The sequence below is a fragment of the Saccostrea cucullata genome, unplaced genomic scaffold, assembly GCF_032062105.1.
Source record: "Saccostrea cucullata isolate Sc308-1 unplaced genomic scaffold, CSIRO_AGI_Scuc_v1 ctg1116, whole genome shotgun sequence".
NCBI lineage: Eukaryota > Metazoa > Mollusca > Bivalvia > Ostreida > Ostreidae > Saccostrea > Saccostrea cuccullata.
In genome coordinates, this window is record NW_026925174.1 from 7062 (window position 1) to 79150 (window position 72089).

General features: G+C 32.6%; 1 protein-coding gene across 2 annotated transcripts; it reads right to left on the bottom strand.

The window, feature by feature from the left end:
- Positions 1 to 13501: 13501 nt before the first annotated feature.
- Positions 13502 to 37438, bottom strand: LOC134268225 (fucolectin-like). Of its 2 annotated transcripts, none has more exons than XM_062750415.1 (4): positions 37091 to 37438; positions 36826 to 36847; positions 33674 to 33868; positions 13502 to 14049 (listed from the first exon to the last, which is right to left on the bottom strand). In XM_062750415.1, the coding sequence occupies exons 1-4, from the start codon at positions 37433 to 37435 to the stop codon at positions 13829 to 13831; spliced, it is 783 nt and encodes a 260-aa protein (XP_062606399.1). In that variant the 5' UTR covers positions 37436 to 37438; the 3' UTR covers positions 13502 to 13828. The 2 variants fall into 2 exon arrangements, with proteins under 2 accessions (XP_062606399.1, XP_062606398.1); XM_062750414.1 differs by lacking the exon at positions 13502 to 14049 and adding an exon at positions 32791 to 33321.
- Between the last annotated feature and the right edge of the window lie 34651 nt (positions 37439 to 72089).

Consider the following 72089-nt stretch of genomic DNA (forward strand, 5'->3'; position numbering starts at 1 on the left):
GGTCAGTAGGGGATGCTCACTCCGTCATGGTACCTGATCCCACCTCTGGTGTTTCGGAGGTCCGTGTTTGCTCTACTCCTATTTAATGGACTTTGAGATTTAATACTCTTCGTTTTCTCCATATCTTTCTTTCTTGGTAGCAATGAATGTTTTTGTACAGATTTACAGATCTTGTCTTTGAAAACTACGTAGATGAAACATATAGAGATAGAGAGCATTCAAGATCAAAGTCCAAAGCAATCCAAAATAGCAGCAGAGCAAACACGGACCTCCAAAACATCAGCGGTAGGATCATGTGCCATTGAGGTATAAACATCCCCTGCGCATCGGTTACACCTGCCGTTTACTCCATGTCGCGATCAGGAAGGATTCGAATTATTTTTTCAGAATAGTTTTGAAAATGACGAATGACAATGAAGTATTAAAAATAATTAACTGCTGTACATATTTATTGAGGAGTAATGGAAGGGCTTAATAAACCACTTACAGGAACCGGCTTTGTTTTTTATCCCTTCGTAAGGATTTTTATGGAGTTGATAGTTTTCATATTCCCCCTTAATTGCGTAGTGTGTGATTGCAGGGCAGTAAAGCTTAAAGATAAAAATGAAAAAATAAAGAGATTAGTATGCAAAGAGAAAAATATAAACAAACTGAAATACATGGGGGGAAAACACGAACATATTAATAAAACTTTAAACAACAAATACTTGCTATACAAGCTTTCAAAACATGTAGACATGATTTGATATGGCAAAATAAAAAAAATTAAAAGCTTTTCCTGAAGATTTTTCAGAAAAGCAATAAGTATGGAATAAAATGTTTTTGTATAAACTTACGTAATAAAATAACTTACAGTTACATAGAACGTTGTCCTGATCCCATTATTAGAGTGTTAATGCATGATTCCTCATTTATATATAATGTACCAGATAATTCTTTCATAAGGCAAACGTGTATTAATCAAATGAAAAAAATTGCAACAAGATCAACATAGGCTAATCACGAATTGTACACCTTCATAAAGTACACGTAAAAATTATGACATCGATCAAAGCTGTTGTGTGCAGAGCATTTTCCGACTACTATGACAGCTTTTATTTTTTACAGAATCGTAGAATTATTGTCGTAAAAATATTAAAAAATTCTATGCAGAGATATGAATATATTCTGTTACATGTATTCATTTATACTCGCATTACAGGAAACTTTTTAAATACTCGATCAAGTATTCCTTATTCATTATGAATCTTACTTGATCTGCCCGATAAATTTCCAAATTTGGTGGCTGTTTTGCAAACACACGATTCTCTGAATATGAAATGATTGTAAATATTTGTGCGTCATTTACAAGAGAGACCAGGTCAATTAGAATTTGTTTGTAGTGTTCTTGGTGAACTGATTTATTAATTTCAACAAGTACACAATACAAATTTACCTTCATTACATAGTTAATATATTTTTTTTACAAGTACACAGAACAAGTACACTTGATGACATTCAGTACAAAATAAACGTTCGCAGGATGACATATAAACTATCAATATTTCTTTTTCTGTCGCCCCGAACGAAGCGTACTGTAACTGGAGCACTCCTATTGGATAACTTACCTGACAATATTTTCACAGATTTGAGAACTTTATAACTAACTGGACCACACTGATTGGATAACAAACCTGCCAATATCTGTTGACATTTGTTCTGGATTGCTAACGAAGAAATATATCATTGAAAAATAGATCTGATGGTACATGTTCATGCATAGCACAGCTCTATAGTACGATTCTTTTTTTTTGGTGCCACGCCAACTTCCCCTCCTTCCCCACATGGAAAACCCTTTGCTACAGGTCTCTATCATGCTGTATTTTGATTGTTCTTTATCAATGTAGGATAAGTAGATAACGATCAGTATTCAATTTCAAAGTCCATTAAATAATGCAAAATAGGAGCAGAGCAAACACGGACCTTCAAAACATTAGAGTTGGGATCAGGTGCCAGAGAGGAGTGAGCATCCCGTGCTGACCGATCACAACCGCTGTATGCTCCTTGTTATGATCGGGAAATAACGTGAAAATCCGTCGTCATTTCAGTGCATAAATTATTGAATAACAATTAGTATGAAAAACGTCAATCAGCATTTGCTGAATGATAAATTGCATTTACTGATCACAAGGTCATTGTATCTACAATAGAACTGCTGATATTCTTGTTTCATCAACTTGTTTATCAATAATTTACCTCGTTTTAGAAATTGTTCATACGTAGAGCATGCTCTTTCATATCGACTAAACTCTGTATGCAGGTGATAAAGGTAAATTGCTGCATAAGATAGGAAAGTTGACGATAGAAAAGTTATAGTCATCACGTTTATCACAGAGCTTGGTTGTAAGATTGCCATTAACTTCTTTTTCAAGTAAAAATATCCAATTTTGAAGCAGATGTGTCAGACTTTGTAGTATCTTTTATATCAAGTTCTCCAAGATATATAGTATCGACATAGGAATGGAAATTACCATTGTTAATTTACAATACGTTGTCGATATATCTAAATGTCGAATTGACGGCCACAGTGTTTTGGCACAAATAAATTTTGCTTCATATAAGTACAAAAGTAGGTCTGCTAATACCGGAGCGCAATTGTTACCGAAAGGAATTTCTATAGATTGTTGGTCAGGAATACCTGGTCTTTAAAAACCACATAGAAACTCAAGCATCGTTTTGATGTCAACTTCAGAGTTGACAAATTAATTTTCGAGTATTGATGCTAAAAACAAATGTCCTTAAAGATTTGTACTATTTTATAAAAGCTAGAACTAGTCGTTGAATGAAGTTTTTTAATTCAAGTTGTTAAGTTATCTTCATACGACAAGTTCTTCCTAACGGAACTTTTTAAAATGCTTGTGCCAGAGCGTAGAATCAATGTTTAGATTGTAAATAAAAGTATATTAGAGAGAAATTTAGATCTTCCAATAAATATATATAAATACAATATGCAAATTAAAAAGCGAGTTCTGCTAATGATTGGGATATTCTAATATGAATTGTTTTACGGGCAATTTGTCTTAATGGCTGGCTAACTTTCTAGCATTCTCGCGCATGTGTAAACTTTTGCCATGACATCCGATTTATTTACTTCCTGGTCCTTACTGAGGATCCACGCATTAAATATTTCCCAGCCATTTGTTGATCATTGTTTAAACAAACGCAACAACGGATTTCCTGATGAGACAAGTTCTTCATTTTCAGCTTCACGCTTCTTCCGGGCCAGATTGACACACTTACCTGAGACAAATTTGCAGATATTATAGAAAGGTTCGAGGCTGATTTACCAGACAGAGATGCATTTAATAAAAATAAATCGAGCGTTGGAAAGTGTTCTGTGGAAACTTGCCGCATAATGGATTTTAAAAATCTACTCTGCTGGCTGACTCGGACTTTTACCCAAATTTTCTTGTAATTTTCCGTATTTTGCTCACCACGCCAGTTGGACCAGTGATTTGTGAAAGATCACTTTCTGCAATGAGACGTCTGAAAGACAGGAGATCAACAATAAATTACGGTTGCATGGTCTGCCTTGACTTACTATTCATTCACAGACCCCAAACTGCCTCTGTTCGCATTATACTCACCGAATTTGCTGAATATAAATAGTACAGAACTTAACTAAAGTTTTAAATTTGAAGAGAATAAAACATGAACTCATCTTTGAATTTGTAATTGAAGTTTAATTAAATATCTGTATTTACTTTACCAAAAATATTTCTGCAATAAGTAACATCAGATGCATGCTGAAGTATTCAATAATTATTATTAAAATCGATAAAATTACAAAATGTCTGTCCAAGACAAGTATTTTACCTACCTACTTAAACCCTCAAACTCATTTTACAGACCTTGATCAAAATAGTTTTGCCTCACTAGGCCTTTAAAGTCAAGATACACCCCTGGTAATGACCCTAAGGATATGCCTCTACTATACAAGACAAATTGCAAAAATTCAACAAACATACATCACAGAATTATCTTTAATTTTAAGCTGTATAAGTTTTTTCTTGTTTCTCTGGGGATGATTAATCCTATAGTTCTACTACTGTACCTTATTCAAAGATTGGAGTTCAACGCAAGTGAGTTAAGGCTAAATATGGGTACTTCCATGCAAATGAGCTTCTAAAAATTCATAAATTGTATATTTTGTGTACAAAGAAAGTTCATATAAATTTTCTTATACATACTTAGTACCTATAGTTTTTTAATAGAGGTGCACATAATGACGTCATATTATGACGTCATTTTTCTCTCCCATTCAAGGTAATGAAACACATCACGTCGGCGCAAGGGCATATCATATCTAATCTAAACAAACATTGAATATTATAAAAGAAAATGTTCTTAAAATTAATAAAATTGCTGCACAAATCCTATGCACTTTCTCAATCGATAAAAAATTAAGGAAACTTACACTGGACTGTGGATTTTTATCTTGTTTAAACTTAAAACTACACGAATAGTAAATAAACAATTGCTGTGTCGACATTTGTGCAGCAATATAGTAAATACTTTGAATATTCTGAGTCTTTTTATACCTTGTTTCTGTTAAACAAAGTAAGGTATGCCCTTGCGCCGAATCGATTTTGATGATGTTTCTTATAAACTCGTGTAGTAGAGGTCGATGACGTCATAAAATGACGTCATAATGAGAACTGGCTATTGCATGTCATGGGTACAAAGAATGTATTAGAAAACAAGTCTAAACATTTTCTGTGCGGTAGGTAGAGCAATTATGGAATTTAATTACATATCTTGCATATAAACCTCCATATGTAACCTTAACTCACTTGCGAATATACATTGTATACAAATTAGTCATCATAATCAGTCAATACAAAATAAACCAGAGAACTGGCCAAGAATCTGTGCTTCTTCATCCTTATCACAAAAGCGGTTTATTAATAAAAAGGGTCTCTTGGAAGAAAAAAACTAAAAAATATTATTATCATGAATCATTAATAGGCGTTTAGCTAAAATTATTGGAGAGGCAGATACATAATTACAACCTTATTTTACTCGTTTTTAAAAGATACTGTTGTATTAAAGGGATTTTTGGTCAAATAAAATTATATCTTTTTTTTTAAATATTATTTCTTGATTCTAAAGAATTTTATAGTCATCGGAAAACTTCCAAGGATTTTTTTTTTATCGCTAGTAATTGCCTTATTTCTATCTCATCTTTCACAGTTTTGAGTTTTCACTAATATTTTTTTTCAAACCATTATCTGTTTGAAAAATTAACGTTTTCATACATAATATATTTCTAAGAGGAATTCATGCCTCAAATGCAAATTGATTTCTGTATGATCATAGCTACAATCTGTACCTATTTTCAAACATAAAGATTCAACATAAGCTTCAATGAAATCAAATAAACATTGATTATATATTAATAGCCTAACAAGGGACAACTAACACAATAAAGTTTTAGCCAATCAGATTGCAGCACACGTGCATGCGCGTATTTTCATGACAATTATTATATATCATATTGTAGGACATCTTAAAGTATGCTTATGTTTTAAATTTCAAAGCATTTTGTAAAAAAACAGAAAAGATATTGAGATTTTTGTTTCAGCCAATCAGAGCAAAGCGCACGTGCACGCACATGCATGCATGTGAATGGTGACCATACCATCCTGTAGGAGTCCTTTATGTCTATCTATGTTGTAAATCCCATGCTGTTTGGTTAAAAACCAAGGGAGTTATACTCATTTAAAGTTTCAGCCAATCAGATTGCAGCGCACGCGCATGCGCGTGATTTCATGAAAAATTTTATATATCATGTTGTAGTACATCCTAATGCATGTCTATGTTAGAAATTTCAAAGCATTTCATCATAAAACAAAAAAGATATTGAGATTTCTGTTTCAGCCAATCAGAGCAAAGCGCACGTGCATGCGCGTGAGTTCATGCAAATTTGACCATGTCATCTTATCTACACAACTTATATATCTTTATATAATGAGTTTCAAAACATTTTATCAAAAAATATAAAAGTTACAACCATATTAAATATATCAGTCATTTTACTCATTGCACGCGCCCGCACGTGCATGCGAATGCGCGCAAAATGACCTTCGTTCGGCACATCTACACAACATGCCTACTAACCCTAAAAAGGTTTTAACTTAGTTTGGTGAACAGTTTCTGAGAACACTTCCGGACAAAAAAGTACCGGAGAAGAAATAAGAAGAAAAAAGAATAATAATAATAACTAGGGCTAATTGTAACGGGAACCGTTACAGATGTTCCCCAAACGCTCCCCAACTCCCTTTTGGTGCCTTATTCCCTGTAAGCTTCATTAAATAAGACGAATTCTATGCTTTTAGACTATAACAATGTTTTCCCAGAAGTATATTCAGTATATTCAAATTTATGCATTGCACGCATGCGCATTTGAATGCATGTACGTAATGACCATATCATCTTGTCTACACTATTTATAAACTAGAAATTACAGCGTTTTATCCAAAAGTATTAAAAAATACGTTTTAATCTAGTGTATTTGTAATTTTACTCATTTCACGTGCAGGCACGTGCATGCATGTGCATGTCGACTGTATCTTCTTGTAGGAGTCTGTTATGTTTGTCTATGTTCTAAATCCCATCCTGTTTGGTTGAAAAACGAGGAAGTTATAGCCATTTTAAGTTTAAGTCAATCAGATTGCAGCGCACGTGTATGCGCATGTTTTCACGACAACTGTTATATATCATATCGTAGGACATCCTAATGCATGATTATGTTTAAAATTTTAAAGCATTTCGTCAAAAATTAAAAAAAGATATTGCGATATTTGTTTCAGCGAATCAGAGCAAAGCACACGTGCATGCACGTGCATGCATGTGCATGACGACCATACCTCTTTGTGGGAGTCCGTTATGTTTGTCTATGTTCTAAATCCCATACTGTTTCGTTGAAAAACAAGGGAGTTATAGCCATTTAAAGTTTAAGCCAATCAGAATGCAGCGCACGTGCATACGCGTGTTTACATGACAATTGTTATATATCATATTGTAGTACATCCTAAAGTATGCCTATATTTTAAATTTCATAGAATTTCGTCGAAAAACAGAAAAGATATTGAGATTTTTGTTGCAGCCAATCAAAGCGAAGCGCACGTGCATGCGCGTGAGTTCGTGCTAATTTGACAGTGTCACATTATCTACACTATTAATATATCCTTATTAAATGAGTTTTAAAATATTTCATCAAAAAATGTTAAAGTTATGGCTATATAAAGTATATCCGTCATTTCACTCATTTCACGCGCCCGCACGTGCATGCGTATGCGCGCAAAATAACCTTCGTGTTGCACACCTACACTACACACCTATTAACCCTAAAAAGGTTTTAGCTCAGTTGGGTGAACAGTTTCTGAGAACACTCGCGGACAAAAAAGTACCGGAGAACAAAGAAGAAAAAAAAGAATAATAATAATAATAATAATAATAACTAGTGCTAATTGTAACGGGGACCGTTACAGATGTTCCCCAAACGCTTCCCAACTCCCTTTTGGTGCCATATTCCCTGTAATCTCTATTAAATAAGAAATACTTTATGGAATTTAGACTTAATCAAAGTCTTCCCAGAAAAATACAAAATATATTTAAAAATAGGCATTGCACGCATGTTCATGTGCTTAACGACCATATTATCTTGTCTACACTATCTAAAATTTTAATATACTTAATATCAAAGCATTTATTCCAAAAGTATTAAAAAAACACTCATTCGAGTGTATTTTTAATTTTACTCATTTCACGTGCACGCACGTGTAAGTACGTGCATAATGACTACACCTTCTTTTAAGAGTCCCTTATATTTATCTATGTTCCAAATCCCATCCTGTTTGGTTGAAAAACAAAGGAGTTATAGCCATTTGAAGTTTCAGCCAATCAGATTGCAGCACACATGCATGCGCGTGATTTCATAAATTTTTATCTTTATCGTATTGAAGGGTATCTAAATGAATGACTATATTTTAAAATTCCAAACATTTCGTCAAAAAACCAAGGAGATATAGCCATATAAAGTTTCAGCCAATCAGATTGCAGCACACGTGCATGCGCGTGATTTCATGATTTTTTTCTATATCATATTTTAGGATATCCTAATGCATGACTATGTTTTAAATTTTAAAGCATTTCGTCAAAAAACAAAGAAGATATAGTCATTTAAAATTTCAGCCAATCAGATTGCAGCACGCGCGCATGCGCATGCTTTCATGAAAATTTTTATATATCATGCTGTAGATCTTCATAATGTAGGACTATGTTCAAAATTTCAAAAGATTATGACAAGAAACAAGAAAGATATTGAGACTTTAGTTTCAGCCAATCAGAGCGAAGCGCACGTGCATGCGCGTGAGATCTTGCTATTTTGACCATGCCATCTTGTCTATACTACTAATGTAACCTTATATTATGAGTTTTAAAAAAATCATCAAAAAAAAGAAAAGTTATAGCAATATCCATGAAATTGGTCATTTCTCGTGTTGCACGTGCGCGCTGTTGCAAGCACGTGCGCGCAAAATGACCTTCGTTGGGCAAATCTACATAACATGTCTACTGACCCTAAAAACATTTTACCTTAGTCGGATGTGTAGTTTACAAGATCACTCGTGGACAAAATTTTCCCAGGAATAATAATAATAATAATAACTAGAGCAAAGCTCGTTGCAAAGCAACGAGTAGGTCTTCCGTCCTGTTTGACCGGAAGTAACGTAACCGGAAGTGACTTTCATTAAAAAAATTACTAAATACATCCAAAAATTGTTTAAATCGTCCAAATCTATGTTAATAATGCAATAATAAGCCATTTTGCGCTACTTCCGGTTTGGCCGGAAGTGACGACGACGGACGGAAAATTAATTTTTATGCTCACAGAGACAGATGTTACCCCAAAACTTGTCAAGAACGGCAAAAATACGCGTTTTCCGACTACTTCCGGTTTGATCGGAAGTGACGTCGCCGGACGCATTTTGATGACGCATGTAGATTCTCCTTGACATTTTGAACAACTTTGCTTCTTAGATGAATTACAAATTCCCAATACTTTTTGAGATATAAAGGAAAAACTTTCGGCCCCTCTAGGCCCTTAAATTTAGGGGCCAGCCCTTTTTTCGAGATATTATTTGAAAGATCTTTGAATTCTACACTTCTTTTGTTCTATATGTTTTGGCAAAATATTTCCAGGTAAAACGATATCGTAGAAAAGATGTTAGAATTTTTGAAATTTGCGAGGTGACATTCTTCGGACCGTAACGAGCGCCGACGTACTGCACTTCCGGAAAAAAAGAAATACGTTACGCATATCTACAGACTTTCGTCTATCAAACCTGAAAGTTGGATCTTTCTATCTAGAGCCATTATTGAGAAAGTCTGGAGACAATCTGACCCTTCAAAAATCATAAAATCGACAATATTTCCGAACCGGAAGTGACGTCATCAAATCAATAAGGTTCAAGTAATGCTACATAAGTCCTGAAAGTTTCGTTGAAATCCATCGAGACGTTTTCGAGAAATCGCGTGCACAAAATCGGTAAGAAAAAAAAGAATAATAATAATAATAATAAAAGTGAAAAAGAAACCTAAGAAAAACAAGAAGGTCTTCCGCTGAAGACGGAAGACCTTAATAATAAGAAACAGAGTAAAAACAATATGTTCCCCAACTTCGTTTGGGGAACATAATAAGAAACAGAGTAAAAACAATATGTTCCCCAACTTCGTTTGGGGAACATAACTAGTGCTAATTGTAACGGGAACCGTTACAGATGTTCCCCAAACGCTCCCCAACTCCCTTCTCGTGCCATATTCCCTGTAATTTTCATTAAAGAAGGCAAAATCTATGCATTTAAGACGTAAATAACGTTTTCCCAAAAGTATACCAAGAATTTCAAATTTATGCAATGCAGGCGTGCGCATGTGATTGCATGAGCGTATTGACGATATCATCTTGTCTACACTATTTTACTCATATGCACGTGCACGCATGTGCATGATGGCCATACCTTCTTGTAGGAGTCCATTATGTCTGTCTATGTTCTTAATCCCATCCTGTTTGGTTGAAAAACAAGGTAGTTATAGCCATTTACAGTTTAAGCCAATCAGATTGCAGCGCACGTGCATGCGCGTGTTTTCATGACAATTATTATATATCTTATTGTAGGACATCTTAAAGTATGCCTATGTTTTAAATTTCAAAGCATTTTGTAAAAAAAAACAGAAAAGATATTGAGATTTTTGTTTCAGCCAATCAGAGCAAAGCGCACGTGCACGCACGTGCATGCATGTGAATGGTGACCACACCATCTTGTAGGAGTCTTTTATGTCTATCTATGTCCTAAATCCCACGCTGTTTGGTTGAAAACCAAGGGAGTTATAGTCATTTAAAGTTTCAGCCAATCAGATTGCAGCGCACGTGCATGCGCGTGATTTCATGAAATATTTTATATATCATATTGTAGAACATCCTAATACATGTCTATGTTATAAATTTCAAAGCATTTCATCATAAAACAAAAAAGATATTAAGATTTCTGTTTCAGCCAATCAGAGCAAAGCGCACGTGCATGCGCGTGAGTTCATGCAAATTTTACCATGTCATCTTATCTACACAACTTATATATCTTTATATAATGAGTTTCAAAACATTTTATCAAAAAATATAAAAGTTACAACCATATTAAATATATCAGTCAGTTTACTCATTGCACGCGCCCGCACGTGCATGCGAATGCGCGCAAAATGACCTTCGTTCGGCACATCTACACAACATGCCTACTAACCCTAAAAAGGTTTTAACTTAGTTTGGTGAACAGTTTCTGAGAACACTTCCGGACAAAAAAGTACCGGAGAAGAAATAAGAAGAAAAAAGATTAATAATAATAATAACTAGTGCTAATTGTAACGGGAACCGTTACAGATGTTCCCCAAACGCTCCCCAATTCCCTTTTCGTGCCATATTCCTGTAAGTTTCATTAAAATAGGCATAATCTATGCATTTAAGATTTAAACAACATTGCATGAGCGTAATGACTATATCATCTTGTCTACACTATTTTACTCATTGCACGTACACGCACGTGCATGATGACTGTACCTTCTTGTAGGAGTCCATTATGCCTGTCTATGTTCTTCATCCCATCTTGTTTGGTTGAAAAACAAGGGAGTTATAGCCATTTAAAGTTTAAGCCAATCAGATTGCAGCGCACGTGCATGCGCGTGTTTTCATGACAATTATTATATATCACGTTGTACGACTTCTTAAAGTATGCCCATGGTTTAAATTTCAAAGCATTTTGTCAGAAAACAGAAAAGATATTGAGATTTTTGTTTCAGCCAATCAAAGCAAAGCGCACGTGCACGCACGTGCATGCATGTAAATGTTGACCATACCATCTTGTAGGAGTCCTTTATGTCTTTCTATGTCCTAAATCCCATCATGTTTGGTTGGAAACCAAGGGAGTAATAGTCATTTAAAGTTTCAGCCAATCAGATTGCAGGGCACGTGCATGCACGTGATTTCACGAAAATTTTTATATATCATATTGTAGGGTATCCTAATGTATGACTATGTTATAAATTTCAAAGCATTTCATCGAAAAACAAAAAAGATATTGAGGTTTTTGTTTCAGCCAATCAGAGCAAAGCGCACGTGCATGCGCGTGAGTTCATGCAAATTTGACCATGTCATCATATCTATACATCTTATATATCCTTATATAATGAGTTTCAAAACATTTCATCAAAAAATATAGAAGTTACATCCATATTAAATATATCAGTCAATTCACTCATTTCACGCGCACGCACGTGCATGCGTATGCGCGCAAAATGACCTTCGTTCCGCACACCTACACTACACACCTATTAACCCTAAAAAGGTTTTAGCTCAGTTGGGTGAACAGTTTCTGAGAACACTCGCGGACAAAAAAAGTACCGGGGAAGAAATAAGAAAAAAAAAAATAATAATAATAAGAAACAGAGTAAAAACAATATGTTCCCAAACTCCGTTTGGGGAACATAATAATAATAATAATAATAAGAAACAGAGTAAAAACAATATGTTCCCCAACTTCGTTTGGGGAACATAATAATAAGAAACCGAGTAAAAACAATATGTTCCCAAACTCCGTTTGGGGAACATAATTATAATTGGGTTCGAAAGGAAAGTTTGACTCTGTTTATTTTTCAGTTACATCATCGTTCTTCTTAATTTTTCAAAGGTAATTATCATGCATCAATAATTAATGTGTACGTTTAAAGTTTCAAACAAGATTATTTAAAGAAATCTGTCTCTTCCATTAAATTAAAATATATTTTTTAGTCTGTTTGTTATACCTAATACTCTGTTAACTACAAATGTGATGTCAATATGAAGCTGGATTTTTAGAATTATCATTTATTTGATCAAAGTATTCCAGATGCTAGAAGATTGTATCATCAGTCATAAGAAGTGTGCCTTATTGTATATATGTATTAAAATATTTGTATGTGAAAGTATTTACATGTACTACCAACATTTTTTTTCTTTCTTTTTGCAATAAGAAAATATTTTATTAAAGAAAAGGATCAAGTGTAGAGTCAAGAAATTGGGGAATGATTATATTAAATGTTTTCTATCAAAACCATACAGGTAAAAGAATATTTGTAGTTCATGAAAAATGCAGGAATCTTAAAATAGATATGAGGATTTTTTTCCTTATGCATGACCTCCAGTATTCAGAGATTGTCCCACATACATTTCTCCATACGCAAGAGACACGCAAGAGCATGAGCATGAACAATTTCTAAAACGAGGTTAATTATTGACAAGCAAGTTGATGAAAAAGGAATATCAGCAGTCTCATTTTGGTTCTTTAGGATAATTTAAAATATTCAAAACTTACATATGATTTTGAGAAACACATACTAACGCTAACGTGTCAAGCAGGACTATAGTTATAGGGTGAAGAAGTACATGAACACGATGGAGGATAATGTTTCAGAAACTGGATATCCAGGCAATGTAACGTTTTTTTTCTTTTTGTAATTGAAAAACTTGGAAAAGTCAATGTATATTTGCAGGAATTACACGGCGTAGGTGGTAGTGTGTCACCATATTTCAAATTGAAAATCATTCACACCTTGTATTTCTTACACATATGCATCGAACTTTGCTTCCTATATCTTTCACTACGAACACCCCTCTTTAGTGGATAGAAATTGGACATCTGAAACATGTAATTCTCCAATATGTTCATGTTCTTCTTCACCCTACAATTATCGTTTTGCTGAACATATAATTTCTTGTAACGTAATCATAGTTCATAATGAGGACCTTAAATCACCTAGTTTAAAAGAACCAAACCTTTGTCAAAAAGACTTCTTCGTTCCAGAGAAAATTTGTGATGAAAATACTAAAAAAAGAAAATTTATTCTAAAATTCAAAAAGTTCATCTTTTGAGTATGAGCCATTTGTGACAATGTATTTATTTGCAGAATGTTCATTTTACTTTACTTCAAAAAACGAACAGTATGTTTACTTATTCTTTGAGCTGTTAAATCTTTCAATTATATTGTGGATAAATTCATTCTTCTTATAACGTCAATTATACGAAGGTCTATACGAATAAAGTTTGCTTTTAATTTGCTTTTAACATCGTTGATGCACTTGAAAATATTCTGAACAAACATGTCTATAGTTATTTATGTTGATCTTCATAGATATATCCTTTCCACATTTTTTATTATCGTTCTACCTGGGTATGAAAACCAGAGTCATGTGATTGAAGCAGTGTTAACGTTTCCCGAAAACTTCTACTTCACACACATGAAGATAACTCTTTTTTCCATTTCTATAATTCATCATAATTGTGACACTTTCACCAACAGCACCATTCTCACAAAGAAACAGGATGCGATCTCCATTTACGGCTGGTCCAGGAAAGAAGCCACAAGAAAAATTTCTCACACTTTCTGGTTCGTTTACATTCACAGAAACATCGTGGAATCGCTCTCCTACAAAAAGTACAAGAAAACGAATTTTGAAAAAAAAAATCAATAATTGTAAATTTTGGCATAAACTTTTGAAAGACGATCTTCTTTATTTTCAAAATACAGAGGTTTATATTTTGTGTCAAAGCAATAGATTTTCGATGCATGGTTTAATCAGGTGAAATATGAACTAAGGCAGATAAAAGCCGACTTGGTTGAATGGAATGTTAAGTATCAATGAGTGGAATGTGATTTCAAATGGTGTATGAAATGTATGGAGGATATGGAGATAACTAACAGTATTCAATATCAAAGTCCATAAAACAATACAAAATAGGAGCAGAGCAAACACAGACCTCCGAAACATCAGAGGTGGGATCAGGTGCCATGGAGGAGTGAGCATCCCCTGCCGACCGGCCATCATTTTGTAATTTCTATGATTGATACTCTGACTTTGTCAGTAATACAATTTATCATTAAGTCAAATGCCGACACGATTTTCATTCTAATTGTTAGCCCATTATTTAAATATAGAATAGACGACGGAATTTACCGTTATTTCCAAGGAGCATATAACAAGAGAGGCTCAATCCTCCATGGCACCTGATCCTTCCTCTGATGTTTTAGAGATCTGTGTTTGCTCTACTCCTATTTTGTATTAATTCAAGGACTTTTGATCTTGAATACTGTTTGATATCTCCATATGTTTCATTTGAACAGCCGCTGAAGTTTGTAACTGGTCATTTTTAGATAATTTCTTAAAAAAACGAGAGAGAAAGAGAAATAAAGAGAGGGGGATTGAGAAAGAATATATACCGTGTATACGCGCAGATGTTATTTCATTTCTTTTTGTGATTTCCTCATATACAATACTGAATGAACTACGTATTAAAGAGAAAAAAACTCACCACAACAATTTCGTCTGTTTTATACGAGTACTTTTGATACATTGGTTATATTGGCCAGATCAATTCTTAACCATGGACTGAATTCAGCCTTACTGTGAGGAAATGCACCTTCGCATTCTGTCACACCATCTACTGCTAATGCTGCTTTAAATTGGGGACCGAAAAGACTGCTTAAAACGGCCGCCACTGCCACTGAATTAAAAAACAGTATACACAATAAGATATTTTTGAATAAGAAAGTATAAAACTTAATCGTTTTCCTTTTAATATTTTAATGTAGGATTCTTATCTGTTTCTTGTATTTAAGACAGAATCAAGAAGGCAATATTAAAAATCAAATTAAATTTGACCGTTTTATATAAGAGACAAGGTTTGGTCAAGGTCATTACATTGTTCCTGAACATTAAAAAAAATTTACTTGCCAATTATGCAATCCTTACTTGAATTTCAAAACTTTGGAAGTTTTTCTTTTTACATAAAAATTCTACCATAAAAGGCCTATAAGATGAGATTTCCAATTTGACATAGCAGTAATTTAGCTAAAATGGATATTAGATAATTCGAATTTTCTCTACTTTTCTTAAATGTTTGGGATATATTTCTTATTTTCATATGCTTCGTATAGTTAAAATTTTTCTCATTTTCACATATGGTAAAGTTTTCACATATAGATACAAAATGATACAAAACCAAAAAGTTTTGATTATTTAGTAAGAAAGAAAAAAAAATACATATTTTTTGCTCAAATCTGTACTCAGATTGAAAGCTTATAAAAGCTAATATAGTTTTTGTTTGTTTGAAAATCATATTTATATGGTAAGAAACTTAAGTGCCTTTATATTAATTAAACTAACATTTGAAAAGTTTTTGATTATGTAAATGTATAACAAAATTTATTATTCTATAATAATTTGAGAGGCAGAAAAGAAGATATTTTCATACGTACTACGTAATAATCTATTTATTTATTGTCAATCGATTGGCTTGTGTGATAATTTACATAAACGCCTGACGTAAACGCCCAATATTATTTTTAATTTACGTTACTGACAAAGTCACTAGTGTTGACACAGATTGTAAACTTATTTTATACGCTGATGACAGTGTTATTTTATTTGCATATAAAGATCCTGATTTTATATCAGAAAAGCTTAGTAAAGTTTTAGACCAGACTTCGCATTGGCTTGTAGATAATAAATTATCGTTACATTTAGGTAAAACTGAATGCATTTTATTTGGTTCAAAAAGAAAGCTTCAAAATGTTGAAAAATTTGAAGTTGTATGTAATTACATGTAACATAATATTGATTGTAAAGGAAAAGTTAAATATCTTGAAGTTTTGATTGACAAATGTTTAAGTGGTGAATGCATTGTTGAATCGATTGTTTAGAAAGTAAATAATAGATTGCGATTTCTGTACCGACAAGCCCGTTTTTAAGATACTTTTTGTAAAATGACTCTGTGTTCAGCATTAATACAATGTCATATTGATTACGCCTGTAGTGCTTGGTATGCAGGGCTTTCCAAAACTTTAAAGAAAAAGTTACAAATTTGTCAAAACAAGATGGTTCGATTTATTTTAAATTTAGGTTCACAGGCATCTGTGAATTATAAAATACTTGATCAATGAAATTTATTAAAAATAGAGTCTTTCAACTTAGACTCAACCATATTTTTAATATTTTTCAAGGAAAATCCCCTTCCTATCTTAACGAACATTTTTACGTCGGTCAAATTTTAGTAGTTATCATACAAGATCAACCTCAAATGCAGATTTTGTTTTACCATTAATTAAGCATAAACGGTCTAAATCTTTCTATTTTAATGGAATCAAAGATTGGAACAGCAGACATTAAACCTGTTTTAAATACTGGAAATAAGTTGCTTTTAAATGAAATGTCAAGAAATTTTTAGTAGAAAGGGAAATTGCCCAATGTAAAAGTCAAGTTGTGTTTCATTAGTTTCTTCTTATTATTAGTTGTCTAGATTACAACCATGTAAAGATTTGGTATATATACATACTACAATTCATTTTTAAGGATCTGTGTGTTGTCAACTCGATCCCACATCTTAGCTTTAATCTTTATATTTTTATGTTCATTTTATTTAACATCAATTTAAATGTATGCGCATAAGGACCCCACTGGAAATAAGCCATTGGCTTTCATGGGTTATCCTTGGTATACAAACGTAATGTGTCGAATTATATTCATGTCTTTCGATTTCCGATATTTTATTTTAATTCTTTTTTTTGTGCCAAACTTTTATATTTTATATTGTCAAAAATGCATTGTAACACGCAAATGTAGTATACAAATTAATATCTAATCTTAATGATAACAATCAATATTTACCCGATTTTAATGCGAGAACACGGAGGGCTGCTGAATATACATGTGTATTTTAAATGATAACAGTCAATATTTACCCGTATTTAATGCTAGAACAGGAAGGGCTGCTAAATATACATGTGTATGTTTAATGATAACAATCAATAATTACCCTTCTTTGAAGCATATAAGTTTGATAATGATATTTTCAACAGTCTTTAGGGACACTTGCATGGATAATAGATAAGAACAAGAACATTTAGTAGACATTTGTATTGCAAACCAATTTATGAATGTTGAAGAAATTGTTCAAAGTATTTTGTTTTTTGAAGCAACAGATTTTATTTCTACATTATATGACTGTCCTTTCTGTTGCCATGGAATTTTTTTTCTCAAAATGATTTGCTGTTAGAGAAAATAGTATAGATAATAACGTCAGTCAGCATTTGACTCAATGATAAATTGTATTTGCTGACAAGGTCATTGCATCGACCATAGAACTTACGAAATGATTACTTTAAACGAGACTGCTGATATGTTATTAATGTTATTAAAACATTCTCTGGAAGATGCTGCCATTATGTCACTAAAACTAAATTTATCTTAAGAAAAACTCCGTAAAAGTACTAAAAAGCTAAACATAAAAAGAAATGGATTGATAATGAGTTGATATGTATGTGCTAAAAACTAGTATAGATGAAATTTATCTGGCCACAACCCTAGAAATATTTTTTGTTTAAAATCAGTATTATAAAACATATAGAATTCATAACAAAGTACGAAAACAAAAATTAAGAACATACCATCAACACAATAAATTCGTTATGTGCTAACGTACGAATCTGCTTCCTTCTCACAGAATATTTACATATTTACAAATAGTATAACTGACAAAATTCTATAAAAAAAAAAACAAACAAACAAAAAACAAAAACAAACAAACGAAAACAAAAACAAAACACATACTATTTTGTGATTGACACAAACTTCCTGGCAGCACACTTTATTGTGTGTATCTAAATAAAAGGGTACATATGAAAATCGTGGAAATAGTTGCTCCTGCATATTTACCAAACCATGAATGATATACAAAAGACCGCATGTAAGTATTTATCTACCACAACATAATATTTAATATCCCTTTTTGTTTAAGTTAACTTTTGTAATTATTGACGACTTACCGTTTTTCTCGTCTTCATTTTCCTGTTTGAAAAAAAGTATCATAAATGTTACTGGAAGAAGACTAGCAAAGTATTGAAATTTGTTCATTTTGTATTTGTTACCTTTCCAAAAATAATTCGATACTTTTAAGAAAGTGTTATGATTTTTTAAGGCTGAAGTTTTATTCTAATTTGATAACATTGCTTTAATACTATGTCAGTGTTTACCCCTGATACATGACAATTAGTCTTTATTGTGATTGAAATGCATATACTCACCATTTCTAAGTATTTACATTTCGGCTGGTCATCGTAGTAATTGGAACCTATTTTCTTCCACTCACAGCAAACTCGACATTGGAACCAATCGTCTCTGATCTGACATAGTTCTATTCCTATACACCGCTTGTCATTTACGCAAAACTTGGAACATTTTGCTAAAGTTCCAATCTGTGATTTTCCTTCAGACGAAAAGATGGTTTGAGAGTAGTTGTCAGACAGCATTCCAAAGAATTTCAAATGAAATTCACCCTGATACTGAGGCGCGTTGTAGACGCTCTCACACACCACTGGGAACAGAAGGGAGGCGATTTGTAGGTACATTTTAACATTTGTTATCATGATTATAATTCACTTTAGATAACAAAAAAATCTAATTTGTGGAGCAGTCGTTGCTTTCTTTGTGTTTGCTGATGAATGTTGCCAATGACACTGTGAAGTCGTAATACAAAATCAAGCCATGGATTATAAATGAATAATTTTTTTAAAAAGCTTACTGCAAAGTATTTTTAAAAATTTGGGGCTGTTACATGTTAGTAAGATAATCGATATTTTCAAATCAATTTTGAGCATTCTTGAATTGTAATGATATATTATTTAGAAGTGTAAGCTAGTTAATTTTGTGCTTTTAAATTCGAATCTCTCAATATGAATATTTTAAAACTTTTAATGAGAATAGCTTTGACAATTTCAAGCCACTGCTAATTTAGTGCAGTTTTAAAATTTTGAAATTTAAATGCCTGCATATTTCAAATCATTTAATTGGACATCTTTTCTACGAATTTATTGATGTTATATATGAATTACTAAATGCATTGCATTTAATATGTATTTTCTTCATGCAATAACATAACTATGGTTAGAAACCTCTTTGATGATGTTTAACAGCAGACATGTGTTCTTGGGGCCAGTCCAAAGAGAGTTTCGATTTTGAAACGACATTTGAAAAATGTAAAACAAATTGATTATTTAAGGTATGTCACTCGTGAAATTTTCTAATCACGGATTTTTTGATAAGTATATTTTGGATAAGAACTCATATGGTGTAACTCAAAATCGCAGAGAAAATAGGGGGTCAGTGTGCATCCTACTGAACAACGGTACATTTAAGTTGACCTGTTTGCACTTAAATTTTATTTTTTGGTAAATACTTTAACCCTTATTATGTTTTATTAGATGCAACCATGGTTATAAATATAATCTTATTAAAGGGACTCTGATCCTCAGCCAGGAAGAAAACTCTTTAATTTATAATTCAAGTGATGTTAATTCTGAAATATTGGTCGAGATATATGATTTTCAGGCGAAAATGGTGTAAATTTTATCTTGACTTCTTTAATTAACGATATAGAGATAACAAACAGTATTCAATCTCAAAGTCCATAAAACAATACAAAATAAGAGCAGAGCAAACACGGACCTCCGAAACATCAGGTGCCATGGATGAATGAGCATCCCCTGCTGACCGGTCACATCTTCCGCTCGCTCATTGTCATGATCGGGAAATACCGGAAAAATCCGTCCTCAGTTCAATGTATAATGTATCAATAATGGACAAATATAAAGTATGGAAAACGTCAGTCAGCATTTGACTCAATGATAAATTGTATTTGCTCACAAGGATATCATATCGACCATAGAACTTACGAAATGATGTCTTTAAACGAGCTCGAGACAACTGATATTCTTGTTTTATCAACTTGCTTGTCAATAATTTACCTCGTTTTAGAAATTAATTGTTCATACGTAGAGCAAGTCCTTGCGTATCAAATCAACTGAAATACATAAACTCTGTATACAGGTGATGAAGGTATATTGCTGCATAAGTAAAGGAAGTTGACGATAGAAAAGTTAAAGTCATCACGTCTATCATATAGCTTGGTTGTTAGATTACCATTAGCGTCTTTTTCAAGTAATATATCCAAGTATAAAAGAGATGTGTCCAACTCTGTTGTATCCTTGATTTCAAGATCATCAGGATATATCGTATCGATGTAGGAATGGAAATTACAATTGTTAATTGACAATAGGTCGTCGATATATCTAAATGTCAAGTTGAAGGCTACAACAAGTTTTTTGGCACAAATTCTGCTTCATATGAATATAAAAATAGGTCTGCTAATAACGGAGCGCAATTGGCACCAATAGAAATTCCAATAGATCGTTGGAATACCTGATCATCAAAAACCACATAGATATTGTTAAAGAGACACTCAAGCATCTCTTTGATGTCAACTTCAGAGTACTTGTGTGTTCAATCGGAATGTTTTTTAACAAAATAGTTCTGAAAATGACTAAAGACCAGGTAAGTTAGTTTAAGAGTTCCATTTTTATTAAAAAGCAGCTGTCAACGATATCAAAAAGCATGGACTTTAATTTATCGTGGGGAATGGTTCTATATAAGGTTGAAAAGTCGTAAGAGTTTAAGCTGTTGATTTTTGTAAAGTCTTGTGATTTCAAATTGTCCAAAAGTTTTTAGATTTTTTTAGTATCCACATCTGATTCACACCACTTCTTGAATATATAGTTGTACAGTACGCTTGAAGTTTTTCCTTCACTACTGTCAATATCTTAGTTAGGAGTAGCGAAAGAGGTTTGAAACCAGACAGTAGAAATTTGTGTTTCTTGCATGTAATGTATATTGTTATACCTTTAAAAAATTGTTCCTATACAAATCTATACAGAAAAAAAGTCTAACATTTTTAATGTTTTGCTGAGCGGGCATAAAAAATCGATGTTGGACCGCTGAGTGAGATGTTGGACCGCTCGGGGAGATGTTGTACCGCTTACGTCACCGAATGGGCGGAGCTTAATCTCATTTTCATTCTTTGATTTTAAACAGTGACAGATCTAATGTTACATTACGGAATATAGTACAAAATACATTTATGTCAAAAAATATATAATAAATTGAAAGGTATAACAAAACATTTATTGACAGAGTTCTCGGGCAAAATGCGTTTTGTCGGACCCTCGAACCAAACCCTGTTTTAACGGCCTCAGGCAGACAGTTTGGTTCTTGGGTCCGACAAAACGCATGTTGCCCTCGAGCTCAGTCAATAAATGTATAATATTGTAATAACCATTATATAATATATAGAGAATATCTATATTGTGTGATTTGATATTGGCTTTATCCAACGAGTTGAAATGGTGCATATATTCGCGAGGCTTGCCGAGCGAATATACACCATTTCAACGAGTTGGATAAAGATGGCAGTACAAAACGTGATAGGCAAGGCTAGGGGCCTACTGGTAGATTCATTGTTGATCCATGGTAAGTTACACCTACGTTACTAGGTAGGCATACGTAGTATAATATAAGAAAGCATTATTGAAGATGTTAAAGGAATCTTGTAACAACAACTTAACTGCTAGGCTTTACTTTCTCCGAAAACGATTTAAAAGGGGGGGTAACATATGTCTCCGTGTAACCAATACAGATTCCTTGATAAAATAAGACACTTCTTTGACATATACGAGCCTTTTTCTTGCCTTGAACGATATTATCGCTCTTTATCATTCATTTTATTAGGGCAATAATAGGGATCACAAATAAAAGTTTCAAATAAAATTTTTAAGCGAGGGATCGTGTCAAAACCGGAAGTGCTATTGATAAAGCATCTACCCGTTGATATAGCACAAGTTTATCCAACGACCTGTATCACCCACACGTATGAGATAGATATACGTATTTTATATTATACAACTGATCCCTAAAGTTTATATAATATAATATGAGTAAAAAGTATATTGTAGTATTTGTTTAATTCTCTTTAATGTGCGAAAATTGGCACTTTCCCATAAAATCCATTAGTAAATGTACCTGTATTTTGAAACGGTACGATTAAAATACCTGGACGATATATTTTCTCCAAATTTGCCATGTACATTGATGTCAGTGTAAGTATCATATGTTATAAAATTTAAGATGTTGGCCATTATAGGTTTCGCACAAATAAAACTCAAGTTGGCTTCCTTAATATTTCTTTCTTGGATCTTTTATTAAACTTTTATTGATCATTTTCTAATTGTTGTTTCTCTGTGCTTGTAAATCCATTTTTGTTTTCATATTTTTTTCATTATTTTTATATTCGCTTTTTTCATCTAACACTTTGTTCTCATTGCCTAATATATCTCTTCATTTTTTTCTTTTTTTTTTCTTTTTTTGAGAAAATCTCTTCATGTTTTTTGTTTTTGTTTTTGTTTTGTTTTTTTGTTTTCTTTTTTTTTTTTTTTTTTTTTGTTGTTTTGTTTTGTTTTGTTTTGTTTTGTTTTTTTGTGGTTTTTTTGCTTAACTGTCCCGTAAAATCGCATCAAGCGATTAAGGTTAAATATGAAAACCCGTACCTCCGAAAAAATCCTTACCAACAATAATATATAGCGGGTCCCAGTAAATGACCCTGTAAGCCCTTTTCTTTACTCCTTCTTTGCAGGTGTCATTACAGTATTTCACTTGATGTTAAGGTTAATTTATGGCTATAATCCCCGAATTTCCCCTTCCGATTCGGGCATTTTGATACGAGAATGGAGCTATTTTTTTAAATTTTTTTTTTATATAAACAAATGTAAACTTCCTGTATTGACTATATTAATTTAAATTAAGGTTGCTGTTTTTCCATATACTGTCAGGAGTGGGGAGTGATTAAGCCCTGGACCAGATTTTCAAGCACCTGCTCGATTTCAACCGAAACAAATTAAACTTGCATGCCTTGCTTGATGGCTATGTATTTTTTGGTACTTAAATCTTTATGAAGAATTGTTTACAAAATTTCAAAAAGAAACTTTTCAGAAGTTTGTTTTTCAATTAATAACACCTGCTCAAACTTGCACATTTGTGGTAAGAATAAATAGCGAAAAATACTGTTGTACAACCTTAATACTTTAGGAAAACTTTCAGAAAATTTGATCAAATTACAAAAAAAATTACCTACATCAGTAACATCACAACGTACGACTTTTAAACATTCTATAAAACCATTCCCCGGGATAAAAGAAGTCATATACAGCTGATTTTTTAAAATTAAAAATGTAGTTCATTAATATAATAACCTTGTCATATGTCTTAGACTGTTAAAAATTATTCTGATTGCAAACACAAATGCTCTGATTTACATAATAAAACATGTTTGTTATTCTGATTGATAATATATATGTAGTTTTTTGAGACCATATCTTCCAATTATCTGTTAAAAATATATGGATGCTACTGAACTTTGTTATTAGCAGGCATAGTTTTGCATTCATTGAAGGCAGATTTTATTTAAAACTTCTTCAGGAGAAAAGGAATCCTTTGCTGTGGACTTCAATTCGACATTTCTATATATCGTGGACGAATGATCAATTATCAATGATTATTTCCATTCATATGCCGACACGATATATCTTAGTGAGCTTGAAATAAACGGTAGAACAGAGTAAGAAACGTCTGTTTCCTATTTGGATATATATTTTACTAAAAAGACGCTAATGTAAGTTTTGAGTTTTAAAGCTGTTGATTCTAGTAAAATTTTGTGATTTCAAATTGTCCAAAAGTTTTTTGGAATTTTTGAGTATCAACATCTAATTCACGCCACTTCTTAAATATATTGTTGCACAGAAGTCCTGAAGCTTTTCCTTCACTACTGTCAATATCTTAGTAAGGAGTAACGAAAGAGGCTTGACTGAATATTTACTGGAACCCTCAATGTATTTTTGTAAGGATTTTTATGAAGTTTTGGAATTCAATATATATAGGGTAGGTCAAATTCCTTACGGCACCGTGGAATATAAAAATGTTTTTAAAATGACATTTGATTTTGAATAATTTCTTCTTTAGAAAGGGAAGGATCTGATTAGCACTACCACTTACGCTTCTTTCTTTGACTACACTGTAACGTGCTCGTTTAAAGGGGCGGGAGGGGGCTAAAACAATTTCACTTTGTTCAGTATCTATATCAATTATGTCTATCTTTGCAAAAAAGTTGGGGGAGCTAAGCATCCCTACCCCTCCCCCCTTCCCCGCGCCCATGGATTAAATCACATTTGTGAAAACCAAACCATATATACGTGTTTTTATGCTGTTGAATTTAGAACTGGTTTTATGATCAAAATTCCACGACTCGGTTCAGGTTTCAACGGACAAAGGTCTAAATTCAACATCTTAATTCTCAGTATTCAAGGTTGAAAATGACCCCCTGGTCAATTTTTAACCCGGGTCAAAAATCAACGTTACAACGCCCTAGAACCTGTTCTTCTCCATCCTCATCATTCACGTAGTTTATCAATAATGAGGGTCTCTTTGAAGAAAAAGAAAAAAAAAATAACAGGTTAACTTGAACCTCAACAAATGTAGCCAGTGGTAGACATTAGAAAATAACTATCTCGTTCAGGTTCAATAACACTGTAATCTAAAAAGGTCAAAATAAAACCTCAGAAAAACTACTTGTAAAAGTATTCAGGTTAAAGATAAAGAAATAAAAAATATCTTGATTTTTTTAATATAATTTCTTGATTCTAAAGAATTTTATAATCATCAAAGACTTTCAAAGCTTTCTATAAATCGCTAGTTATTGCCTTACTTCTGCATTTCATATCTTTCACAGTTTTGACAGTTTTCACTAATACGTTTTTTTTCAATCCGTTATCTGTTTTAAGGTCTTGTGCACTTTAACGTTTTCATGTATGATATATTTCTAAGACGAATCCATCCCTCAAATGCAAATTGATTTCTACAGTTGTAATTGTTTCTAAACATCTATAATTAATATAACCGTTTCCATAAACATTAAATATATATTAATAGCCTAACAAGTAACAACTCAAACATTAATATGTTTAAATGGGGTTCTAAAGGCGTGTCTGTTTATTTTTTTTTATACTGTTTACATCATCATTTTTCTTGATGTTTCAGAGGTTGTTATCATGCATCAATAAACATGATAAATGAAGAATACATACTAAAATTTCAAACATGATTATTTAAAGAGTTCTTTGTCTTTCATTGAATTTTTTAGTCTGTATGTAATACCTATTACTCTGTTTACTGTAAATGTTATGTCAACGATAAAACTGGATTTTGGAAATTATCATTTATATGATCAAAGTTTTCTAGCTTCTAGAAGATTGTATCATTAGTCAGTAGCAGTCTGCCTGATTGTATATATGTATTAAAATATTTGTATGTGAAAGTATTTACTTACAGCATTTTTTTCTCTCTTATTACAATAACAAAATAATGATTTTTAAGGAAAAATCAAGTGTAGAGCCATTGAATTGAAGAATGATTATAACTGTTGTCTATCAAAACCATATAGGTAAAAGAATATTTGTAGTTCATGAAAATGCAGGAATCTTAAAATGGATATGAGGAATATTTTCTTATGCTTGACTCCAAGTATTCAGGGATTGTCCCAGATACAGATCTCTATGAAAAGGTTGGTCGAAGAATACTAATAATTAGCATTTAAGTTACGAGGGCTTTTCAATAAATAAAGTCCTAAGCTCCATGACTAGCAATCGTATGTCATTAAGCTTGAATTTCTCTTATGATTTAATTTTTAATGAATTAATAACAGTTAATGTGACCACTTTTTATCACATAGCTTCATTGTGAAAGCTGGAAAACAAGGGCTATTCGAGACACTGCATTAAAAATGAATCAGTAAACTAGAGTGAAATTAAACGCTTCATTAAAGCTGGTTTAAAAAATTGTTCAGAATCCCCCAAAATAACCACTTCAGCAAGTGTATTTCAGTTAGAAATTCTATAACGGGCATCGAAAATGGGTACTGTTCTTTCCGACTAGAAATTACAGGAACCATTGAACTGCTTGCAAAAATTCGAAAAATTATCAACGATGATTTCTGATTGAGTTTCAGACACACAGCAAATTTAATAAGCATCGTTTTAGAGGCAATTCAAACATTTTTTAATAGAAACATTTGATAGCTAAAAAGCTAAGTACTCAATTGGCACTCTATGTTTTGAAAAATGAATGAAAACGATAACAAAATATCTAAATAATTATCTTAAAAAGTCAGAAATTGTTGTTTTCCACAATTATCTGAAATTCAAAAATATAATAAAACGTGAATCTATTGATTTTAATCCTTAAAAAAAATTAAAATAAGAAGCACATGACAAAAACAGCAGAGGTCTGAAAAGAGCAAAGGACTGCAAGAGCACAAAGCCAGTTTTTATGCCATTTTCTTAAATATTAGTGGGTTTGTTGTTAAAATTCATTAAGACTAAATGGATGAAAAGCGGTTTTTTTTCTTTACGAGCACAGAGGATATTATTTATTGAACAGTCCTCGTACTTGTTTATGAGCGTTGTGGGACATAGTAATCAAAATTATAGAGTAATATTCCAGTATCGCCAAAGATGGATTGTTATGTCTCCAAATATATATTATGCACGAGAGCATGTTGAGTTCTAAGAACGATCAATTTTTTAACCCAAAACAGTTAAATAGAAATGACTTGATGTTGAAAGATTTTCAAAATTTTCGTGTAAAGTTAGCAATTCTGCAAATGTATAAAAGATATAAGGACTTTTCTAAAATCATATCCTGTAATTGGGTCTTTTTACATTGACTGGTTATATTATTGTTAGGTTATATTTTACACTAGTTTGACTTTGAAATACTGCGTTTATAAATCAGGTCAAAACAAGGTTTACAAAATAAGATTTAGTTGAAAAAGATGGGGATGCTTGCTCCTCCCAGGCACCGAACCCTGTGAACCATCATAGTTAGTTTACAATTTATTTTTACAACATTTTAGAAAGTTTCTTGATGTAATCATTTACATTTAAAATAGGTCCAAAAATATATACCAATCTAGAAATCCATTTTTGTTTGTTTCATTATATTTTGAGAATATTTATTTTTCATTTGAAAGCTAAATATCTTGGTTGAGATTCCTTGAATTGCAGAGTACGATTTCCGGGGGGATGACTTTAGTGGAAATCCTACTCTACAACACCGGTACTAAACTATTGGAATAAAAATAGAATATAATGATCATCCGTTCATAATCAAAAAATTCCCATGTTAAATTTACGACTAATTATCTGCTATTCATTTTACTATGAAAATCAAATCCAACAGAAATATTTAAAAAAAAAACAATTTGATTGGTTATTTTTTCTCTAATAGTCACATGTATTTTTTTCTCAAAACAAATCGTCTACTTAAAAAGTCATATTCATGAAATCATGAAAACATGTTCATTATGTATCAGACTCCAATCACTTTAACGCTAGAATCTTCCCTATAAAACATAAGAACCCTCGGGTTACACATTGCATGCAACGAGTTAAAATTAGATTTAAAAAAAAACATGAAGTTTACGAAAAGTAATCTAGCTTAAAGTCTATTGAATGAAACAAGGTGAAGATAACTATCAATCTCTTCAATACTACAAACACAAGATTTCTGTGATCAGGGTATGAACTGCAAAATTATGTATGAGTCCAGGAAATTTTAGGAAAATTTCACTGATAAGTGTCAAGGAAAAGTAAGCATCTCCTGTTTCCTGTTCACTGGTCAAATGTACCGGTATTCATTAAGTAGAGGGAAACTCCATAGTCACATTTAGTAAACAAATACAAAGGCCTAACAATTGGTATGAAATAAAGCAGCTAATATACGACCCTAATAGGTTATATTTTCTATAATAAGGTCTTTCACGCGACCATAAAATTACGAAATGCAATAAGGATTGAGAGCAGAGCAAATACGGACTGTTAACAACATCAGAGGTGGGATTAAAAGGAGGAGTAAGCATACTCTGTCGATAAACTCACCATGTGTTCCCTGTCATATCTGGAAAACGGGAAAATCCGTACACAACTCATTGAAAGTGATTTGTAACTGAAAACCTTAATCAGCATTCGAATTAAAGAATAACTTCTGTCGTTTTAGAAATTATTAGTACGTAAAGTGTGATCTTATGCATCGAACCAATTGGGCAACAAAAACAGAATATGAACAACACTGTTCAAGTGCAGTATTAGAAATACATTGTACTTTTTTTTCATTTGCAATTATTTATTAATTTTCTAGGAGTACTTACAACATTGTTAAATTTGTATTAGTAAATACCTCTTGACAGTCCATTAAAATATTTGTAATAGAAATTAAAGGATTTTTGAAAGGTAATTACACATTAAATTGATAGAATTTACATTATATTCACGATTTGCACAATTCCTTCAACATTTTCTATCAGTACAGTCATTTCAATGGAATTCTTTCTTTTCATGTGTTTAAATAAATGTCAAAGTTTTCCGAATACCTCTATTTCACACACATGAAGATAATTTTGTATCCTATTCTTCATTCTTAGAATGAATCATTACGGTAACACTTTTACCCATGGCGCCAGTTTCACAAAGAAACAAGAAGTTGTCGTCATTTTTCGCCGGCCCAGGATAAAAGCCACATGAATAATTTTGACCATTCTTTGGTTTGTTGACACTCACAGAAACATCATGTAATCGCTATCCTGTATAAATATTACAAGAAAAAAAAACAATTTTCTTTTAAAAATGCAATAAGTTAGGAAATGGGAATCTAAACTTCACATAACTTCTCTTGCATCGTTCTTTAATGACATGAGGTTGAATATTGTTTGTTATCTCCATATATTTACATTTGCTGTGTTTTTCTACTAAGCCAAGTGTAAAATTGATTTGAATTCCGTTTTTATGTATACTCTCGCGTAGAAATATACACGGAGAACAATGAGGCTACAGTGTCGCAAGTAAACATGCAACTATATAGGGCAGCGATAAATTCATATATTGAGTAAATTTTGGTGCTTTCAAACATTCACGTAGTTAATATAAGGAATACTTTAAAGTTTTGTGTGAGTTACTGGTGTGTAAATCACACAGACTTGTCACAAAGGTACATTTCTTGAAGCGCACTAGGCTTCATGAAAAACATCACATTTAAAGAATTTAAGTTTAAAAAATATGATTAAAGAAGATACTGTTTTGTCTTTACTTAGCCTTTTAGTGTAATGTTCATAACAAGTTATGAAAGTGGCTGTAATATTAGTTGGGTTGATTAATATGATTAATCAGTAAAGAATATGACATGAAGGAGGACCATTCTGGAAACGTCATTGGTTTAGTAAAACTTTAAGATTCATGCAGAAAAGCCACATAATGACTCATTTCTCACATATTTGCTTTCATCAAAAAATACCACAAGGTTAAGATATTCGACCGTATTTTTGTTACTATTTTATGCCCCCGTAAACGAAGTTTCAGGGGTATATAGTTTTTGTCGTGTCTGTCTGTCTGTCTCTCTGTCTGTCTCTCTGTTTGTCTGTTTGTCTGCAAAATCTTTAAACTTGCCCATAACTTTTGATTTAGTGGAGCTATGACTTTCATATTTCATATGTGTATTCCTTGTGACAAAACCTTTCTTTGGGTACCACCCATTTGACCATTGACCTTGACTTTGGAGTTTGACCCACTTTTACATGAAAATTTTAAAATTTTACTTTGGCCATATCTCTTGAACAGTAAACACCAGGACATTTATACTTCACATATACAATGTTTGTTAGAAGACCTTTCACTGGATACCAACAACTTTGACCCTTTGACCTTGACCTTTACCTTGTAGATTTCCTTACTTGTGAAAAAACTTTAACCTTGGCCATAACTTTTGAACGGTAAAGGATGGGGCTTTCATACTTCATACATGTAATCCTTGTGAGAAGACACTTCATTGGATACCAAGAACTTTGACCCTTTGACCTTGACCTTTGAGATTGACCTACTTTAAAAAAGCAAACTTGACCGTAACTTTTAAAGAGTTTGGGCTAGTGCTTTCATACTTTACATATTCGATTATTATGACAAGACTTTTCATTTGATAACAATAACTTTGACACTTTGACCTTGATCTTGGAATTTGCCTACTTTTTAAGAAAATGAACGTTGACCATACCTTCTGAACGTTTAGGGCTAGGGCTTTCATGCTCTACAAAAGTATTTTATGTGGCAAGACCTTTCATTTGATACTAATTACATTGACCTTTTGACCTTGACCTTGGAGATTTTTGTAATTATTAAAAGACTTTAACATAAGCTTACTTTCAAATTTCACAATTGTTTTCCAGTGAGAATACCCTACTTTTGGTACCAATTAATTAAATTTGCATTTTAAAAAAGCTTAATCTTTGCTATGTTGCCATACAGGGGCATCAGTGTCTTACAAACACATCTTTTTCCATAAACTTTAGTATGCTTACAAAGAAATCGACGAAGTTAATATGGTATTGTTTGTCACATTAGATCCAGATTTGTGTGTCACCATATTTCAAGTCCATTCACACCTTGTACTTCTTACACATATGCCTCGAACTTTGCTTTCTATATCTTTAACTACAAAAAACCTCTTTAGTACATAGATATTGGACATCTGAATCATAATTCTCGAAAATGTTAATGTTCTTTTTGTCCCCCGCTTGAAAAGTGGGGGATATTAATTTGGGTCTGTCAGTCTGTCCGTCCGTCCGTTTGTCCGTCCGTACGTCCGTCCGTCTTTCTGTCTGTCTTTAACGCTTTCGTTTCCACACGATATCTCGAAAACCCTTTGAGCTTTTGCAATGATATTTTGCATAGCAACTCCCTATGGACTAAAGAAGAGCCCTATTGATTTTGAAGTCAAAAGGTCAAAGGTCAAGGTCAAGGTCATAAATTCGCAAATTCTGTCTGTTATAACACTTTCGTTTCCGGGCGATATCTCGAGAACCCTTTGAGCTCTTGCAATGAAATTTTACATAACAACTTCCCGAGCTTAAGGAAGACCCCTATTGATTTTAAGGTCAAAAGGTTAAACTTCAAGGTCATAAATGTATACATTCTGTTTGTTTGTAACACTATCGTTTTCGGGCGATATATCAAGAGGATGTTGAGCTTTTGCAATGTAATTTTATACCAAAAGTTCCTAGAACCTCTCTCACTCCTCTCAAAAAGTCCCGCCCCGTTTGTTTTATTAGTATTGATTGTATTACATGTCGCTATTTTTAGCACAGGGGCATGAATGAGAGTTGTTACGCATAAAACAGGTTCTCGGCGGACTTTATATGCTTATTACATCTATTAGAACTGTTTAATAAAGGTTAAATTAGACATCATGCATTGTGTTTAATTTTGACAATATATCGAACGTGAATATATATGTGACTTAATGTTTGTATATATTTTTTGCAATCATAACGCGGCTCCGTGGTCTAATTGTATGTTTCTCGCTTCACATGTGAGAGGGCCAAGGTTCGCATCCAGGAAAATCCGATTTTTTCCGAAATACTTTTTTTTACTAAATAAAAGCAGTATTCAGCATGTGAAATGTGTGATAAATATTCCATATAAAAAGAATTTTCTACACACATAATAAAGAATAATCAATCAAACCTTATATCCATATTGGCATATTGTATTTGCTTCATTATTCATTCAATTCTACAAATTCAGTCAAGGGGATCCGAAACCCCCATCCCCTGCGCATGGTTTACTTTTTCCTAGCTGCAGATCTGTAGCGTTTATATATTTGTCTTTGACCATAACGCTACAGATCCCGTAGTGCAAAAAAGGTGCAATTTACGGCGCAATATTTTTTGCGCTCTTTTGGGGAGAATTTCTCGACTTCTCCATTATGTGTGTAGAAGATTCTTTTTATAAACCATAACGCTACAGATCTTCAGCTAACTTTTTCCCTAAGCGGGGAACACAAATTCTCTGAATTAGCTTGTTTACCCTACAACCATAGTCCTGCAAACATATTATTTTTCGTGAGGTAATTATAGTTAAAATAGGGGACCTTAATCCACTTAGTTTAAGGTATAGGACAAAACAGTTAAATCACCTAGTTTAAAAAGGCAAAATCTCTGTCAAAAAGACCCCTTCGTTCCGGAGAAAATTAGAAAAGAAAATACTCAAAAAGGAAAATTTATTTAAAAACGGTAGAATTCACACTTTTAAGTGTGTGCCATATGTGGCAAAGTATTTATTTCAAAAATGTGCATTTACCTATATTTCACAAACGAACATTATCTTATTTTTTAGCTACATAAAAGTCATAAATTATGATAATTCAATTATATATTTGATGAATTCATTCTTCTTATAACTCCGATTATACAAACGTCTATACAAATAAAGTTTGCTTTTAATTTGCTTTTAACGTCGTTGATGCACGTGAAAATATTCTAAACAAAGATATAGTCATTTATGCTTACGGTATCTTCTTTCCATGTTTTTCGTTATTTTCGTTCTATTCTCGGAATGTCTCATGTGAAGATATATATGAAAACCAAAGCCGTCTTATACTGCTCATTGGGAACTGTGTTACAGATTTTGGTGTTTAAATGTTACCATGTGTTTGAAGCAGTGTTAACGTTTCCCGAAAAACCTCTACTTCACACACATGGAGAGTATCCTTTTGTCCATTTCTATAATTCATGATAATTGTAACACTTTCACAAACAGCATCATTCTCACAATGAAATAGGATACGGTCCCCATTTACGGCTGGTCCGGGAAAGAAGCCACAAGAAAAATTTCGCACACCTTCTGGTTCGTTGACAATTAAAGACACATCCTGGAAACGCCCTCCTACAGCAAAAGGAAAACAAGAAAACAAAATTTAAAAACATTAATGATTGTCTTTATTGTGTATTTTTGCATAAACGTTTGAGTGATAATCTACTTAAAATATCAAATATGTAACTACTCAACAATTCTTCATCCAAGTATTCAAATCCCTACGAAACATGTGTTTTTACTCAAACCATGAAAATATAACTCCACGAAAATGCATGTGATTTTACAGTAATTAGTTTAAAACATGAGAGAGAGAGGGGAACTGAGATATTGTGTATACGTATACAGATGGTTTTCATTTCTGTTTGTGATTTTCTTATATTACTATACTGAAGGAACTATGTATTAAAGAGAAAAAACTCACCGCAACAATCACGTCTGTTGTATACAAGTACTTTTGATACACTGGTTTTATTGGTCAGATCGACTCTTAACCATGGACTAAATTCAGCCAAGCTGTGAGGACATGTAAATCTTTCACATTCTGTGACACCATCTACTGCAAATGCTGTTTTACGTCGGGAATCGTAAATACTACTTAAAACGGCCGACGCTGCCACTGAAGTGGAAATACAATACACACAATAACAATATTTTTAAAATAGAAAATGTGAAATTTAATCGTTTTCATTTTAATATTTTAATTGAAATAACCAAGGTGCACCTGTGCTGCAACTTTCATCAAAATCGGAGAGATGTCGTTTCTCTAAGATTTTTTTGTGCTTTCAGAGAATGCATGTTAAATCCCTTAATAAATATTAAATTTACATTTGAAAAATTATTGATTTTGTAAATGGATAAATAAATTCATTGTTCTATAATAATTTTGAGAGGCAGAAAAGAAGATATATTCATAAGCCATCATTCCGCCAAATATAAAGTTTTGCTTTTTTCAAGAGCGGTTTACTGCATTTCTGTTCAAAGTTTTACTAGTGTGATGAGGAGAGAAAAATGTTGTCTTTTAAATCGCTAAAATCTAAATAAAGAAGACATATAAGCAAATGTGCTTTGAATATTTCATGTATTCAGAAATAAGAGAAGAATTCTTCCTTAATAAAACTTATCTGAAGAATAATAAATATGATATATTTCTATGTATAGAATTCATAAAAAGGGAAAAAACATACCTACTGTGTCTGGGTCTTTTTTCCCCAGAGATTAATACATCAAAGTAGATAAGTTACTGTAATTTTGTATGCTGTTTTACGTCCCATTCAGTATTTTTTCACTCATAAAGAGGTCACCATATTGCAGTTCAGGCTTTAATCTTAACCATTACTCAGCACTCAGCTGCAGGGACATTGAGCAGTGAGTTTTATCGTGACAACGCCTGCCGTGACAAGGGATTTTTCAGGTCTCATCTAAGGGCCCGGGACCTTTATTTCACAGTATCGAGCGCATGGCAACTTAAACCATTTCTTAAATTAAAGCAACTTGTAGCAGGCACCTTTCACTCACTAGATCTTGACCTTAAGTGGACAAATCCTAGACTATCTCATGTAATGGAATTACACAACTTATTGTGATAAGCTGAATGACATGCAACTATTTTGAGGGGATGCAAAAATCCTGTGAAATCTTCAGTTGCCAACAAAATAGTATAGTATCTTGATAAATGTGTCTGAGTCAAATATGTGATTTTGTGCTCATTTTGTAATGTCTATCATGAAATGATGTGCATTCCGTTTATTTGATGATTATTCATATGTATATCTTAATGGTTAGTTGATTGATAAGCTAATTTTATCATTTTGAAAAAATTGAAAAATTGAAAATGTTTTTAAAAAGACTTATCTGACATGGGTTCTACCTTAAGTGTTGTAAATTGGTTTTAGTTTCGTAAAGATTTAATTTGCAGCCCTCCACAAGAGGTACGTGCTGGCCTCTCACTATGAGTGAAGAAATCTCGAAGAAAAAGTAACAATTAATTCAATCATACATGTGATATCAAGGAGGTGTTCCATTATTTATTATAGAAGCTTTAGCATAGCTTAAATGTTTACGTCTATTTTACAATACAAATACTCAATTTTTATATCATATTTCTTTAAAATACAATTGCCCGAGCAGGGTCCAAATATCACAATTCTTGAAACATTAAGCCCCTTTTTCATGGACATTGTTGAATTTATATAAAAATAAGTAATTGATACAATACAAGAAAATATTAATATTTTAAAACTTGTACAGGGAGATTTTATTCATTTTGAATTAAGATCCAGGAATCATAATGGGAGATTTTAATGCTATAACAGGAAGGACTGCTAAATATGCATGTGTATGTTTGATGATAACATTCAATATTTACCCTTCTTTGAAACATTTAAGTTTGATAATAATATTTTTAACAGAGTCTATAGGACCACTTGCATGGATAATAAATAAGAACAAGACTTTATTAGACATTTGAATTGCAAATCAATTTCGTTGTATAAGAAGGATATGGAGATAACGAACAGTATTCAATCTCAAAGTCCATAAAACAATACAAAATAGGAGCAGAGAAAACAGGAACCCCCGAAACATCAGAGTTGAGATCAGGTGCCATGGAGGAGTGAGCATACCCTGCAGGCCAGTCACACCAGTGACATATTTGGAAATTTCACATGTCATAATTATCTTGGTAGCAGTGCTGTTGATTATCTTTTGAATGATGAAGAAATTGAACAACGTATTTTTTTAAAGCAGCAGCTTTTATTTCTACATAATCTGACTGTCCTTTCTATTGTCATGGAATATTTTCTCAATATGATTTGCTATTAGGGAAAATAGTATAGATGATAATAAATACTACAACATTTTATCCTTTAAGTTGGGAAATCAGAATCAGAACATTTTATTTAAAGTCGCATTTTTGAAAACAAGTAACATAAGCTCTGTAGAGCTTTTGACCAACATTAATATTTAGCTTTTAAATTTAATGAGGCATTACAGTCCCAAAAATAGAAGACAATTTTTCCATGAGCATGAATGGCATGAATTACTGAATCAACGATAAAAAGATTAAAAGATTGCATGGAAGTTGCTACCATTTTGTCACTAAAACCAAATCTACCTTTTAAAATACCCGTAAAAGTATTAAGAAGAACTTCTAAATATAAAAAATGGATTGATAATGAGTTGATACGTATACTATATGAGGCCACAACCATAGAAATGTTTTGTTTAAAATCAGCATTATTATAAAGCATATAAAATTCATAACAAAGTACGAAGACAAAAATTTAGAACATACCATTGTAATATCATTAACACAATAAATTTTTAATGTGCTAACGTACTAATCTGCTTCCTTCTCACTGAATCTTTACATATTTACAAATAGTATTACTGAAAAAAACCTTTTAAAAAACATACTATTTTGTGATTGACACAAAATTCCTGGCAGCACACTTTATTGTGTGTATCTTAAAAAAAGATACATATGAAAACCGTGCATTTTAATGTATCTAACACAACATAATATTCAATAAACCTTCATGTTTACGTTAACTTTCGTAATTAAGGACGACTTACCGTTTTCTTCGGCTTTATCTTCCTGTTTGAAAGAAAGCATCATACATTTTACTGGAATAAGACTACCAAAGTATTGAGATTTGCTCATAATGTATTTGTTACCCTTCAAGAAATGATTCGGTACGTGCAAGAAAGCGTTATGATTTTTTAAGGCGGAAGTTTTTATTTTAATTTGATAAACATACCATTTCTTTAATACTTTGTCAATTTTTATCCCTGATAATTTAAACTTAGACTTAATTATGATCTAAATGCATATACTCACCATTTCTAAGTATTTACAATGCGGTTGGTCATCGTAGTAATTGGAACCTATTTTCTTCCATTCACAGCAAACTCGACATTGGAACCAATCCTCTCTGATGTGACATAATTCTATTCCTATACATCGCTGGTCATTGACACAAAACTTGGAACATTTTGCTAAAGTTCCCATCTGTGATTTTCCTTCTGACGAAAAGATGGTTTGAGAGTATTTGTCAGACAGCTTTCCAAAGAATTTTAAATGAAATTCTCCATGAAACTCAGGCGCCTTGTAGGCACTCTCACACACCACTGCAAACAGAAGGAAGGCGATTTGTAGGTACGTTTTTCCATGTGTTATCAGCATTATAATTCCCTTCTAATTACAAAATAGTTTGTGGAACCGTTGTTCCTTAGCTTTTTGTGTTTGCTGTGAATGTTTTCTATGACACCGTGTAATCTAAATACAAAATTAAGCCAAGAAATATTAATAATGAATATTTTTGAAAGTTTACGTCAAATATATTATGAATGAAAATTTTAGCTGTTAATGAGATAATCAATATTTTCAAATTAAGTTTGAGCATTCTTGAAACCGAGATGATAAAGTATTTAGACGTCTAGGTTAATGAACTTATCGTCCTTTATGCGAGACGATTTGAAATGCGAAACTCTCAATATGCATATTTTAAAACCTTTCATGAAAAAAGCTTTGAAAATTACAAGCCCATGTTAATTTAGTGCACTTTTAAATTTTGAAATTTTAATGACTGCATATTTCAAATCGTTTCATCTTTTCTACGATTTCATTGAATGATGTAATATAAACTAGAAAAAAATGTTAATGCATCACTTGTTATTCCCATTTGTTAATTGATGTGCATTTGACTAATTGATACTAATATTTATCCCATGTTTATCCCTTTATCCCGTTGATATAGCTCATGTGATATCGTTTTCTTAGTAGTGACGTCACAATGGGTTTTGCGTTAGCGTAATGAAGTAAAATATAATGGAATCCTGTATTAAAACTGTGTAAAACTGTGTAAAACATTGATTGTGGTGTATAAAACAAAATGTTACACATGGAATAAAAAGAATCTCACATGATTTGTAGTTGGTTATGATTTTTATCCAACTCGTTGTGTGTTTTATCCCGTCGCCAAGGCTCGGAGATATAAAACACACAACTCGTTGGATAAAAATCATATGAACATCAAGGCCATGCAGGCCGACCTGCAGAAACTGCTTCTGTGTGCAATATACTCACCAAATTTGCTGAATTTTAACAGCGCAGAACGCAATTGAAATTTCAAATCTAAAGAAAACTAATAAAATATGAATTCATTTATAAAAGTGTAATTGAAGTTTAATTAAACATCTTAATTTACTTTATTATAAAAACACTTCTGCAATAAGTAATATCAGATGCATGCTGAAATATTCAATAATTATTATCAGAATCGATAAAATTGCAAAATTTCTGTCCAGTACAAGTGTTATGCCTACCTTCTAAAACCCAGTTTACAGACCCCGGTCGTTATAGCTTTGCCTCACCAGGCTAGGCTTTTAAGTCAAGCTACGCCCCTGGTAACGACTTCAAGGATATGCCGCTAACATAAAAACCATTTGCAATTCAACATCCATACGTCACAGTATTACCTTTAATTTTATCTGGTATAGTTTTTTTTTTTTTTCTCGGGATCATTACTGACTAGAGTGAAGCCTATTAACAGTCTGATAATTTCATATAGTTCTATAACGGTACCTTATTCAAAGAATTCAATATACATTGTATAGAAATCCGTCATCATAATCAGTCAATACAACATGAACATGAGAACTGGCCCAAAACCTTGGATTCTTCATCCTCATCATAAATTATCAATAATAAGGGTCTCTTTGAAGAAAAAAAAATTAATAACGTGTTAATTTGAACCTGATATTAAAGTGATAAAATTATTTCATTATTAGGAGTTTAACTAAAATTAATTAGAGTGGCAGAAACAAATTAGAGAATTTACATTTTTACACGTATTTGAAAAATTTTATTGTACTGAAGGAATTTTTGGTTAATTAAGAAATAAAAATGATATCTTTCTTTTTTAAAAATATTTTTTTGATTCTAAAGAATTTTATAATCATCAAAGAACTTTCAAGGATTTTTTTAAATCACTAGCAATTGCCTTATTTCTGCATGTGTAATTTTCATAGTTTGACATTTTTCACTTTTTTCAATCCATCATCTGTTTCAAATCCTAGTGAACTTTAATGTTTTCATGCATGATATATTTCTACGACCCTCAAATGCAAATTGATTTTCTATGATCATAGATGGAATCTGTAATTATCTCTAAACATATTTAATTAATATCACCGTTTCTAAAATCCCATAAACATTGATTAAATATTAATAGCTTAACATGGAGCAACTTTTTGTATTGTTTGATGGACTTTGAGATTGAATACATTTTGTTATCTCCATATCCTTCTCAAACAGTTATAAATGGGGTTGAAAGGCGTGTTTATTTTTTTAGCTACATCATCTTTTTTGTTAATTTTTCAGAGGCAATTATCATGCATCAATAAATAAAGAATACATTATAAAATTTCAAACAAGATTATTTAAAGAGTTTTTTTTTGTGTCTTTCATTGAATTTTTCAGTCTGTATGTAATACCTATTACTCTGTTTACTATAAATTAAGAAAAAAATATCTTCTAATTTGGTTTCTGATCCTTTTGTGTTAAAAAAATAAAATATATTCAAAAAAATTCTAATTTGGTATTTGCGACCCTTAATGCTGATTCGTTGGTCGCATTTTACATTTTGAACATTCAATTTCACAAAAACAAGAAAAAGATACAGAAAAGTCTTTTTATTAAATTGATGCATGCATCCATAAGATTCATTATATCTAATTACCAACTAAAATAATAAACACTGAACATAATCTTAAACATGTATGAAAATTAACGTAAATTCCAAGTTGTGACATTTTTGCTACATTGAATTTCACAACGTCAAAAGCTCCCATTACATAATTGAGATTTTTGAATGCAAAGGTCAGGCTCTTTCGTGGCATATTGGAAATTTGTAGACTGATAACTTTAAATCATATATCAAAGTTCAATGTATGTTGGGTATGCTGATATTGCCGGCATCAATTTCTGAAACTTTCTACTTCACTAAGAGTCTCCATTTCACAAAAAAATCTCTGCTTCTTTTAAAGTCTTTAGGCTTTCTGGAATACTGTCATTTATCACATATTGCCTGTCCCTGTCCTTTAACCTTGTTACAAGTAACAAGCCTTCTGATAAGCATTCTAGAAAGCTTCTATTCTTTCGGAAAATGTATTTCATCAACTTCTAAATGAATATAGGACACGTGAATTGAAAACAGCAGCTTTGCAATTCAGCACTGAGTGGATAACTTAAGTCCATTTCGAAAAAAAAATATTTAAATTATGATATCTGCGTTTATAGCACAATTAATGACATGATTGTCTTGACTTTATTGTTCTTTGGCTTTCCGTAATTGTTCATTTTCCTCTTTTATTTTGTAAAAAGGAAATATATAAAAATGTCCTTTGCCACAAGAATCAAAGTGTTCACTACACGGCGTGTTTCTTATGGTCGGATCCTTAATCTGTTGCTTGTGCACGCGAACACGGTCGGCTAATTTGGTTCTGGTATGTCCTATATAATTTTCCTCACATGTAGGACACGTCATACAGTATATAAGGTTTTTAGATTTACACGTCATAGAAGATTTAACGTCAAACTTCATTCCGTTTTTAAAAATAATGGTTTGGCCGGTTTTTAAAACTTGACAGGTTCCGCATCGTGGATCCTCGCACTTAGAAACCATCGGTTTCTCGGGGTTCGATGTAAATTTGGCTGTGGTAAGATTTTTTTCAAATTGGGAGGTTGACGCCTGCTGTGTAGTATATCCTTTGGTTTAATAAGGTCCCTTAATGTTTCTGATTGTTGAATAATAGGGAAAAATTGTTTGGCAGTTTTAAAGATGTTGTGATTTCTTGGGTTGTGGGTAAGAACAAAAGGGATCTTTTCGTTGTTTTCCTCTTCGTGATGTCTAATAGTTCGTAATTCGTTACCCATACCCATAAACGAAACATAAATGACATATCTATGCCTGTAAATATAGGTACAAAACGTACTGTCCGGAAGAAAGTCAATTCTTGAAATAATTATCAAAATGTTGACCGGTACATATATACTTAAAATTGGAATAAAAATCGAATAAAATGATCATCCATTCATTATAAACAATTCTCATTACGCAAGTGAGTTAAGGCTAAATATGGATATTTCTATGCAAATAAGCTAATAAAAAATCATAAATTGTATATTTTGTGTACAGAGAAAGTTCAAATAAATTTTCTTATACATTCTTAGTACCGACAGTTTATTAATGCAAGTGCACATTATGACGTCATATTATGACGTCATTGTTCTCACCCATTCAAGGTAATGAATCACTTCAACAAAATCACGTCGGCGCAAGGGCATATCCTATCTTAATTAAAATAAACAATGTGTAATATTAAGGAGAATGTTCTTAAAATCAATAAAATTGCTGCACAAATCCTATGCACTTTCTCAATCGATAAAAATTTTAGGAAACTTAAACCGGACTGTGATTTTTTACCCTGTTTAAACTTAAAACTGCACGAATAGTAACTAAACAATTGCAGTGCCGACATTTGTGCAGCAATATCTCAAATCCTTTGAATATTCTGCGTCTTTTTATACCTTGTTTCTGTTAAACAAAGTAAGGCATGCCCTTGCGCCGAAGCGATTTTTTTGATGTTTCTTATAAACATGTGTAGTAGAGGTCAATGACGTCATAATATGACGTCATAATGTGTACTGGCTATCGCATGTCGTGGGTACCAAGAATGTATTAGAAAACAAGTCTTAACATTTTTTGTGCGGTAGGTAAAGCAATTATGAAATTTAATTAGATGTTTTGCATATAAACCTCCATATGTAGCCTTAACTCACTTGCGTTACGACAACTTTTCTGTTTTTTGTTTTACAATGAAAATAAAATTCAAAAGAAATATTTGGGAAAAACAAGTTAATGGGTTTTTTTTCTCTAATACAGTCACATATTTTTTTTCTCAAAACAAATCATCTACTTCAAAATCATATTCATGACAAGATGATTACATGTTCATTATGTAACAGACTCCAATCACTTTGATGCTAGCATCTTTCCTACATACCAGGAGAACACTGGGGTTACACATTGCAAGCAACAAGATTAAATTAAATCAAAGAAAGATGAGGTTAACGAAAAGTAATCTAGCTCAAAGTCCATTGAATAAAAACAGATGAAGGTATCGAATAGTCTCTTAAAAAACTGCAAACAAAAGAATTCTGTAAACTATGAATCCCGGAAATGTCAGGGAAATTTCAAGGGTAAGATCGGGTGTAAAGAGTATACGGAACATCCATAGTCAAATATAATTCAAAGCACAAAGCCAAACAATTGATATGAAAGAAATCAGCTAGAATACGACCCTAATAAGTCATATTTCCTATTTTTCAAAGCAAACAAAAAATTACAAAATACAACGTGAATTAGAGCCGAGCAGATACAGACATCTTACAACACCAATGGTTGGATTAGAGGGAGGAGTAAGCATTCTCTGTGGTTGGATTAGAGGGAGGAAAAAGCATTCTCAGTGGTTGGATTAGAGGGAGGAGTAAGCTTTCTCTGTGGTTGGATTAGAGGGAGAAGTAAGCATTCTCTGTGGTTGGATAAGAGGGAGTAGTAAGCATTCTCTGTGGTTGGATTAGAGGGAGGAGTAAGCATTCTCTGTGGTTGGATTAGAGGGAGAAGTAAGCATTCTCAGTGGTTGGATTAGAGGGAGGAGTAAGCTTTCTCTGTGGTTGGATTAGAGGGAGGAGTAAGCATATTCAGTGGTTGGATTAGAGGGAGGAGTAAGCATTCTCAGTGGTTGGATTAGAAGGTGGAGAAAGCATTTTCCGTGGTTGGATTAGAGGGAGGAGTAAGCATTCTCTGTGGTTGGATTAGAAGGTGGAGTAAGCATTCTCTGTGGTTGGATTAGAAGTTGGAGTAAGCATTCTCTGTGGTTGGATTAGAGGGAGGAGTAAGCATTCTCAGTGGTTTGATTAGAGGGAAGAAAAAGCATTCTCTGTGGTTGGATTAGAGGGAGGAGTAAGCATTCTTTGTCGACAAACTCACAATCTGTCCCTTCTCATATCGGGAAAACGGGAAAATCTGTAGGCAACGTAACTCATTGAAAATAATTTTACAAAGTGTTAATACAGGAAAAAAAGCCAACCAGCATTCGACGTTAAGAGTAGCCTTCTTTCATTTTGAAATTTAAGTACGTGAAGCCTACGATAGAATCCTTTATAGTGTGAACATGCAATTGCCTTCATGAAGCTAATTCTTGATGCACAGTATGCAGAGTAAGCACCACCCTTAAAGGACACTGGAAGATCTGGAACTTACCCATTTTCACGATCACTATCTTAAAAAATCAGACCAAGTTAGAATGGTGTTTGACTCCTTTAAACAGGGTGATAGGTTTCGTTAAACAGTGTGCTTCTTTTCGGCCCTAAGTTGATGAACAGTCTTCTAAGTGTCCTTATAAGATTCAGATTTAGGTATATTTGTATCATGGCCTATATACAGCAGATGTTTCATTATTTCAAGTTGCGAAAATATCACAGATTTACTTACGTTTCAATCCCCAGAAGCAGTTGGTAGAATACCGGATGTGTGTCATCCTTTTTGGCAAAAGTTCATCACCTGCTGTTGCTACATATGGACTTAGAAGAACTGCACATAATGCTGAAGCTACTTATGAAAGCGACGTCTAGTTTTGTGGAGCGTAGTTTCTACGTTGACGAATTTTTGATTTCTATGTCATCACCAGAAAAAAAATCATCAGCCTGATGAAGAGTTCACAGCAAGTTCTCCTGGAAGACGGGGGTCTCAGGCTTCACAAATTTGTATCAAACAGCAGTAAATTGATAAAACATTTTCCTAATAAAGACCTTGCAAAAGGCCTGATGTCACTCGATCTCGAGAAAGATAATCTTCCCATTCAGCGTAGTCCAGGGATTAGCTTGAATCTACGAACGGACCCATTTACTTTCACTCTCCTTAGACGAGAAGCCATACCCTCGCCGAGGAGTCTTGTCTTGTGCGAACACCTTCTGTGATCCCCTGGTACTTATAGCACAGTTCTCAGGTAAAGTGCTGCTGATAAAGCTGACATAAGAATGTACAGACTGGGATCAACATCTATCTGAACACTACCAGGAGGAGTAGAATGAGTGGAAACAAAATCTACTGTATCCTAAAGACCTTAAAGTCCCTCGTCCTTACCTTCCTGTACCAAGTGAGAATTTCGTCAGGAAAGGTGTTCACACTTTTAACAATGCGTCAGACGATGTCACTGCCGCAGTTGCTTTGTGCATTCAGAGATACTGTTATGAGTATTTTTGATAACTTAACTGCTAATTCTATAAACCTGAGGATCAGACTACCTTTACTGTATTTGAATTTATAAAAACGATTTGAAAACCTCCTAGATGAATTATTATCGAGAGGAAAATACATGTAATACAAAGATAAATATGAAATGCTCTATGTTCATGCATTTAAACTTGACAATTATATTAGTTTATAAACACTTGTACGACATGCAAAATAGATTTGGATATATTTTTTCCCCCTCAAATTGACATATTTTAAGGATTTAAATATAAAATGAAATTCATCTTCGAAGTCACCAGTAAAAACAAAGACCACTTTTTCTTAATATACTTGTGCAATGTAAAATTAAGAGGGAGATGTAAAATAGCGATCTTGTATTTTTAAATACATGTCGTAATGTATCGAGTCTAATGTTACATCATTACTATGATGATAGTTCCTTCTCTCAATTGCATGGATACACAATGTTCATTCAAGGGCAGATAAGTGTAAATTTTCTATATTTGGAAAACAATAATGACAAAAAAAACTAATTTAGTATTTTGTATTGCAGTCTTAATCACTTTGTGCCTAATTGATAGATATCTGTAATAAATATACAAATGTGAAAATAGGTTAAAATTAAAAAGCAAATGAAGCGAGCGATCAGGACCAAAATATAGCGTTTAGTGCAGTCATCCTTTATGATCGGCAGTGGTTAGAGTCTGCTTTAGAGATGTGGAGTGAAGAAGTGAAAAACCAATCCTCACGTTGTAATTTTGAATCTCATTATAAGGCATGGAGACCGATATTTCGGATGATATCTTATAAGCAGATCCTGTTCTTGCAGTAGGTACTGGTTCACAAAGGATTTCACGAAACCAGTGCGTGCCGAGTGCAGGTCTAAATTATCAGTCCTTCGCTACCAAGTGCATAGTGGCGTCCAAATTTGGGTGAGAAATTCGAAGGATCAGGAAATCCAACTGCCATCTGTATTTACCGTGTTTGTTAATGTAAACTAAGAAACAGAAAAGAATGATGTATATAATCCTATTTTTCATCATTAAAATGCATGCAAATTAATGGTTAGTGTTTTTTCTAAGAGCAAGTAACAATGTTTGATTTTATTCATCGTAAAAGTTTTGTAGTATTCACGTACACCCATTTTGAATCTCAATCATTTTCGCTGATTTGTCTGTTATTACCAGTAGTTTTATTGATACCATAGTTAGCATGTAATTCTGCCTTCAATTGTGCATGTCTGTGAAAAAGAAATTTTAATGCAGAACTGTAGAGAGAGAGAGGGGGAACATATTTCCAGTTTTTTTTAATATAATGTTGAAAACAGTTACACTTCATAACTTTTGCGTTCAGTACCTTCATCATGGCAATTTCTTGGCGGTGCCTCCGTGAGTAGTTTACTTTTTTACTCAGAAGTGTTGCTGTAATCTCGAATGACTGTGCAAAATTGGCTATGTTTGTAGAAAATCGAAAAATAAAATGTTCAATACATTTGAGTTATATGTCACAAACAGTTTATGTTTAGATAAAAATATTTCATGGTATATGGTCACAAGTAAAGAAATGAATGAAAGGGAATTACCTTTGTGAACACATTGAGAAAAAAACCGGTTAAAGGCAACAAGAATCGGAAGATATCATAAGATTTTTAGAGAACAAAGGGTAATAATCATCAAAAGTTAAATTGAATTATATAAACTTAGAGTAAAGCATATGCGGACTGCTTTGAAGCCAGATGCCAAGGAAGACTGTAAGTATTAGATATGAAGATAAAGAATAGTATTCAGGCTCAAATTCCTTTCAAACAATATAAATCAGGAACAGAGCAAATGCAGACTTCTAAAACAACAGAGTTAGACATAACTGCTATGAAAGAGTTAGCATCCCCTGCCTACGGGTCACACACGCTGTGTACTCCTTGACATGATTGGAAAATAACGGAAAAATCTCTCGGCAATTCAGTTGATAATTATGGCTCTATAATTCAATAACACATAGTCTGAAAAAAATGTCCTCAGATTCTGCATTATTTATGTGAAATATGCTTTTATATTATCTTTTAGATGCACAATCGTGATATTTATAAGGCCTTAATAGGTGCCTGATGATTACTGACAAACTAGTTAATGAAACATGGAATGATATTTTGATTGCATCATCAAAATCAATAGTTACAATCCAAATTGTTTATTTATCTTTAGTTCATCATAGTTATCTTCAGTTTCAAATATCATCATTATTACTAGAAAACGTTCGAAAGAAAATCTTTGAAATCTTTGATAGGTTTGTAAACGTCTCTTAATAATTATAAACAACAGTATACTATGGCAGTTTTGTTTTGGTGAGATATTTGTGAACTACCATATATATATATATTGGATTCCAAAACTTCATTAAGATCTTTATAAACAAAGATACAACGCGGGTTCCGATAAATGTTCAACAAAGCCTCTTTCGTTACTCTTCACTAAGGTATTTACAGTATTGATGGAAAAACTTTAAGACTGTGCAACAATATATTCAAGAAGTGGTGTGAATCAGATATGGATACTCAAAACTTCCCGAGAAATTTTGGACAGTTTGAAATCTCAAGATTTTACCAAAATCAACAGCTGAAAAACTTACGACTTTTCAACTTTATACACAACCATTCCCTACGATACATTAAAATTAAAAAACATTTTCAATGAAAATGGAACTAAATTTACTTACCTGCTCATTGGTCATTTAGAAAATTATTTTGTTAAATAACATTCAGATTGCACACATCAAAGTTGACGTCAAAGAGATGCTTGAATTTTTGATTAACAATAACTATGTGGTTTTTGGAGACCAGGTATTCCAACAATCTATTGGAATTCCCATGGGTTCAAATTGCTCTCTGTAATTAGCAGACCTTTTTTTATAATCATATGAAGCAGAATTTATGCAAAATCTTATGCGTGAAAAGAAGAAAACACTTGCTGTGGCCTTCAACGCGACATTAAGATACATCGACGATGTATTGTCAGACACTTCTGTTTCATACTTGGATATTTTACTTGAAAAAGACGTTAATTGTAATCTAACAACCAAGCTATATGATAAACCTGAAGGTCGACTTTAACTTTTCTATCGTCAACTTCCCTTACTTATGCAGCAATATACCTTTATCACCTGCACACGGAGTATATATATCTCAGTTGATTTGTTACGCAAGAGCATCCTCTACGCATGAACAATATATATTCTTTTCGTCAAAGTATTCATCCTCATGTTTTAACAAATTAAATGTTATCACGATCATCAATTGCAGAGTTTTTAGAAGAAGTAATAAATGGATTTATTTAAAACAATCTATACAGTGTGTTTATTGATAATCACTAGACAGGGTTAAGAAGTTTCATTTTTCCCTGTCATCTTACTACTGTTCAACATTTTCAATTATTTTCGACACTTGTGTATTTTCGAGCAATACCTATGCTTCGTTGAGCGAATACTTCCGAGAGCAGAATAAGCAAACTTTTAATGCAAGAACGCCGCTTAATCAGAGGCAGATCCAGGGCCGGTGCCTCGGGTGTGCGCCCCCCCCCCCCCTTTCGATTTTTAAAATCAGGTTTCCTTATTTTGTGTATGTGAGGGTGTGTGTTTTGGTGAATTTAACCCTAGGACAGGGTGCCCCTATTTTTTTTTTTATCTTGAATTATTTCTTACATCCCAATCTATCGAAATATCACGATTTTATTTAGGGACAGGCCTGCCCTGAAAGACTTCTATAACAAAATTATTTTCTAGATGTCACTTTTTTCGGGAAATTGTTCTCTCCTATAAGTCTTTTTTTTTTTGTCAAAGTGAATACATCCTATGATGAGCGATGTCGCGGAAACTACTCTTTTTAACATATGTCATAATTATTCATACATTAAACACAGAACAGAAACAATTCCTCCTTTTTGAGATTATTCTGATAATAAATTGATAAATTTATTATTTATGTAAAGGCCGGGTAAATATTACAGTATTCCTATTACATATGTTGCCTTTTTAACAGATTGCTTATTTTGTGTGTCAGTAATAAACACCCCCAACCGTATATTTTAGCATACACATGGAAAATGAGGCCACAGACTTGGGCTGACATACTTGAAAATCACGATTTGAATAATATATATTGGGTCATTTACTAAGAATGATTTTTGTAAAAGCATAATCTACATATTGAAATATTAGTGCCCCCTCTCTCACCCCCGCGCGCGCTCTCTGGAACATGCTGTCTACCTTTTAATATTCAGACTAAATGAAGAATATCAACGTCTGAGCAAAATATACCCATAAAAAAGATTCAGTAAATATCTACATCTGACCTGTATTTAGCTATGTTATTGTAGACATTTACAAGTTAATCGCTCGCGATCTACCCGATGCGTGATCTAATGATAATGTTACATACAGAATATAAATGAGTACATGTAAGCCTATACTAACTTTAAATAGTATAATTATGTTATATTTGTTTAAATTTTCAGCATTACATTTTTCAAAAATTGATATTTTTGCACATCTAGAGTTGTTGATATCTACAATCCTTACGAGTACGAAAAATATTGAAGTTCCCTAAAACCTTTGACGTCATTTTCTGCACATTGTGACGTCACGAGAAAAAATGATTGTTGAAAAAAAAAACAACAAAGCAAATTAGACCTATTCTGGCTATAACCTAGCTACTGTGGAGGGCTTCTGTTAAACAATGGTCCACAACAGACATGCAGATGTGGAAAACACAGACTAAAGCGAATACATTTCTACCTTTTTATGTTTTTAATTGAACTAAGGACTAGGCTATAAAAATCTATTTAGCCTACCCTATTTACCACGCATAAATAATGTATTTATGCTAAAAAAGGATTTATGGCTGTGTGTACATAATTTACAGTAACTTTTTTAATGACAGATTTAATCCTTGCAGTGCGAGGTTATAATAACATGGAATTATATAAAGGTAAATTTGCCTTCTGCATGCGCCAGCTGAGCAAACGAGAATCATAAATATTAATTTTACACATGGGGCGCATTCCTCTCGGAGAAAAAAACTTGTTGAAAAATACGCGTAAGATACCAATGTTTCATTTTATACTTGAATCTTTTTCCGAGAGGAATGCGCCCCACTTGAAATTTTAAAGTGAATCTGTAAAATCGGTGGAAAAATCCGGAAAAGTCAAAACCTATATAGGTTTTAGCCGTACGATGCAAAAGTCAACGTCCGGTTTGACTAAATCTACCCACCCCTGCATTGACGAAGTCAAGTAGATACGGAAACCACAAATAGTTTTGAAGAAAACGATGATTTATTTTTTAAAATATCCACAGGCCGTATATTGTACTTTCTGACTTTTGTTCTTGCACAATGTTTATTCCAATATATCGGATTACTTTCCTTACTGGATACCAGCGGCAAAACAAGGCGGTTTGATGGTGACCTTATCTTTGAAGAATTTTCCTTTATAGACAGGTCAGTTTCAAGGGGACAAGATTCGACCAACTTATAAAAATATGTGTTAACACTGTTGTGTGTAACTTCGATTGATCGACAAAATTGCACGCCAGCTTTGAAATAAAGATCAGGACAACATGGATTTTCTTCATTTGTTAAACAATTCGCTTCACAGGAACACTTGGGACAAACCTGTACTGGCAAATTAGGAATTTCTGGCAAATCAAGGAATGACAAAACAGATACATCACACAAAGCTGAGACTCCACACAAAGATACGTATTGTATAATTATGTGACTGAAGTTAAAGTAAGAAGTTGGTTGATTTTCAACTATGTCTGGTTTCCCGAGGCAATAAAACACAAGGACATACGACCAAGTTACGACACAAGCTAAACTACACCTGTCCAGTATCTGAAGCACTGTTTTGGGTTCTGTTTTAAGATTCTGAAAAAACAAACAAACAAGGAATCCGGATGAAATACAGTGTATTTCTTAAATTATTTGATATACTGATATTAATCTGGTAACTAAATAAATAGCAAAATCAATCTCATTTTTTCAATCTTATTATATTAATTTGAAAAAAATATATCAGTATAAATACCATTGACTTAATGAAATATGAACACGGCAAAAACATATTCAAAGTCTATTGAAACATTTCAAAAAATATCCCAGTTGAGATCAGGTGTCATGAAGGAGTGTGTTAGTCTTGATCGGAGAAACGGACAAAAAGTCCGTAGACAATTCAGTGTGTAATTAATGGCTAAAAAAAGTATGAAAAGGTCAGCATTTGACTCATTGATAAATTGTATTTGCTTACAAGGTCATTGTATCGACCATGACACTTGCGAAATAAAAGAATAAAATAAAAACTACCTCAAACTAGTCTTTTAAACTATTGTTTCATCAACTTGTTTGTCAGTTGCTTGCCTAGTTTGAGAAAATTCTCATGCTCTAGCATATCAATCCAACTTCGAGACATAAAATCTAAATGCAGGTGATTGGGGTATTTTGCTACATAAGTAAGGGAAGTTGAAGATTGAAGTTAAAATCATCGCAATCATCATACGGCTTTGTTGTTTGGTTAACATTAGCGTCTTTTTAGTAAAATATTCAACTATGAACCAGATGTGTCAGACTCTGTGGTATCTTTTATTTCAATTTTACTGGGATAAATCGTGTCGGCATATGAAGGAAATAACCATTGGTAATTGATAATTCGTCGCCAATATCTATATTAAAAAAAATATCGAATTGAAGGCCACAGCAAATGATTCTTTCTTCTCATGTAGAAGATTTGAAATAAAGAAAGGGTGGACTTAACGCCCTATTTTGGATCTTTTTTGAGGCTACTCTAACAAGTTGAAAATAAAGTGAATCCTACATATATTACAAGCAATAGAAAGAGCAACGTATACATGGTTATTTTAGCTAGTACATATGTACAAAAGCAATGCCTTGTTGCCATGAATCAAAATTGAAGCAACCATTCATTGGTGTCGTCTTCCGGAATTTGACATGTACCGGGAGTGGTTTTTAGGTCACGCTATCAATATTAATACATGTAGGAGGCGGGGCTATTGATCGGTGTCATTGTTGATATTTCTATCTCTCCAGCTCTCTCTCTAGAAATTCGAATACGTGTTTGGCATATTACAGCGATGTCATTATGATTTTTTTTTTGAATGTGGGAACACGCAAAATTAAAACAACATTTAATCTGCTATATTCTGAAAACAGCAACCAAACATAGTGATTTAGATCGAGGTCAGTTTGAAGATGAATACAGTGCAACTGTTTCCACGAGTACACGTGATGAATTATAATATTTAACAGGTCAATCAACGTCGTAACAACGGAAGCAAGAAGTTTGCTTCTGAACATTTTTTTTTTGTTACATTAAGTGTGAGTGCACGTTTGTCGGCTCTTCTCCTTTTAATATGACATTATTTTGTTCAATATACAACTACAGTTTTCGTAAGAATAGCCGACAAACATGCGCTGACTTTGTATTCAGACGATGAAAAATGCGTGACCCTGATTATCTATTGATATTCAAGAAATCTTCAGGCACCATGCCTTCCATATTTATTTAGTTTACCTCGAAAAGAGCATTTAAAATTCACATCCGTACCATGAATACACAGTTAAGATATCGGGGGTTTATATGATGGAAAAAAAATTAGCATTTTATGGAACTTAGATTAACGGCATTTTTTCTTTCCAGTAAATTCTTTGCCTAAAATGATTGCACAAAATATGCCTGCTTATAACAAAGTTCAGTTGGTATCCATAGAATCTTAACAGATTATTGGAAGACATGGTCTCCAAAAACTACGTAGATATCATCAATCAGAATCACAAGCATATTTTTATTATGAAATTCAGAGTACTTGTGTATGCAGCAGAATGATTTTTAGCAAAATGAATTTGCAGAAAAAATATGGCAAGTTTATTTGAATAATAAAATACATTTTTGATTAAAAAAAAATCAGCTGTGTATGATGTAAAAAAAGGACTTAAGTTTATCCCAGGGAAAGGTTTCACAAAGTGTTTAAGAGTCGTACGTTGTAATGTAACTGATTTAGGTAATATGTTTTGTAATTTCAGATTGAAGTAGTGGAGTTTAAGTATACAAATCTGATTTACACCACTTCCCGAATATACTGTTGTTGAGTACTCTAAACTGCAGTTTATGTTTTAAACAGGAGTAAAGAAAAAGCCTTGATGGACCCATTTACTGGGACCCGATATATATTTTTGTAGGTAAGGATTTTTTCGGAGGTTAGGGTTTTCATATTGCTTTTTAATCATATAATGCGATATTACGGGGCAGTAAAGCAAAAAATGAAGAGATAATATGAATAAAGAAATGAAGAGATATAGTGGGCAATGAGAACAATGTGATATATGAAAATAAAAACGAAAATATGAAAACAAAAAAATGAAGAAAAAAATTATATACAAGCACAGAGAGAACAAAAATTAGGAAATGATTAATAAAGATGAAATGAAAGATCTAAGAAAGAAATATTAAGGTTGACTGGAGTTTTATTTGTGCGAAAACTACAATAGTGAAACTCTTTAATTTTATTGCATATGTTACTTATACTGACTTTAGTGTGCCTGGCAAGTTTTGAGAAAATCTACCGTCCAGGAATTTTTAAGGGACCGTTTAAAAATACAGGTACATTTACTATAAGATTTAATTGGAATGTGCCAATTCTCGCACTTTAAAGCGAGTTTTACAAATACTACAATAGACTTGTTGCTCATATTATATTATATGATAAGAAGGATATGGAGATAACGAACAGAATTCATAGTGCATAAGTGCATAAAACAATACAAAACAGGAGCAGAGCAAACACTGACCTCTTTTGCTTTTTCTCCGTTATATATAAATTATAAGTTTGTAATTCTCGCCGAGGGCAAAAATTATTGATCAAACGGAAAGAAGAATATTTACAACATTTTCATTTAAATTAGATTAACATTAACTCATCACGAATGTAAATTTTCAAAAGTACACAGTGAAGTTATTAACATCAATCAAGGGTTTGAGAAGAATACTTTGCTTTTTATATAACAGCATCATAACTCTAATAGAAAAATGAATATAGCAATAAATTATTATAAACATTACGTGCGAATAATTTTTTGCAGCGTTATGTTTTCATACATATGTGCATTCAGAAAAGTATCAGATTAACTCTATAAAGCATTCCTCATTCATGCTGCACCTTAGAAAACCTTTTGTGGAATTTGATTTGTCCGATTAACTTCCGAGTTTGGTGGCAGATTTGTAAACATACGAATTTTAGAAAAGGAAATGAATGTAAACATTCGTGTTTCATTAGCAAGAGAAGCACGGTCTATTCAACTTTTACCGTCGTCCTCTTCGTGAAATAGTTGACTTTCCACTCAGATACATTACGCCAGGTATGACATAATTAATTTTTAACTGAAGTACATATTGCGAGTTCATTTAATGAAATATTATAACTTCATAGATGACATAACTACTCAAGTACACAATGCAAATACATCTGGGTGCATTTCATTATCGCTACAGTTTAAAAATAGTAATAGTAAATAGTAAAATAGAAATGGTCCTTTGCCAGTGGTTTATGTATGTACTCGTACAGATAGATATAAAGTTACAACATATACATGTATAAAACCTTTTCCGATGCCTTCCTCGGGGAGTGGAATCGAACATGGAATCTGTGCAAAGTGGGTTTCTTTCATTTTTTAAAAATATAGGATCTTTTTATTTAATTATTTAATTATAAAATTTAATTATTAAGCATTTACTATAATAAATTATTTAAATTTTCTTATTAAATAAAACAGTTTTGAAAATTTAAAACCGAGTGGATAGACGGTTTTGCTCTTTTTCAGGGCAAAATGATATAGTTTGTGATGAAATATGAAATAAAAGTAATTGTTAAAGAAAATTTCGCCAAATGTTATTATTTTGCCCTTCAAAAGAGTAGTTATCGTGAAGGGGCTAATAGATAAAACATACATAATTGATAGTGTTTTGAAGGCTATTTGCTTGACGTGCTACTCTCTGGAAATCCCACCATTTTCATGTTTTGCTATCAGTTTTTTTTTTCTGACCCGTATTATATTTAATATAACTTATATTCAGTGTCTTTGATGACAGATTGGAATATGTAGCGTTAATGAGCTGTAATCACCAATTGTCTTACATGTATTGATAAACGGCAGCGGTAATAATCACCCAAAAATTTCGAAGAGAAGTAATTGTAATGAGTTGATTTCTTTCATTTGCAATGTAGCGGTAATGTTGACCTCCTGTACATTTGATGACATCATTAATATTTACTCTAGTGCATAATACAAGTACATGTGTTTGATAATATAAATAATCTTTGGTTCTTGTGCAAAATACATGTACCCTTAATTACGTGTATCTAAATAATGATTAACTCATATAGAGAATACAAATAGACATAATGACATAGTACAGATTTTATCTCTAATGCAAAATGCAGGTACTCTTATTGGGATAATTATGTCTTCTACCTTTGTGCACACAACACAAGTACACGATGGCATAAATTAACTTTCTCCATTACACTAGTATTCTATAAAAGTACGACTGATGTCAATTTACTTTCAACTGTCATGCACATTGTAGGAATAGATAGTTGACATCATTTCATGTGTCAAACAGTTCTAGCTCTTATCATCTAAAGTCAGAAATCATCCAGATAGTTAAGTAATGTGGCACATTTTTCCCTAGTAAAATATCCAAATATTAAACAGATGTATCAGACTCTGTGGAGTCTTTTACTTGAAGTTCACTGGGATGTATCGAGCCAACAAATGTATTGAATATGTTAATGTGAAAATGTTAATTCCATTTTATATGAATATAAAAACAAGTAAGTAATAAAGGAGCACAATAAGTGCCAATCCGAATTCAAACAGTTTCTTTGGAGACCTGTTACAAGATGTTTAGGTTATTTGGTTGAAAATTGTGGTCCACGATGCTCTCCTGAGCATGATGCTCTCCTAACATTTTTGATAGCATACATATTGCCGTCTAGTCTTTATTTAAAATTCGCTATTGCTATTGCTATCACACGTGAAATTAAAAGATGAGTTTTTGAAGATTTCATGCTTTCCAATAAATAGTTTTTCATCTTAAAAAGTCCATTTAAACAATACAATTCGGGAGCAGAGCAAACACTCACCTCTAAAGCATCAGAGGTGGGATCAAGTGCCATGGATGATGGAGCATCCCTAGCCAAACAGTCACACCCGCCATGTGCTGCTTTTCATGATTGGAAAATTATGGATAAATCTGTCGAAAATTTAGTGTTAACAATATTTTAGCAATAAGTATTAAAGACGCCAGTCAGCATTTGACATAAAGCATGCAATTGTATTTGCTGACAAGGTTTTATAATTTCTGTTTCAGTACATAGTGTTTGTTAAAAGAGATATATATTCATTAAATCAGTCAGGATGAAATATATGAAGATAACGAACAGTATTCAAGATCAACAGTCCATAAAACAATACAAAATAGGAGCACAACAAACACGGACCTCCAAAACATCGGAGGTGAGATCAGGTGCCATGGAGGAGTGAGCATCCCCTGCTGACTGGTCACACTCACCGCGTGCTCCTAGTCATAACGGAAAAATCCGCCGTCAATTCAGTGTATCAATAATGAACGAACAATAAGTATGAAAAATGTCTGTCAGCACTTGACTTAATGATAAATTCCATTTGCTGAAAAGGTCATCGTATTGACCACAGAACGAAATGATTATTTTAAATAAGACTGCTGAAATTCTTGTTTCATCAACTGGTTTTTTCAATAATTTATCTCGTTTAAGAAATTGTTCATAAGTAGAGTATTCTCTTGTGTGTGGAATCAACTGATTTTTTAACTCCGTATGCATATGACTATGGTATATTGCTGCATAGGTAAAGGAAGTTGACGATGAGAAGTTAGAGTCATCAAGTTTATCATAGAGTTGGCTGTTACGCTGATACCATTGACGTCTTTTTCAAGTGCCATGGATGATGATTTTGTTATATCTTTTATCTTAAGCTCACCAGGATATATCCTATCGACGTAATCTGGAATGGAAACTACCATTATTAAATGACAATACGTTGTCAATATAGCCAAATTTCGAAGTCCATAGCAAGTGTTCTCTTCTTTTCACGCATAAGATTTTGCACAAATTCTGCTCCATATGAAGAAAAATATATGCCTGCTTTTAACGGGGTGCAATTGGTACCCATGGGAATTCCAAAAGATTGTTGGAAGACCTGGTCTCCAAAAACCACATAGATATTGTCAATCAGAAACCCAAGCAACTTTTTATGTCAACTTCAAAGTGCTTGTGTGTGCATTCAGAGTGCTTTTTTAAACAAAATAATTTTGCAGAAGTCCAATGAACAGGTAAATAAATGAACGAATTTAATTTTATTGAAAAAGCAACTGTTGATGATGATAAAAAAAAGCCTGGACATTAACATATCTTTGGGAATGGTTGTAAATAAAGTTGAAAAGTTTTTAAGCTGTTGATTTTGGGTAAATCTTTTGAGTTCAATTTGTCCAAAAGTTTCTTAGAGGTTTTTAGTATCCACATTTACACCGCTCTTGAATATATTGTTGAGCAGTACTCTTGAGGTTTCTCCTCCACTTTTCTTAATATCTTAGTGAGGAGTAAAGAAAAAGGCTTGGTTGAACATTTACTGGAACCAACTATGTATATTTTTTTTTTGTAAATATATATATATATAATAAGAGAATAAAATATATATTAATAAATTTTTATTCACAACCTGTTAGGTAGATTCATATATTTTCTACAAATAGAATAGACCATGTAGGAGTTTTATGAAGAGACTTACTTTTACATTTGACAGCTGACTTTTACATTTTAGTGATTGGAGTTTGTCTGTGTTAAAATTGTAAAAGTCAGTCGTCAATTGTAAAAGTAAGTCTCTTCATAAAACTCCACTTATAGTATTTCCTACACCTGTAAACCCATCCAAATTCTTTTAAGAGATGTTTATTGTTAACTCTTAAAAAATATTAATTATAATATGTTTTTGGTATAAACTTTCTACTCTCAAAATCAACAAGGCATGTATTCTCAGGCAACCCACACGTTTTTGTATATACACCTTTTTTGTTTTTTGTTTTTTCTTCTGTTTCAGCAATGTTTTCATCTTTTTTTTTTATAGAATTTTATGGATTATAATAATGATAACCGTCTAAAAATACTCTCAGTAAATTGTCAAGGCCTTGGTAACATTCATAAAAGAAGAGATGTGCTAAAGAAATTAAAAGCTAAGAATTACAATATTTACTTTTTACAAGATACCCATTTTGTAGAAAAAGATGAAAATATGATAAGAGCACAGTGGGGATATAAAGCATTTTTTAGTTCATTAAAGTCCAGTTCAAAGGGAGTCGCTACTGATGGTAATTTTCTAATTTTGGATGTCTTTATTGAGGATATCTCTTTTTTACTAATAAATATATATGGTCCAAACTCTGACACACCTAATTTTTACATACGTTTAGTACATAAAATAGAGGAGATTCATTCCTCTCATAAAATTGTTATAGGTGGTGATTTTAATTTAGTTTTTGATAAAGATTTGGATTCAATGAATTACAAAAATTTAAACAATTCAAAATCAAGACCTGTAGATATCTATTATTCCCTTATACTATGTAGGTCACTTGTGACGAAAATGGTTGTCTCAGTCTTACTCGTTCAACAAACGACTGTACAATATATTACATATCCTAGAAAGCCCTTTGCCGTAGCATAAAAAAATTGATCATTTTAGTGAGGAAAGGCAGATGGTTAAAAATGATACCTGTCATGTTGCTCAATGAAAGAGCGATTGAAAAGATATGTGTTTTTAATTAATTAATTTGCTATCAAAGACCTCCAAATTACAGTTTGAAAAACAGATGAATATTTGAACAATGATATAATTATTAATAATCCAAGATATCGTTTACTTAAAATTTTTAACATATTAGATATGATAAAAAGGAGGCATTCATACGCTATCCACTTGAAAAAAAAAAAGTCTCTCCCGAGACAAAAGTTTTGTGTTTAAACAGTTGTCATGCTTATTTTTGGAAAGGATATTCTTATCCACCCATTCTGTTACAGAGATTTGACCGTTATTGACAAATGAACTGTACTTGTTATAAAAAATTAAATGACATGGACAGAAATATAAGACTCTTTAGCTTTTGTGACAGAACGCTTCGGAGAGGGTCACGTGATGGCCAATATCACGTGATTCGCGCATGCACAGAACGATGACTGATGTACATTAAAGATGGAGAGGACTAAAATAAAATATAATCAAGACTGAATCCAAATATTTTTTTCTTTTATGAAAGCTATTCAATTAGTTCGCGAACTTTTTGATCACCCCTCGTATATCAAAATTTTATTAAACGCATTAAAAGCATCATTTACAACCAAAGTAGTCCAAAAAAGAATGAAAATGGAGGCATTCAGTTGCGGTTTGCTTGTATCATCTTTCCTAAATTTTTCAAGATAAGATTGGGCTCAAAATTCATAAGAATCTATTTTTACCAAAGAAGTCACTGACAAAATATAGGATCTGTCTGTTGGTCTCCCTAGGCAATTTGTGTGCAAATTCTAGGTGGTTGTGCCTCAAACTCCGGTCACTTGCAATGGGCAATATAAATAAGTAGATTTTCGTTGAAGTATGATCATTTTATTTAACGTCTTCGATTTTTAGTGAATGCAGTTTTAGATTTAAATCTATGCAACATCTGAGTGAAACATATTGAGATAACGAAGAGTATTCAAGATCAGAAGTCCATAAAACAATACAAAATATGAACAGCTTAAACAAGGACCTCCAAAACATTAGAGGTGGGATCTAGCCCCAGGGAGGAGTGAACATGTCCTGCCGACCGGTCACACCCACCGTGTGCTCCTTGTCATCATCTATTTATATTTTAATATAATATTAGTTTTTCCATGGTAAATCAAAGTTTCATAGTTATCACTATAGTACATGTATATCAAAGTGTTAAAGTGTTCACAATAGTAAATCAAAGTATCAAAGTGTTCACTATTATAGTAAATTAAATTGTCAACGTGTTCACAATAGTAAATCAAAGAAGATGGGGGGATAAGGCGGACAGAATGCCTAAAGCGTCAGATATTAAGAAATCACATTTGATATGTAAATTGAGTATTTAAATTTACTCCTCATTGTTGAAATTTATGAAGAAGGATATGGAGATAACGAACAGTATTCAATCTCAAAGTCCATAAAACAATACAAAACAAGAGCAGAGCAAACAAGGACCTCAGAAACATCAGAGGTGGGATCAGGTGCCATGGAGGAGAGAGCATCCCCTGCTGACCGATCACACCCGCCGTGTGCATATTGTCATGATCGTGAAATAACGGAAAAATCCGTCGTCAATTCAGAGTATAAATAATGGACTAACAATTGGTATGAAAAACGTAAGTCAGCATTTGACTCGATGATAAATTGTATTTGCTGACAAGGTCGTTGTATCGACCAAAGAACTCACGAAATGATGATTTTAAACGAGACTGCTGATATTCTTGTTTCATCAACTTGCTTGCCAATAATTTACCTCGTTACAGAAATTGTTCATACGTTCATGAACTTGCGTATCGAATCAACTGAGATATATATACTCCGTATGCAGGTGATGAAGGTATATTGCTGCATAAGTAAGGGAAGTTGACGATGGAAAAGTTAAATTCGTCACATTTATCATATGACTTGGTTGTTAGGTTACCATTAACGTCTTTTTCAAGTAAAATATCCAAGTATGAAACAGAAGTGTCAGACTCTGTAGTATCTTTTATCTCAAGCTCAATAGGATATATCGTGTCGACGTAGGAATGGAAATTACCATTGTTAATTGACAATAAGTCGTCGATATATCTAATGGTCGAGTTGAAGGCCACAGCAAGTGTTTTCTTCTTTTCACGCATGAGATTTTGCATTAATTCTGATTCATATGAATACAAAATCAGGTCTGCTAATAACGGAGCGCAATTGGTTTCCATGGGAATTCCAACAGATTGTTGGAAGACCTGGTCTCCAAAAACCACATAGATATTGTCAATCTAAAAATCAAGCATCTTCTTGATGTGAACTTCAGAGTACTTGTGTGTGCAATCGGAATCTTTTTAACAAAATAATTTTGCAAATGACCATGAGCAGGTAAGTAAATTTACGAGTTCCATTTTTATTGAAAAACAGCTGTCAATGATATAAAAAAGCCTGGATTTTAATTTATCGTGGGGAATGGTTGTGTATAAAGTTGAAAAGTCGTTTGTTTTTAAGCTGTTGATTTTGTAAAATTTTATGATTTCAAATTGTCCAAATGTTCTTTTGAATTTTTTGACATCCACATCTGAATCACACCACTTCTTGAATATTTGTTTGCACAGTACTCTTGAACTATGAGATTATGAGAAAAAAAAATATTCTGACAGAAAAGAAATCTCTTAGAAAGTTTTATTTATATAAAATATTAGATGGTATACGTGGGATTCGAACCCCAGCAATAAAATACTGAAGTATCATACTGCTTTGAGATTAACGCGCTTACCACTATGCTACATTGCTTGTGATGATTAGGGGCATTTAAATCATGTTTGTAATATGACCCTTGACTTAATGGACTTAAAGTGTTTCTGGAAAAAATGCAAATGTTTTGTCATAAAAATGTACTTTTAAGGTAAAGTGGGTCTTCGCTCCATTTTTTTGGAAACCAAAAACTATTTATTTTATCGCAAACTTTAAGGATTATCTTTCGAAAAAATGGAGCGAAGTCCCACTCATATTGAAAAATGTTGTTAAAGTATTAAAAAATGATCGGTTTTGTTCTTTTAAGTCTGTGTACGCTTTTTCATAGGCAAATATTTTCAGTCTTTGTGAAGTATTCTTTAATATTATTGAAATATGAAATAAAATTTGGATATAATTGAGATTTAGTTTTTCACATTTTATCTGTCGTGCTATAGGCATTCTGCCTGCGCGGGTATGTTAAGGAAGCATATGAGTAATTTCTCGAGAAATTTAGACTTTTTGAAGAAAATTTAGTTTTATAAATTACCAACACCACTGATAAACTTAAACTGTTATTTACTGTTGCATACAGATTAAAGCGTGTCTAACGCAAAGACGTGCATCACCGCCACGGCATCACGTGACTTCTATTAATAGCAAAATTTTCCTTAATAAAAAGGCTTACAGAACAACAATACCCCGGAGTTTGATAATTTCTTTGAGTATGTAATATAGCTGAAAAACATCTATTTTGTCTAAAACTTGCTGCTAGAATCCCACTGTCTTGGCCGTAAAATATTTATTCCACACATTCGCACGAAACCTTACCCTTTGCTTTGAATTTTATACATATGATTCGAGATTTTTCGTACAACCATGCTTAACTCGGGATTCTAGCAGCACTTTCCAAGTTTGTTGAAACGCAATCTTTCAATCTGTACAAATCGTATGTTTTGAAATATCCAGCTTATTGTTGTTTTGCATTTCTTGGTCAATAATGACGGACGATAGGCCGACCGGGATACGTAATATAGCTGACTGTCTTCGAAAGAGAATGTAATCGATGAAAATAAATTAGCATACCTGTTTAAATAATTGAACTCCATATGAATTTAACACAATATTTCCGATATTTCCTTTTAAACTCCATTTTACGTATCTTTGAACATGCCGTCTTAGCCAAATTCTCTTTACACGACATGATCAATTTCCAAGTTACTTGATGTACACATATGACGTCATCGGTGGTAGATTTCAATCATAATGACTGTTACAGCATAACAAAATAAAAACATTTTATTTTTGTTAATGTTGACACGTTTCTAATCATTTTCTAGAGTTAAATTACATAGCTAAATACCAATATTACGAAAACCTGATATCTAAAATTGACGACATCTTGCCTACTATGACGTCATAATGCAGCACTGATTTAGCCAAGATAGAATATTTTGTATGCTTCCTTATTCCCCCTGCGTGCCTTATCCCCCCATCTTCTTTTCATAGTGTCAAAATGTTCACTAAAATTAACTAAAGTTAATTATAATTAATTTTAGTAAACTTTAGTGAACTATAGTATTTTTTGTTAGGGTAGTCGCAGTAAATGTACCAAACCCATCACTTTCTTACTATAATGCGTTTTGACTCTTATCAAGTCAACTATTTTATATACTTCTTAAAATTTATACTTTTGGACTCCGGTTATCTTCTATCTAGTCTAGTACACAGCAGTGATCTAAGCCATTCAAATCTAGAAATCGTAAGTTGGCGAGAATGAACTAGGCTCTTGTTAATTGTTCATTATCTCCGAATTTCAATGATCTAAGGTGTGTTTTAAGATCCATGCATAAATTTGTCCAAAACGCAAATTTCCAAAAATGGCACTTATTTGCCTTCATCAGAAAATACCACAAGGTTCAGACATTCTACCGTATTTTTGTTATTTTTTTCATAAACTTTATTATGCTAACAAAGGAATTGATATTCTTTGTCACAACAGATCCAAATTTGTGAGCCACCATATTTCAAGTTGAAGACCATTTACACCTTGTATTTCTTGCAAGATTAAACGAAGGTCCAAACAAATAAAGTTTGCTTTGATGCACGTGAAAATATTCTAAACAAAGATGTGTATAGTCATTTATATTTATTTTCATTAATATATCCTTCCATATTTTTCATTATCCTCGTTCTATTCTCGGAATGTCTTGTAAGAAGGTATATGAAAACCGGAGCCACCATATACTGATGAGTGAGAATTGTGTTACAGATGTTGGTGTTTAAATGTAACAATGTTTTTGAAGCAGTGTTAATGTTTCCCGAAGACCTCTACTTCACACACATGGAGATAACTCTTTTTTCCATTTCTATAATTCATGATAATTGTGACACTTTCACCAACAGCACCATTCTCACAAAGAAACAGGATGCGTTCTCCATTTACGGCTGGTCCAGGAAAGAAACCACAAGAAAATGTTCTCACACTTTCTGGTTCGTTGACATTTACAGAAACATCTTTGAAACGCTCTCCTACCAAAAAAAAATTTTAAAAAAATCAATGATTGTCTTCAATGTGTATTTTGGCATAAACTTTTAAATGAGATTCTACTTAATTTTGAAAATACAGAAGTTTATGTATCAATGAGGGATATGAAGATAACAAACAGCATTCAATATCAAAGTCCATAAAACAATACAAATTAGGATTCACCCCAATTAGGAGCAGAGCATGCAAACACGGACCTCCAAAACATCAAAGATGGGATAAGGTGCCATGGAGGAGTGAGCATCCCCTGCCGATCGGTCACACCCGCCTTGTGCTTCTTGATCGGAAAACAACGAAAAATTCCTTCGCCAATTCGGTGTTTAAATAGTGGAATAACAATAAGCATGAAAAAACGTCAGTCAGCATTGACTCAATGATAAATTGTATTTGCTGACAAAGTCATTGTATCGACCAAAGAAATTACGAAATGATGACTTTAAACGAGGCTGCAAAAAATGTTTGTCAATAATTTAGCCCGTTTAAAAAATTGTTCATAAGTAGAGCATGGTCTTGCGTATCGAATCAACTGAGATATATAAACTCCGTATTCAGGTGATGAAGATAATGCAATAGATTTTTGCTGTATGGTTTATTCATAGGGTAGATAAAAGCCAACATCGTTGACTGGAATTTTAAGTATCAATCACTGGAATGTGATTTTGATGTATGAACTATAACGAACAGTATTCGAGATAAAAGGTCCATTAAACATTACAAAAATGGAGCAGAACAAACACTGAAATTCAAAACATTAGAGGTGACTTCACGTGAAATCAGTCAGCCAATGTCTTAATAATAGATTGTATTTGCTGACAAGGCCATTGTATTGACCATAGTACTTACGATATAATGATTTTAAACGAGACTGTTGATATTCTTACTTCATCAGCTTGTTTGTCAATAGCTTTTAACGGTTGCACTTTAAGATAAAAGAGAACAAATGTTTAAATTGTTCAGTAATTTGAGCTTTAATATACTGGAAACTGAATTATCCATATAATATAAACTACGAGTATTGGCCTGTACGGAATAATGTTTTATATCTTTATTTTTAAATGTAAAAATACATGTAATTCTTTTACAGTTTGGCTCTTGGCTTTTAATCATTGAATTCACATTTATGTTTTATATGATTATGGTTTAATCACCAAAAATCCCTATACTGACCTTGAAATAAGACCAGGATCATTGCAATGGTATTACATACAAGATGTAAACATGTGAAGTTATGTTTCTTAAGGTATTGTTCTTTTCATATTCCTTGCATTTAAAAAATAATGAAATGATAACAAAATCAAGAAGGCAATATTAATAAATGATGGTTTAGTGAGATTAAATTTGATCGTTTTATATTAAAGGCAAGGTCAGTTCAAGGTCAATAACTTTACCCTGGACATTAAGAATAAAAAATTACTCTTGCCAATCATTATGATCCCTACTTGTATTACAAAAGATTGAATGTTTTTCTTTTTGCAGGTCTATGGTAAACTGAAATAAATGATTTTTTTCAAATAAAGTGAAAAGATTTTTTTCATTTTTTTTTTATTTTGGCTATGAAGAGGAGTTCAATTCTCAATTTGTTTGTATTTCTCGGAGAAAACATTGTTTATATTCCGTCTTCTATGACTTTCATATAGAAAACGGAACAAATTGTATATCAAATGATAACTTTCTTCTTCAAATTGTTTAACAACAGTGTGTGATATTTGTGTGTACGATATAAAATTAAAGATATAAAAGGCACTAATGGTATTATAACAACCAAACTCTATGATAAACGTGATGACTTTATCTTTTCTATCGTCAACTTACCTTAATCATGCAGTAATACACCTTCATCGCCTGCATACGGAGTTTATAAATCTCAGTAGATTCGATACGCAAGAGCATTTTCGTACGAACAATTTCTAAAACGAAGTTAATTAAAGAATTTGATGAAACAAGAATTTCGGCTTTCTCGATTAAAGTTACCATTTCGTAATTATGGTCGATACTATGACCTTGTCAGCGAATACAATTTTATCATTGAGTCAAATGCTGACTGAAGTTTTTCATACAAATTGTTAGTTCATTATTGATACATAATGGACGAAAGAATTTTCTATTATTTTCCGATCATGACAATGAGCACACCGCGGTCGTGAACGGTCAGCAGGGGATGCTTACTCCTCCATGGCTCCTGATCCCACCTCTGATGTTTCGGAGGTCTGTGTTTGCTCTGCTCCTATTTTGTATTGATTAAAGGACTTTTGATCTTGAATACTGTTCGATATCTCCATATGTTTCATTTGAATACTCGCTTAAGTTTGTAAATGGTCATTTTAAGATAATTTCTAAAAACAAAAACATGAGAAAGAGAGAGAGAAACGGAGAAAGGGGGTGAGAGAGAATATACCTGTGTATACGTATAGATGCTTTTCACTTCTTTCTGTGATTTCCTCATATAACTATACTGAAGGAACTACGTATTAAAGAGAAAAAAACTCACCACAGCAATCTTTTCTGTTGTATACAAGTACTTGTGATACACTGGTTATATTGGTCAGATCAATTCTTAACCATGGACTGGTTTCAGCCATGCTGTGAGGCAATGACTGTTTTCCGCATTCTGTCACACCATCTACTGCAAATGCTGATTTATACTGGGAACCGTAAAGACTACTTAAAACGGCTGCCACTGCCACTGAATTAAAAAATAAAAATACAGCATACACAATAAGAAATTTTTGAAATGAGATAATATAAAATTTAATTGTTTTCATTCTAATATTTTAAGAAAACACGGCACATTTGTTCGCGGTCGTCTGAACTATGAAATAATTTTCTGCAGGCATGATTTAAAGTTTCTTTAAAGACAAATATTTTTGCATAGGAACCGGTACTATATTTTTTGGGGTCAGATTAGCAAATGAGGCACCAACATGACATAGACTGACGAATCAGCTGAATGAGAACTGCATTATAGGTTACTGCGAATACTACAGGAATTTTACGCTTGAAAGAAAAAGGAAATCTTATGGCGATCGGAAAGGCACAAAGACCATTTTCCACCCGTTTCGTCAATAAAAAGCATTGTTAAAAACTCTAGTATTTTCATGCTCACAATGACAAACAATTCATATGTTAAATAAACGGTGGAAGACTAGGTTTCTCAAAGTCATACTGGAAGGCAATTTGCGTCTGTATTCATTCTTTTGTTGTACTATCGGTTCATACAATTCTCATGTGGATTCCCTGGACAGAACCTGTGATCACGAGTATAGATATGTAAAAAATGTTTTGTCCATTTAAATGCATAAGAGATGCTGCTCGTTTTCCTTACCCTTTAAGCACTGTTGTTCTGAGCTTGAACTTGACATAAACTAAATTTTATTAAACATGTTTTTTCTATTTGTTATCAAATTAAAAATGCCCTTGACATCTTTCATCGTTTCTAATCTTTGTATTTTGTTCATGAAAACATCTCTTTTTTTGGCACTCTATTGACCTGATTATAGATTGACCTGAACCACGTGTTCTAAGTATAATGTAAGCATGTATTTGGATTAAACATTGCTATTCATTCAACGATTGGTCAGTTGCTCGTGGTAAGATCCTCTGTGCGCATTAATAACAATAGTCATAAGGCAAATAAAGGGTGTCCGTGTTAATTATATTATGCATATTTCATAACCAGCGTGTAAGTCGCAAGTGAGCTCTTATTTTCGCCGTAAAGTATGATAATAGAGAGGTTGAGATCTTAAACTTGTACGCGTACGTGTACTTGTACATATTTTGACGTACACGTACACGTTTTTTAAAATTTGTCTGTTGAGATTTTTATGACGTGTAACATGTACGTGTACACCGCGATCAGTGTCTCTGTTTCAACTATTTCGAAGGTTTTTTGTCGTCAGTTAGTAAACAAGACTTGATGAAAATAAGTGCTCGTGAAAGTAAACATCCCATATAATGTATAACAATCACATTTTAACACTTAAATTGGCTAATTTTTATTATTAAAGCTACACGTTTTCACTTACGTGTAGATTCCATTCTACAAGTTTTACGAACGTGTAGCAATCTTGACGTCACTAAAATTGATGACGTAATACACACAGAATTTAGGTTATTCCCCTGCTAGACGTACCCGTACACGTTTGAAATCTCAACCTCTCTATTATGTAGGGATAAATGCTGAGATGGTGTTGAATAGTTAGAGAAAACATTCTCTCAGAGGGCCCAAGGAAAGAAGCATTTACCCATTAAAATATCCAACTTTGCTGTAATACAATAGGATGTAGCCCATTTAAATATCCAACAGTGACACAAAACAATAGCCTAATCGAAAACCCCTTTCATTCATGGACTAGTGAGCAAGAAACTACATGGTGTTGATGACATTTCAACCCTTTTCATTGTATTGAACAGTTAAGAAATCAGACGAAGTATATTTTTAATCCAAAGTAGATTAGAGAGGTTCAAATAGTGTTTTGAATACTTTTGACCTGAAAGCTGAAGAAAACTACAGAATGTTGACAAAAGGTTGGAAATTTGTCATTACGTATTATAAGATGATGGTTTGTTGAGGAAAAGTTTTGGATTCTTATGAAGTTCGGTTCAGACAATATTTGTACATTTATAATAGTGCTTAAACAGATAAAAAAAAATAGCTGTGTTATGCAAGAAACTGCTTTAAAAACATTCCATATCAATATCTGCAAAAAAGGTGCCGAAAAATAGATGGACTGTCAATTAAGTTCATTTTGGAAGTAGGCAGGAAAGTATGAAACAGTGATGAATCTCAGATAATCTGAAGGAATTTACTGATAACGGACCCTGAAAGAATATTCAGCAATAAGAAGTGACGTGGTTAAAAATTCAAGTTTAAAATGTATTTATGTATCAAAACGTGATGCTTTCAAAATTAAGACCGAAAACATTTCTAAAGTAAATTTGGAGGAATTGTTATCTCTGTGAGCATTGAAAGACGATAACTGTGATAAATATATATTATTATAACAGTAACTTGATCCGAAGGGCTGTATCACGTCGAGTTGACAGGCGCGGATCATCAGATCTAACGAGATGCGAAGCGTCAAGCTTGATCTGATGATCCGCGCCTGTCAACGAGACGTGCTACGGCTCTTCAGATCAAGTTACTGTTATAATGATAAATTTATTATATACCCCCTTATAACTGGCTTAATATAATAAAATAATCCTTTAGAGATCAATGGTATAATATCTATCTATAAAACAAAGCATAATAAAAAGGGACTTTTTGACGCGCAAGAAAAATAACATCATGTTTCTGCGTACTACGTCATCAGTTTCAGAGAGTGGTGATATGGATTCAGAAAACCACAGTGTGGTGATCCGGAAAGTCGGATCACGACGTCACGTGATAGCGTAAAATCAACAGTAAAATTGAGTGATACACATTAGGTATATAATAAATGCGAAGTAATTACGGTAATTCCGTGAGCACTGGAAATTAATTCTAATAGTGTGGGAAATTTGGTGTAATTATTAATTTTACGTGCGTTGAAAACGTATTTTAAAAATGTTTATCTCTTTTGTTCATTGCACTATGTTCTATGCACCTCATTTGGGTATCTAAATATCCAACCATCAGCAAGTTGGATATTTGAATATCCAACTGATGGCCAGTTGAATCTTTAACTATCAAACTAGAGCTGGTTAAATCGGTAAAAGATACGTAGACTAATAACAATGGGTGACGTCATAGAATTTTTAAAAATATTGTTATTTTATCCCCCCCCCCCTTTAACCACCCTTTTCTGTTGAAAATCATGAAAGTCTTTCAGAAAGGCCTGGAAACACATTTTTTCACAGGATATGTTTAAAAAGAAAACATTATAGCAATTTCCTGTTTACTGCCAATTTTATTGATAAAACCGGTTCTACCCTATAATCTTTGCATAGTACAACCTAAACCATGTGTCTTGAACTTAAATCACAATAACAATAGTAGGGGTGCTTTTAAAATGAATAAAATAAAGTAATACGGGAGGTTATTCGCAAAAACATTAGATACAAACCACTTCTAATTCTGTGACATAAATGATAGGAAAGATATATTTCTGTCTTCTGGAATACAAAACGTGCTAATCTTCTGCCTACTTCCAGAATCTTTGCATATTTACAAACATTATGACGGGAGTAAAATCTTTCAAAAAGTAATACTCCTATGTGATTGACACATAATTCTTGGCTGTATATTTTATTGTGTGTATTTAAAATAAAGATATATATGAAGTCATTTAAATGCAGCCTTTTATATATCATGCATTTAAATAGTTACTCCTGTATGTCTACCAAACCATGAATGATATATAAAAGGCTGCATTTAAGTGTTTATTTAACAGAATATTATATGACTTTCGTAATTAATGCCGACTTACCGTTTTCTTTTTCTTCATTTTCCTGTTGGAAAAAATACATCATAAATCGTACTGCAAAAAGACAAACAAAATAAGGAGATTTGTTCATAATTTATTATTTATCTTTCAAAAAATGGTTCGGCACATACAAGCAAGTGCTATGATTTTTAAAGGCGAAAGTTTTTTTTTATTTTAACTTTATATACAAAACATTTCTTTAATACTATATCAGTATTTACATCCGATACATTACACTTGGTCTTTTTATAATTCAAATGCATATTTACCATTTCTAAGTATTTACATCCCGGTTGGTCATTGTAGTAATTCGAACCTATTTTCTTCCATTCACAGCAAACTCGGCATTGGAACAAATCGTCTCTGATCTGACATAGTTCTATTCCTATACACCGCTGATCACTGACGCAAAACTGGGAACATTTTGCTAAAGTTCCAATCTGTGATTTTCCTTCTGACGAAAAGATGGTTTGAGAGTATTTGTTAGACAGCTTTCCAAAGAATTTTAAATGAAATTCACCGTGATAATGAGGCGACTTGTAGGCACTCTGACACACCACTGTAAACAGAAGGAAGGCGATTTGTAGGTACATTTTTCCATTTGTTATCAGCATTATAATTCACTTCAATTCACGAAAGATATTTTGTGGAACCGCTGTTACCTTTCTGTGTTTGCTATGAATGTTTTCTATGACACCGTGTAAACTAAATACAAAATTAAAGCCAAGAAATATTAATAATGAATATTTTTGAAAGTTTGCGTCAAATTATGAATAAAAAATTAAGCTGTAACATGTTTATGAGATAATCAATATTTTCAAATTAAATTTGAGCATTCTTGAAACCGAGATAATAATTATTTAGATGACTAAGTTACTTATTTAGTGTCCTTTATGTGATTTAGAATGAGAATCTCTCAATATGAATAGTTTAAAAATCTTTAATGGGAAACTGCGAAAATTACAAGCCGATGTTAATTAAATGCACTTTTAAATTTTAATGCCTGCATACTTCAAATCGTTTCATCTTTTCTACGATTTCATTGATATAATGTTAACTAGAAATAAATGTTAATGCAACACTTGTTATTCTCATTTGTTAACTGATCAGCGTTTGACTAATTGATACTAGTATATCTAAAATACCATCTTTCCCCTAAGTAACCGAAAACTTCATCGGACATGCTTGATGCAGCATCCCCAAGTAATGCAATTTTGCAAACGCTTGAAGACTGTAATTTAGATACACAATACCTCAGAGGGCAGGGTATGATGGGGCAAGCGTTATGTCTGGATCACAATCGGGGGTCTGTTTTCGTTTAGGGGGAGCAAAACCGCTTGCTGAGTACCACTACTGTCGAGCACATGTATTGAATTTAGTTACATCTTCTTCATGCACGAACATACCTCTTTGATGAAGTTAATCAGCTGGTTTCTTGGGGCCAGTGACTTAAGTGCGTTTCGATTATAAAACGACATTTGCCAAGTGCAAAACAATTTAATTATTTAAGAGTCAAAATCAGCAAGGATCGAGCATTGAATGGAAAGTCAAAATTTTATTTTTTCAAAGGCTGTTGGTATATAAAAGATTTTGCCCTACCTAATGCTAAAACACAATTAATTTTTTTTTTGAACGTATGAAGGGACTGGAATCCAAAGAAATTCATTTCCTTAGCAACAGGTTCATAAATCCTTATGAAAATCAATGATTTTAGACATTTTTCTATGAATATGTTTTCTGAACGTGATAAGATGAGGTATTTTGGTTACTTTATTTGTTAAAAGATTGAATTACTTTATTCTCCAAAAACAGGAGCAACAAAATTTCTGTAGTGATATTGTTGCTATGACAACAGGAAAAGAACATGGCGTCAATGCTTATTAATTTTGAAAAAAAATTACATATGTTTATCACTATATAAACAAAATCTACAACCACTGCTGGTAAAATGTATGGTGTGATCTTGT

What these genes read in the sequence shown, in the direction of transcription:
- LOC134268225 (XM_062750414.1), bottom strand. Translation starts at nt 37,435, where the DNA reads ATGCTGATAACACATGGAAAAACGTACCTACAAATCGCCTTCCTTCTG. An exon ending in ATTGTAAATACTTAGAAATG is followed by an intron (nt 36,848 to 37,090) that starts GTGAGTATATGC and finishes TCTTTCAAACAG; the next exon opens with GAAGATAAAGCCGAAGAAAA. An exon ending in AGATAAAGCCGAAGAAAACG is followed by an intron (nt 33,869 to 36,825) that starts GTAAGTCGTCCT and finishes TTTCCACTTCAG; the next exon opens with TGGCAGCGTCGGCCGTTTTA.